The sequence below is a fragment of the Rutidosis leptorrhynchoides genome, chromosome 1, assembly GCF_046630445.1.
Source record: "Rutidosis leptorrhynchoides isolate AG116_Rl617_1_P2 chromosome 1, CSIRO_AGI_Rlap_v1, whole genome shotgun sequence".
Taxonomy (NCBI): Eukaryota; Viridiplantae; Streptophyta; class Magnoliopsida; order Asterales; family Asteraceae; genus Rutidosis; species Rutidosis leptorrhynchoides.
The window spans coordinates 644,645,590-644,717,678 of NC_092333.1; the positions used below are offsets into that span (position 1 = coordinate 644,645,590).

The window sequence follows — 72,089 nt, forward strand, 5'->3', positions numbered from 1 at the left end:
AGCTTGCGGGGATCCATAATACATTTCATGTTTTCCATCTCCGTAAGTGTCTTGCGGATAATTCTTCATGGGTACCATTAGACGAGATTGAGCTAAACAACAAGTTAGAGTATGTTGAGAAGCCGATTGCTACACTCGATGAAAAGGTAAAGAGGTTGAGACATAAAGAGGTGAGAACTTTTAAAGTTCAATGGAGTCGTAGTAAAGGTTCCGAGTTTACGTGGGAATCCGAAGAGTTTGTCTTGGTTTATCTTCCGTCTTGTCATGCGGCTTGGATCGCGAGGACGCGCTCCGATTCAAGTGGGGGAGAGTTGTAACATCCCGTTTTTCCCGTATGTGGTTTAAGGTACGAAATTGATATTATGAACGTTTTATACTTGATCGTTGTGTGATTAATTGATTTGTGTACTAGTTGACGTATGTGGTATATATATATATACTTGAGAGTGTATACATGCTTGAGGGTATGTTTTTTACTTAGGAAGGTATTAAGTCGAGTGAGGCTTCGTTGTGAAGTCTAGATGTACATACGAAGCAAGTTTGGGGCATACAAATCGCGAAATCAATAATTAGCTATGTTGTCGAAAAGCTGGTCAGCCATAGGCTATCGTCGCGCCGCGAAGGCTCTTGCCGCGCCACGATGTTGAACTCAAAACAAAGTCAGGAGGCACGATATGCAGGTCGAAAATCATGTGCATTGTCGCGCCGCGACGATATGGGCCGCGCCGCAGCAGACCTGCCAGTCTGACTCCGAATTCAGTTTTAAAAAGGGTTGATATGAGGGTATAATCATCTTTTCGCGTATGGATCTGATTGGGGCATTAAATCTCAACCACTTATCTCACTTATTCATTTTCTTTTCTCTTTTCTTCTTCTATTTACTCTCAAAACATAAAACCCTTTTAAATTAAAAGTAAGATTCGAAGGTGAAGACTTGTGATTCGATCTTTGGAGCAAATAGGAAATTTGTTCTCCTCGTTCTTAGCTACGACTTGATAGTGTTGGTAAATCTTAACTCCATGTTTTAAGTTTTAGTTAATTTATGGCTAGGGTTTGGGCCATTTGAGGCTTGTAAGACCCATTTGGGAATTTAATGGGTGAATTTGGGTTATATTGATGTAAGGAAACCCTAATAACTATAATCTAGGGTTTGGTCATGTAAATCGAGATTGTAAGTGTTAAATTGTTTTGTTAGTCACTAATACACTTGTAAATTGATGAAAGATTTTCTAATGGGTTCGTGTTTGACCAATTTGCGAGTCTAAGTGTTAAAATGGGTCAAAAGGGGTAATGTTGACCTAGTTGGGCAAAGATGAGTATGAAAATACCCTAAAAGGTGGTAGTTGTTGTTATTGGACTATAATCACTAGTTTTTAGTGATTGATGATGAGTCTTGGCCATTAATGGGCGGTTTTGGAGTTAATGGATCATTTAATGTAAATGGGTCATTTAATGCAAATGGGTCATTAAATGCTTAAGTGATAAATATTGGTGTCAAGTCCAACTAGTTTGGGGTATTGAAATTGTACTTATTGTATTAGGTACTTCACTTTGAAGCTTGAGGAGTTGTTAATTCATCACCTAGTCTATAAGGTGAGTGGAGTAATTATACGTATGTGTATATGACGTATTTATTTGTGAATGTTATGGTATGAACCATCGAGCCGGTAGTGCCATAACATGTAAGTGACAAGTGTCAAAGTGTGAACCATCGAGCTGGTAGCACTATAAAATAAGGCATGAACCATCGAGTCGGTAGCGCCGAAGTGTGAACCAAAGAGCCGGTAGCACTATAAAATCATGATGTGAACCATCGAGCCGGTAGCATCAAGTGTGAACCATCGAGCCGGTAGCACTATAAAACAAAGTGTGAACCACGAGCTGGTAGCTCTATAAAATAGTATGACTCAAATGCGTATGGTGTGAACCATCGAGCCGGTAGCACCATAGCGTTTATGGTTAACCATATGGGGGTTTGTTGATTGTTTAGCATATTATATATATAGATTGTGTTGAGTATATACTAATGCGGTTTTGTGATATTGTACAACTTGTTAGTATTACGAGTATGATGACATGCTATTGAGTTACAAGTTTGTATACAATATTGTGTAAGTGGTTGCAAGTAAGTAGGTTATATATGTATATGTATAACTATTGCACTCACTAAGCTTTAGCTTACCCTCTCGTTGTTTACATTTTTAGGTGCGAACACGGAGAAAGGAAAAGGGGTTATTGGGCATTAGATTCCCATGATGCGTGCTAGTTAAAGCTTTTGGAAGATGACCTAATGCTTTTGGGTAGTTTAGCCTCAAACCATGCTCGGGTGTAGTTTGGATTAAAACTATCATTTCAAATGGATCGAACTTGTATTACATTTGATTAATGGCCTTAGTGCCTTTTCGTAAACATTAAACTTGTTGTACGTTTTAGTGGGTTGTACGGAATGGTTTATATCATTCCAATGGCACGTTAATGTTCGTTACTATAAAAAAAAATTTATCCGGTTGAATACGGGTTGGGTTGTTTCATTTATCATTTAATATCTAGAGATTTTTCATTGGATTAAAGATGTAAAACCTTATTTTCTGCTGCAATACAATTAATGTTTTATAAAACGTCTCATATAGAGTCGTTCTCGTTTGTACACTTGTGTTATGATATTGAAAAGTCACAAATACCCCTGGCCCTATTTGGGGGTGTGACATGAACTATCTTTCTAAATACCGTTTTTCAGACACTGTTATATATTACTTAAACCCGTAGATTCACCAACATTATTGTTGACCTGTTTTTGAGTGATTGATCTCAGGTCCATAGAGGTATAGCTTTCGCTGGTTTACTTGATGCATGGTCTTGTTGTGGAGTCAGCATCTTTTTATCAAGACATAATTTCTATTTAATTCGCATTTAAACTTTTATACTTACTAAATACTGTTGGCATGTGGTTACGATCACAATGATATTTCTTTTTGGTTGTTGACTAGTGTTTTAAAGTCAACTATTTTTAATAAAATTAAATGTGAATACTTTTGAAACGTCTCATTTAGAGGGCATGACTGTTACTGTGGGACCTATGATTAACACGCTGTCAGATGGAATTTGGCGGGGTGTTATACATTATTCCCTGATACTTGTAAGAATAAGTAATAAAATCATGCAAAGTTATAAAATATCAACTTTCGTTAACTTTCGTCAACTTTAATCAGCTTCCGTTAGTTGATTTTCACTAGTCTGTTAGAAAAGTTAACTTCTGTTAACTTTGCACTGTTGGTCCAAAAACGGACATAGACCTTTCATGCATTTTTTTAAATCTAGACAAGCATGGGCCTGTTGTTGGGCTGTAACACTAAACCGAACAAGTTATGAGCCTTAAACCAGGACACATCTTAAAACGAGTAGAAAATCGGACATAATCTTGTTGGGCTCAACAAAACTGGACAGGCTGTTGTACTTAGGCCATAGTAAATATCTGACAGTTTTTGAAAGCCCATTTTTTGCTCATTTCAAAAACGGACAACAATGTTGAAGGCCCAAAATCGGACAACAAGTTTAGCTCAAATTTTTGTACGTTTCTCTGTCCGATAATTAACTACAAGTAACTGCTTCAATCGTCCGTTTTCTTCATCTTTGTCAAACTTATAAACATCAAAAATCAATTTGAGCGAATAGAAGCTTCTAATCACTTGAAAATAATTCCAACAGTTCCTCTGTTCCATAACATTTTAAATCCACAGAATCAAATATAAACAGTAGCGAAAAGGAAGATGAACATGAAATTTTGATATTCATTTTCGGACATTTTTAGGAATCAAATCCTTCATGAAATATGTTGTAAATCATCAGCCTAATGCTCGAAAATCATCAACACTTTCGGAATCAACACATAACTCATGAATTTGATCGAAGAAGAAACAGGTGACGTTGGATCCGTAACTTTGACTTCAAAATTAGAGCTCGGTTCTTCAAGTTGGATCCTCAAACTCTGCAGACACCATCACGATATGAAATTGAATAACTCTACGCTTTTACTTTTCTCAATTTCATTTCAAAATGATCCATATGCCAAAACTGCTCGAGTCTATGAAAAACGAAGAACACAAATCAATTCACCTTCAATTTGTTGTTGTTAATTTGTTCTGAATGATCACGAAGGTTAGGTCTGTGTATAAGATCATGTTTACGAGCTCATATTTTATAAACTATCATCAACTGGACGATTTTTAGATTTTAAGCAACATTAATGATGAACATCTTATAAGAATAGTAGTAGGAGCTTCGAATTTGATTTTGATTTCTGATTTTGAAACTGTTATATGAAATGAAAGATGATCAGAAATGAATATGTGATTGTGTTTTGTGTTTTTTGTGAATGATTTTGGTTCGTTTTTGATGATGTATGATAGTTGAAAATTAGTCGAATAAAAATCGGACGAATGAACATTCATATGTATTCATGAGGATCTCCTTCGATTTGTTGAAGGTATATCTCTGATACCACATGTTAGATTCAAATATGCATGAACACGATGAATATCACATGAATATGAACGAATAACCATGAATGTCAAGAGAGAAATGGTCAAATACTTAAACTATATTCCACATCTCTCTTGTACATATTTGAAGTTCGGTGGCTATCGTTAACTATCTAGGGAGTCTTAAGGTTTTATAATATATCCCTCGTCTATAGAACTATTTGTAACACGATCTACTCATATTCAGGGACCTAACATATATTCAGGGACCTAACAGGGTTTTTTAATGGTCGTTGTCACTATGAAAGGGTCATGAAAACTGCTCTCAAATAGAGTTGTAAAAAGGTTGAGGAATTTTGTGAAATAGAGTTACATAAAGTATGGGCGGGAATAGTATGTTAAGTGCTACAAGTGAAATAAGCCATTTATTGAAAATGAAAAAAATGGTGTATTATGTAACAAAATATAATTGAGATTAAATAAATATGAATAAATAAATATTGAAAAACGTTTCAATTCATGTCATTTCAAACCTCATAAATGCTGTTTTTTCTTTCTCAAAAGCGCCAAATAAAAGGCGTTTGAGTGTTATAAGGTGTCATATGAAAAAAAAAACAATACCGTCTATCCTCTTAATATAAAATGCTCTAAGTAATATTTTTCTATTTTTTAAAAAATAAAATGATAATTATAGTTCTTAGGGCTATGTAAGAAATAAGTGAAATTTAACATTTTCAATATAAATTACATATTTTTATGAATAAATTGACCTCCTGAATTAATGTATGTAAAATACTTATAGTATAGAAAATTAACTCTATACAATAAATGTTGAATTAGCCCTTAGGTTATGTTTCTCATTCTCCTTTTTATTTAAATATAATATATATATAATATAGATAGATATAGATACGATCAAAAGATATTATGAATTGTTTACTCATCCATAGCAGCCTCATAGTGACATTCCATATATGTTGAATTTAAATTGAATTTGAATCATTTAAATAGTACTACTTTACTAAATGACAAATTATTACACATCTTCAAACGTTTTTTCCTTTATGATCAAGAATTGTTTCGGCAAAAATATTCAACGAGAGATTTTAGATGGTAGGTTAAAAAAGGTCAATCCTTAGTTTAGTTGCTTATAATGTTTTGTAATGTTTTTATTGTCGTGCTTGAGGCTTGATGGTAGGTTTAGTTGTTGTGTAGTTTATCAGTTTGTTTCTTAGTTTAGGATCGTTTTGATGTTGTTTTAAAGTAGATGATGCTCGATATAGATAGTTATAGTAGTATGTCGCTTTTTAGATACGAGCTTCATCGTTGCATCTCTTGGTTCTTGGTTGAAGACGTTTTCTTTCCGAAAACGTTTTTATTCTATACAAGTTTTCATTATTTTTGTTTAAAAAAAAAATAGTAACAATAAGAGATATTTCGAAATTATGTTAATATATGAGGGGGTATTACGCAACATTTACTAATATACTCCGTATTAGCTAGAGAGAAATAAATAGATACGGAAACGAAGGACAAATCGAGATACAAGAAATATGAGTGAGATCTCACCAAATCGGAGATCGTTAGGGTTTTTATTATTACTGTCATTAATTTCTGTTCAATTTCTCTCAGGTTCGTTTCTCAATTTCATTCTGTTCTCTACAATTTATGCATCAATCAACGTTATATCATGTTTAATTTTATCATTACATTTTGTGTATATCTATTTTGATTTGTGCATTTAGAAGTAATTTATCGATGTTTCTGGCGCTGTATGTATCGATATGAATGTGTGTTGCTCCAAATTGTGATCTGATATGTGTTTCTAGGGTTTATGTTGATTAGTACGCCGTATATGTTTTGTGTATGTATCTGTTTTCAGGCTGTGTTAAGTTATTAGCTAATTAAGGGTTTACTTAAAAATTTTAGCCAAGCTTCGGATGAATTTCTAGCTTCTTATTTGATCTCGAATCGGTAATAAAACTAGGTATAGAGAATATTGTGAGATTATTCGTCGAGTTATTCGTCTGCTAGGACTAAGTGATGAATTATTTCATGTTAATCTTAGTTCTTTGTGAAATGTATGTATAGACATTCTCCTGTCTGATAGATTATTGTTGCCAATGGTGAATTGGCTGTTTTAGTGCAGTATCCCAGCTTATGGTGCCTCATTTGCCTAGTTTGATAAGAAGTTTTTTTAACATCCTCAAGTTTGGTCATTTGTTATGTTATATTCTTGCAGGTTTTTCAGATGATACAAACTCTCAAAAAGAGACGAAAACTGGTGCTCACTCTTCTTCACGTAGCATGAGTGGATCGACAATACTCATATTAATCATCGCCATTGCAACCGTTGTGGGTTTATCAGTTTTCCTTTTCAGGCTATGGCAAAGGAAGAAACGCGAAGAGCAGTATGCTCGTCTGTTAAAGCTTTTTGAAGAAGATGATGAGCTTGAGCTTGAACTTGGTCTTCGGGACTGAGCTTGTTGAGGTAGGTTCTTTTCTGATATTCATCTTCCAAAATTTTAGCATAATTTTCCATTTTGACAGTACTTGGTAGTTTTAACCGGTAACATCATGAATTCTTTTATTACATTATTCGATAGACAATGCTGTGAGTTACACTTCTTATCCATTAGTAAGAGCTAAGTCTGAAATTGTATCTTAAAAGATTTTAGAGAAGAGGTTACATCTCATTTATACGTTCTTTCTATTTCGTTGATACTACACCTAGCAATTGAGAACTATTCTTTCAAATTTGGGTCAAATGGGTCAAGCTTTAAGTCAATTGGGTCTTGAAAAAAATTAGGCCTGACAATGTAAGCAAAATCTTAAAAAAAGGTCCAATGAGTTTTTCTTCAACCTATTGAGTCTTATACAATATATAAAAGGACGGGTCAAACAGGTATCAAATCCTAAGTTCAATAAATAGAGAACGGGTCTAATGGGTCTTGGGAATGGGTCAAATGGGTCAAGTATAACAAGATTCATCCGTCAATAATTTATGAAAGCATTAATGGTTATATCAATTATTATATATATTAATATTTTCTCATACATATAATAAATATTAATATTAATATTTAATAATAACTAAAACAATATAAAAAATGTAAAAAATCAAATTTAAAAGTATATGACCTGTTTGGACCTATAACCTATTTGACCCGTTACCTGTTTCAACCTGTTACCCAAACCGACCCAACCTGACCCGTTTGGACCCGTTTAAAATTTTTACCCGTTTGACTCATGACCCATTTCAACCCAAAACCGTTTTGACCCGTTACCCATAGTATAGTTGATACATAGAGGGTATTTGGTCAGTGTAGTTATCCTGTATAAGCGGTATTTGACATTATCATTTGGCAGTTTGATATGACGCAAATGTGAGAGAGAAGTGAAATCGGGTATGTGTAAAGAGTATAAAGTTTTGGTAATAGACGTTGTGTTTTAATTGTAATATTTGTTTGCGGACGTAGGAAATCTTAGGCAAGTGCCAACTTTGCATTAATATATTTAAAGTTAAATGCATTACTTCTTTCTCGAACAGCTAATAACGCTCACAATTAAACAACAACAACAAAACCCAATACCACATGAATGGTGTATGGGGAGGTGTATGTAGACAATCTTTCCCCTATTCGAGAATAAAGACAAGTCATTTCTCCACACAGAGTGAAACACTCTCAAGAGTAGAGAAAGTCATCCCTCTCTTTATTCGACGGATAAAGAGATTGCTTCCGAGAGGGCCTCCGGCCTTTAAGTAGGAAAAAGTTTTAAAAAGGAAATAAAAATACTAAAATAATAATAATAATAGACGCCATGAAAATGGTAGAATCAAATTCCATGGGTTTTAAATCCTGCCTGAAATTTAATTTAGGCTCTAAGAGTCACTCAAGTCGTCAATAAATTGACGATTGATGTCGACTCAACGCTCACAATTAAAACGCAAGTTAAATGGATTACTTGGAACATAGTTATGAGGATGAATGACGATAAAGAGTTATTGAGAATTAATGACGATAAAGAATATATGGAAATGTGGGATCATTCCATTCATGTTTATACTAGCTAGTGATGGTGAAAATGTGAAATGAATATTCTGATTCGGTGTAACACTAGCACTTATCATACCTAAATCTTAAAAACCGTTTTTCTTGTTTTATCAAGTTTTAAAGCAATCATCTATATCTATTTCTATACTATATCTATATTTATATCTATATCTGTATCTATGTCTGTACTTTTTATAGAATATGTTGGTGTTTTTAGAAATTTTGAAGATTCCGACTCATCATTTCTATTTATAAACTTGTGCAGTTTTCATTTGGCCTTACTTTTATCAATTTTACGCTTTCTCGCTCGATGTCAATGTATTCCGAATACCTAACTCTATATTCGATACGTAAAATCTATTGTTATTGACTCACCATCACGGGTAATCAACAGTGAAGAACAAACATAATACAGTATACGTTTATCGCTGAATCACCATTTATAATACAGTTCTTTATTATGTGTTATAACCTATTCGAGACGGTTATGATCTCCAAGAATTAAGAAAGAAATTGAGAATTGATTTGCAGGAATTTGTTAACTTTTCATTATCACTGATGAGTTTTATACAAATGAATTACAATCTTGACCGTTTGACTCTAACAAACTAATCCACTAGATTAGGACACGTGTACAAGCTTAACTACCAATTAACAAACACTAACTACTTCTTGTGCCTTCTATTGCTGGACTTCAATTGATAATCCTTGTAACAGCTCGGCATCCCTGCATTCCTTTTAGGTCTAGCTCTATCGTTGACTTCAGCGTTGACTTCTTGATTAACTTGAGTGTTAATCTCCACTGGTAACTCACATGTAATTCCAGTGCTATCATTGCCTTCCCCATGAATAGTCACCATGTCCTCATGGTGTACAGCATCCTGTAACAATTTGTACTCAGTTTCATCCACCCATGTAGATTCTTCAGCTGGAAGCAATTCCCACTTAACCAAATATTGAGTAACCAATACACCATCCCTGAGCACTTGCCTTGTATCCAATACATGTTGTGGCACTAGCACAGGTCCACTAAAATTATATAACTCTGGTAAATGTTGACACTGCACTGTTTCATCTCCCTTAAACTTTTTAAGCAATGAAACATGGAAAACTGGGTGAATTCGTGAATGTGCAGGTAACTCCACTTGGTATGCTACTGGACCCAATTTCTTTAACACTTTATAGGGACCAAAATACTTCTTACTTAATTTTTGATAAACCCTTTTCACCACAGAAACTTGCCTATAAGGGTGTAGCTTGACCCAAACCAAATCACCTACTTGAAACTGCAACTCAGTCCTATTTTTATCTGCAAGTAACTTCATCTTAACATTAGCTTGAATCAATGACTGTCTTAAAAGCTGTATCTTCTCATGCCTTTCCAACACTTTGTGTAATGCATCCGCAGATGTAGTATCTTGAAGATAATCAGAAATAGCAGGTGGTGGTCTGCCATACATGGCTTCAAAAGGGGAAATACTAGTTGCAGTATGCACTGCAGTACTGTAATGAAACTCTGCTAGTGATAAAAATTGAGACCACTGTTTTGGACTATCAGCAACAAAACATCTCAGATATTGCTCCAGGCACCTGTTAATCACCTCTGTTTGACCATCCGTTTGTGGATGATAGGCTGAAGACATATGCATCTTTGTTTTACTGATCTTGCACAATTCAGTCCAAAATTTACTCACAAATACCTTGTCCCTGTCAGACACCAAAGATCTAGGCATACCATGATACTTATAAACCATGTCAAAAAACAACTGGGCAACTGTAGTAGCTGTATACTTGGCATTCAACCCACCAAAATGCACTCCTTTGGACAATCTATCAACAACTACACAAATGACATTATAACCTTTAGACAAAGGCAATCCAGTTATAAAATCCATGCTAAGATCTTCCCATACCCTCTCTGGAATCAACAAAGGTTGTAATAACCCATAAGGTGCCACATTTAAAGTCTTCACTTGCTGGCAAATGGAGCATTGTTGTACAAATAACTCCATATCCTTCTTCATGCCAGGCCAATAAAAATTTGCAGCTAACCTGAGATAACTTCTCTGAATTCTAGCATGACCACCCACTGGTGTAGAATGATATTCATCTATGATAGCCTTTCTAAGCTGGCCCACCTCAGGAATGAACAATTTGTATTTAAAATACAATAACCCCTCTTTATAATGCCAGTTTGGTTGAGAAAGTGGGTTCAAGTGAATTTCTTTAATCAATTGTTGGGATTTATTGTCTTGGGCAATCAATCTTTTCAAATCACTAATGCATTCAAACTGGACCAAAGACAAAGCCATAGAAGTACCTTCTTCAAACTGGACCCTTGATAAGGCATCTGCAGTAGTATTATTTACCCCAGGCTTGTATGTGATTTCATATTGGTAACCCAATAACTTGGTCAAATAATGTTGTTGCTCTGGAGTTTGGATTGTTTGTTCCATTAGATGCTTCAAACTTTTGTGATCAGTGAAAATAGTGAACTTTGTACCTAACAAATATTGTCTCCATTTGGCTACTGCAGCAGTTATAGCATGTAATTCCCTGATATAGGTGGATGCTCTTTGCAACTTAGGACTAAGTTTTTTGCTAAAATAAGCAATGGGGTGTTTGTCTTGCAATAAAATTGCACCTATAGCCATACCACTTGCATCAGTCTCAACTTGAAATGGCATTTTAAAGTTTGGTAAAACCAACACAGGTGCAGTAACCATCTTGTTTTAAGTGTTTGATAAGCCTGCTCTGCTGCACTTGACCATTCAAAAGCATCTTTTTTAAGTAAATTGGTCATAGGGGCTGCAATACTAGCATAACCTTGAATAAACTTCCTATAATAACCCGTGAGCCCTAGGAACCCCTTTAACTGTTTTGTATTCTTTGGTGTGGGCCACTCAGTCATTGCTTTAACTTTGAGTGGATCTGGTGCTACCCCATTTGCATTAATAATATGCCCCAAATATTCAATTTGACCCACTGCATAGCTACATTTGCTTGCTTTAACATAGAATTGATGTTTTCTCAAAATCTCCAGGACCCACTTCAAATGTTGTGCATGATCTTCAACAGTGCTACTATAGACCAAGATATCATCAAAAAAAAAAACTATTACACACTTCCTTAACAGCCCAGTAAAAATGGTATTCATTGTAGCTTGAAAGGTTGATGGAGCATTAGTCAACCCAAAAGGCATCACCTTAAATTCATAATGGCCAGAGTGAGTTCTAAAGGCTGTCTTGTGGATGTCTTCTGTGTTCATCCTAATTTGGTGATAACCTGCCCTTAAATCCAACTTAGTAAACACACTAGCCCCAAATAGCTCATTAATCAACTCATTTATAGTTGGTATAGGAAATCTACCCCTCAAAGTAACAGCATTTAGAGCCCTATAATCAATGCAAAACCTCCATGTGCCATCCTTTTTCTTCATTAGTAATACAGGAGAGCTGAAGCTACTTGTACTAGGTTGAATAACACCAGAATTAAGCATGGAATTAACTTGCTTTTCAATTTCATCCTTTTGGAAATGAGGGTATCTATAAGGTTTCACATTAACAGGTTCAGTGTGAGGCACCAAGTTAATCTTGTGATTGAGAAACCTTTCAGGTGGTAATGTAGTTGGTTCATCAAACACATCCACAAAATACTGCAGAACACTAGCTATTTGTGGATCTAAAGTATCAGGTAATGGTAAAGGTTCCTTAATAATGTCATGCTCTAAGTTTTGGTGATACAATTCCCCTGTAACTTTTTCTTGAACCCACAACATATAGTAACTAAAGGCATAATCTGTTCTCACCATTCTTTTCAATTGCTTACCACTCATAGGTTCCATTTGAGGCTGCTGAATCCCTTGTAACTCTACATGTTTTCCTTCCACCAAAAAACTCATTGTTTTCTTTTTATAATTGGTGGTGACATCACCCAAATTTTCCATCCAAGATATGCCTAAAATAGCATCTGCCCCATGTAAATCTATTACAAAAAAATCTGTTTCAAAGGTGTACTCTTGAATAGTGATGCACACTTTGTTACATTTACCCAAACACCTTAAACACCTTAACACCTTAAATTCTGACCATTGCCACACATGACTTGAAATTGATCAGATGGATACAAAGGCAGATTTAAGTACTTTACCATTCTTTCTTGTAAGTAATTATGACTGCTACCACTACCAATCATCAATTGAATCTTCTTTCCAGCAATAACCCCTTCCATTCTTAAAGCTCTAGGGTTTGACTGTCCTAATAAGGCATGAAGACTAATTGCAGGTTGATGATTAAGTTGAACATTATGATTTTCTACCTCATCTTCAACTAACATCTCATCCTCATCAGAAATCTCATCCTCATCTACCTCAATTAAGTGCAAATTAGGCCTATTAGGTTGGGATGGCAATGGATCGGATATCGATCGGATGATGTCATATCCACATCCATATCCATTTAATTTTTCCTCATCCATATCCATATCCATATCCATTTAATTTCAGTTCATCCATCCATATCCATATCCAATGAATTAAGCGGGTTAATGGATATCCGTTGGATATCAAATGAACTGTTAATCTAACGATGAATTTATCAATTTAACATAGATTATAACAAATGTAAATATTTAATCTTTATGTGTTTGATTTGTTACACCATGTTTTAATTGTAATTTGTCGCCGATTTTGAATTTAATTAAGCGAAATACGTTATAATATAAGTAAATATACGTTTAAACTAATCTAAATATGTAACTTTGAATATTGTTAATAACAATTTAATAATTGTAACTATCACAACCCTTATTTTCGTTAATAATTTAAGAATTTGTAAGTTATATATATATGTATATCGATATGTAGTTGTATATGCATATATTTTAATACGTATATATGTATGTATAAATGTATTTCGGGTGATAATGGATATATCCGTGGATGATAAATTATTATCCATATCCGATCCACGAAATATTTAGGTCATCCATATCCATATCCATATCCGTTAATCATCCATTTACATCATCCATATCCATTATAAATGGATCGGATCGGGTGGATGTCCATGGGTGGAACATCCATTGCCATCCCTACTATTAGGACACTTGTGATATCTACTCCATTTTTCCTCACAATTATAACATTCCCCTTTTGCATCTTTCTTTGCTTTCTCACTATAAGAAAGAAAGCTGTTTAGCCCTTAAAACCCTAGGTGTACTAACTTTACCAGCAGGAATATCATTGGTCTTATAAGCAGAAGGCAAGGGTAAAACACCAACTTGTTTACTATTCCATTGAGAACTGTACACCCTATCATTCAACTTATCTTCATACATCTTGGCTAAACATATAGCTTGGCTTAAAGAAAAAGGTGTTTTTGATTTAACTTCCCTTCTAATTTCAGGTTTTAAACCAGCTATAAAAATACTTTTCAACACCTTATCAGAAAGTTCTTGGTTTTACAGCATAATTTCTGAAATTCTAATTGATATTCATGAACTGAATGTTTCTGTGTTAAACGAGTTAATTGTTCCACTGGATCCTCATAAGATGAAGGACCAAATTGTACCTTTAAAGCAATCACAAAATCCATCCAAGAATGTAATTGATTTGTCATTTCCATCCATTGAAACCAGCTGCTTGCTACACCATCCAGATGCATGGATACGTATGTTAACTTCAATTCTTCAGCTACCTTATGGAAAAAGAAAAACTTTTCCACTTTATATAACCACTCTGCTGGATCTCCACCCCCAAATCTAGGAAATTTCATAGTTAATTTCTTTGTATGAAAAATCGGATCTGTAGGTTGTTGATTTGTTTGAGTTTGATTGAATTGAGTATTTGGATGGTTAATTTGATGAAATTTAGGTGATGAATTTGATTGTTGTTGTGTTGCGAGAGCAAGTAATGCAGATTGTAGTGGTTGAAGTGCCTGAATAAATTTTTCAGTCATCTTCTCCACGATGTCTGATTGTGAACTGGAAGAATCCGCCATTGTTAGAGCTTGAAGCTCAATGAAAGCACCAAAATGTTATAATCTATTCGAGACGGTTATGATCTCCAAGAATTAAGAAAGAAATTGAGAATTGATTTGCAGGAATTTGTTAACTTTTCATTATCACTGATGAGTTTTATACAAATGAATTACAATCTTGACCGTTTGACTCTAACAAACTAATCCACTAGATTAGGACACGTGTACAAGCTTAACTACCAATTAACAAACACTAACTACTTCTTGTGCCTTCTATTGCTTGACTTCAATTGATAATCCTTATAACAGCTCGGCATCATTATGTTTCACTGCTCAACGCAATGGTAGTCATATATGAGACATAAGACTTCCGTAATAATGTAGAATCCTTTATGGACAGCTGTCCAGTACAACCAAATGATAAACACCAACTCCACAGAGATTAAGATATAATAGGGTTAGGGCCTGTTTCTTTTTAACTTAATGGGCTGAGTTGCCTACAAGGATTATTCGGTCAAAAGGTATGTGTGTTTACTTTCAACTTATTCATCCACCAAATCCATTACAAGTGATTAATCGGTCACCAGGAAATTCATTGTACTCCCCATATAGATGGATTAATTACTGGAATATCCATCTCCCTCTTTCATTTCATCTTGTCCGTGAAAATTCTCCATTTCATCTTCTCATTCTCTTTCTTTTCAAATCCGTATTAAAAAAAATATCAAAATCGGTACAGAAGGTTGTCGCAATTAAAATCGGTACAGAAGAGTGAGGCGAAGAAAGGTTAGGTTTTCTGAAATAGATACTTAAAATCACAAATGTCACACAATCATTTCATAATCGTATAAATAAAAATGGGTACAGAATGGTTAGGCAATCAAAATTGATACGAAAACAATCGGAATCGTTTGAGAAGATTAATTGCGAATTAAAGGAGAAATTGGTGGAGGATACGAATGGGATTGTGGCCGGTGGAGACCAGAAGAAGTTGGCCGGTGGAGATCAAATTTGGTACCTAGTTAGATTTATTTTTTTATTTTGTCTTCAACGATAGTGTAGAGTATAGAATAGAATTGGTAATGGATATTTACTGTCAATAAATTTTTCTTATGTAAGTAGTTATTGTTAATATTAGATTTGATTTGATTTAATTTTGTAATTTATATTTAAGGGTAAAATAGTAAATTTTGTCATTCAGTTCGTTTATTCAGCACGAAAAGTAAACAACATTATTATTTCATTGATCATATCCATATTGCTATCTATATCCATACTGTCATCTATATCCATAAAGGCTTTAATAAGAAAAATGGTAAACAGGCCCTTAGTCAACTGAGACTTTTGTTGTTATATCTTTTACTGGTGGGTGTTGATAAATCCAACACCAAAATTGATAGATCCACCATTTTCATGCATTACTGTATTGTACTGTACAACACAGTATTGCATAGCATGAAAATGGTGGATCTATCAATTTTGGTGTTGGATTTATCACTACCCAGGGTAAACAAAGGCTGCTTCATTTCTTGAAATGTTCTAAAATCTAAAAAAACATAAATCATATGTACATTTTTTTTTAGAATTTAAGTACATATGTACAGTTTCTGCACAAACTCACCCTGTACTTCGATATATAATTCTTCCACAAGACTCCTTATCATCAATAACACTAATTTATTGTTGACGTAAATAACTATACATGCTCATGTCTTCTTGAAAATTTTGACTTGGAAATTTATTTTTTACGCTCTCATAATTATAAAACTAACCCACTATTAATTTGGCTTGGCACAGGTGTAAATGGCAACTCCGGATTGGAAATATGAGTTCGTATAACCAAAAGTAGTAATATGAGCAAATGTAGAGATGTCATGACTGTGCCTGCCATATACATGGTGAGGAGATGTGAATCTTGTTAAAATTTGTATTGATATGACCAACACCACCTCCTCTTACTTTCTTCCCTTCATTGGCAAATTTTTTCTCGTGGTGTTTGTTTTACAGGAAAGATCATTATGTTGTGTGAAATATTGCGATGTCACAATATTTGTAATTTTGATTCATGTGATTGATATGTAATATCGGAAACAAGTGGTTGATTATGTATATACATATCGTCATCCAATTCAGCTTATACCCCCTGTTTTCGTGCTATAGAGTAGTGTTACAGAGTATGATTCTTTTAGTATTACCCACAGAGTAGTGTTACAGAGTATGACACTTGCGTAAGTATTTGCGTTTTATAGGTGGGGGTGGCAGTGCTTTGATAGTCTTTGAAGACTTCTTTGAAAATGGTGTTGCATGGAAATCTGGTAAATCTTCTAAAAAGGCATTTTTATCAACTTAACTCTTTTATAGGTAATTTTTTGTAGATTGTTATGGGTTAACATGTATCCGTCCACTATAAGGTATTCCATAGGGGATACTCTGTAATTAATATGTCTGATTATGCATATACCCATTTTCAGTTTCGTAGGGGATACCGGGATACATTGTAATTAATATGTCTGATTATGCATACCCATTTTTCTCGAAATCATATTCATGGAACAAATAAATACTGACTCAGCCTAAATTAAATTTCAGGCAGGATTTATAGATGCACAAAAACCGGATCCGGACCGGATCCGGATTTAAAAAAACAGGCAAAAAAAAAATCGGATTTTTCCGGATCCGGTTCTCGGGGTCGGTTTTTTTTTCGGAATCGGATTTTTTCGGATCTCGACCGGATTTTTTCCGGACTAAGATCTTTGTCGGATTTTGATTTTTACCGGTTATATTTTTACCGGTTCGATTTTTATAACTTTTGAACAACAATAATATAATCAATATAAACAAAATGTATAACGCTTAAACAACTATAAATAATATAATTATAATTTATAACGCTTAACACTATAAATAATATAAATAACAACATTTTTATTCAAATGATTAACCACTATAGATAATATAAATAACAATAACAATACATTTATTTGAACGATACAAGTTACAACTATAAGTATACAAAAGTTAATACATTATTCGAGCTTCGGCATGGCCATCACCCGATAATGTATTACGAGCAAAGTATATCGAGCTTCGGCATTTCCATCACCCATTATACATTACTCGTCTTGCCTTCGTCGTTCGTAATATGCTTCACTTGCTTCAAATTCGGGGTCATCAACCGCAAATGTTCGTTGGTAATTTGCAATATATTCGTCCATGTTAATGGGATCATATTCACCTTCCTCCACTTCGGTCTCGGTATTTCCTTCGGTTGATGAAGGTGATAATCCCGCTTCTATTTCTTCCATCTCTATAAAATCTTCAACGTCATTATCTAACGGACATTCTAATGACGTTTGATCTTGTATCCTATCTACCCTGTCCAAATAATCCTTCAAACATACGCATACTTCCACGGCTTGGGGGGTAAGTCTTGACCTTCTTTCCGAAATAATTCGACCGCTAAGAGAAAAAGCCGATTCGGAAGCTACGGTTGAAGCTTGAACGGCTAATAAGTCACGAACCATAGCGGATATTATTGGATAAGTGTCTTCTTTTGTTTTCCACCAAGCCAAAACATCAAAGTTGTGAAATTGTTCGGGATTCATGTTTAGTGCAAAGTTTCCAATCTTGTAATTTCCCAACTCGCTTGTGGGTGCCGATGTTCAGGCACGTTTCGAAGCGTCTTCACGTAATTGGTTAAAAAGACTAATATTAAGGTCTCGGGCCCTTCGAGAAGATGACCCGCTCTCAAATTGGTCAACAATTGGGTTTGCTTGTCGACCATAAGTTGTTGCATAAATTGAAAATAATTGCTCAAAGGTGTTATTAAATTCGAATATTTGGTTTTTTATATAGTTGGGTTCGTCGTCTTCGGGACCATGAATACAATCCAAATTTTGATATATTGTTGTCATCAAAAGTTCCACCCCATTAAAATTGATTTTTGGGTCAAGTGCCGCCGCAAATAAAAAAACTTTAGGTCTTGTTCCAAAATATTTTTTTAGTTTTTTTTTTATGTGAAAAACGGTTTGTCTAAAAATACGATTATTTGAGTTCGCAAATTCGTTAATTTTTTCCGTCATTATATAAAGTTGTTGTAAAACTAGTGAGCTAGTTGGGTAATAAACACCCGAAACTTTTGTCGTTGCCTCTTTAAAAACTTGTAAAAAATTTGTTAATGCTTCCAAGTCATCACATTCGTCGTTGTCAATCGGTTCGGAATATTCATTTCTAATTAGTCTATTATTAAAACCGATTAAAGTTTCTTTTTGTCGTAATATATTTTCAAACATAAGACAAGTAGAATTCCACCTAGTATTATTATCAAAATAAGGACCTAACCAAGTGCCATTACAAGTTTTAACGAAATTTTTATAGTTTTTATGTCGTTCGTTGCTCGTACGATATATCGTTACTAATAATTTTCTAAATTTATCTTTTAACGAACTACAATAAGTTAAACAATCTTGAACGACCAAGTTTATAATATGAGCAACACAACGTGTATGTATAAACGCACCATTTAAAACCGGTTGCATTCGTATTTTTAACATATCCATGGCACTAGTATTATTAGAAGCATTATCTAGCGAAATAGTAAAAACTTTATCGATTAAATTATATTCAATCAAAGTGTCTTGTATAATTTTTCTTAAATTATTACCATTATGCGGATAAGCAAATAATTTAAAAGCGATAGTCCGTTTCATTAATAACCACGAATCGGGATGAAACCAATGAGTGGTAACGGCTAAATAAGAATTTGCCGTTCCGTGTGGTGCGGTCCAAACATCACAAGTTATAGAAACTTTATGTTTATATGTTCGAAAACCTTCGATTATATCATTTTTAGCTTTTTTCCATAATTTAAAAGCGTCACGTCTTAGAGTAGTACGACTTACATTGTTATATCGCGGTTGTAGTCGGTTCCGAATTAGCTCCGTAAGCTTTGGATTGTCGAAGTGGTTGAAAGGAAGCCCTTGTTGAATGATAAACCTTGCCAAATCCTGACGAAGAGCTTCTTGATCGTATAAAAAAATCGAACCATCCCGACCAAGTGTAGGTTGTGTCGGGTCTTCTTGAACGGCTCCTTTACAAGTTTTTTCAAAATGTTTTCTTAACGTAGAGTTACCCGAAACACCTAGGAACTTAAAACATCTCTTACAACGAGCTCTTTCTTGATTATCGTTCATCACGCACAAGTCGAAATTAGACCAAACGTCACCTTTTCGACTCGTATTTTTGATCATACGAACATCGTTGTTGGTATAACGTTGTGAAGATGTTGCAACGGAAGCGGAATCGGAAGCGGATGCTTGTGAATTATCCATTATAGGATTAATAAGTAGAGTTTAGTGAGTAATTATAGAGTAATGTGAGATTTAGAGAGAATAGAGAGAATTAGATGGTGTGCTTTCAACCAAAACCCAATACCATCTATTTATACTACACTTGAAGGGGTAAAATGGTCCAAAAAAATCAAAAAACTGCAAAAAAAAACCAATATGAACGGTTTTTTTTTTAAAATCGAACAGCTCAAAAAATCCTGATTTTATCCGGTTCCAAAAAATCCGGATTTTATCCGGTTTTTATCCGAAAAAAATTCGGTCCCCATCCAACGTCTAGATCCGGTCGGATCCGGATCGGATCCAGGAACCGGATCCGGTTCTGACAAAATCCGGATCCTGTCAGATCCGGTTTCGGAGTTTTTTTTGGTTTTTTTCGGATCCCTTTTTTTGTGCACCTATAGCAGGATTTAAAACCATAGAAATTTGATTTTACCATTTTCATGGCGTCTCAATTTTATTTTTATTTTATTTTTTAAATAACTTTTTCCTACTTATTGGCAGGAGGTCCACTCGGAAGCAATCTCTCTATCCGTCGAATAGAGAGATGAATGATTTTCTCTACTTTTGAGAGTGTTTTCACTCTAGGTGTAGAAATGACTTGACTTTATTCTCGGATAGGGGAATGATTGTCTACATCTCACCTCCTCCATACACCACTTATGTGGTATTGGGTTTTGTTGTTGTTGTAAATAAATACTGTATAGTATATAATATCGTGATGTTTCGCAATATTAATGCACAATTATTTCTAATCTAATATTTTTTTATTTTCTAATCAACCTAACAAAATACTATATAAAATCCTATATAAAATCCTATTAGTGGAACAAATAAAAATTTGATTTGACACATAAAAAAGTCTTGCGAATTTATAGGTCTTAAGCTAGTAAAGTTAATAAAAAATTATAAAATTTGATGCTCAATTAAAGTGGAATAAATATTTTGATTCAAATTACTTTTTAACATGACTTATCAATTATCATACAACAAAAACGACGCCCAATCTCGTAGACAATCTTTTCATAACTTAATATATAAGAGAATTCATTTTTCTAGCTTGTTAAACCTCATGAGAAGAAAAAGTCATCTCTCTGCTCGAGAACAGAGAGATTGCATTCATATTATGTGTAAATAAAATGAGTTCATTATTATAAATTTTATTTATTAATCATACATCTCATCTTATCTTATACATAAATATAACACGACCAATCATACTATTGGAGAGGATGCTAATCGGCGATGCAAAATCTCACCCTTTAGATGAGTTTTCTATCTTATAATCACAACCATTAAAGATACTGATGGCATCATTAGCCTTTCTAATGGGCAGTTAACATCCTTAATTACACCACTACCCTTAATATTAATTAATTAATAATTAATACAAAAGAAAAAGAAAAAGAAAAAAAAGAAAGAAACTTTCACGCACAAATAAAAATACGGGGTAACTGTAACTGATTCATTCACCTTCATCACAAAATAACCTTCTGTCGCTAACATCTTATTACGCTAAAGGTTTCTCAACATTAGGGTTCCAAGATACAATTGTGTTCGAAAATTAGGGTTCACAAAGGATTAAGGTTCGCGCATGTTGAATCGATTTGATGATATCGTTATGAATCAGAAATTGAATGCAGAGAACTGACGAAGAATTAGGGTTCTTGATTCAGAGAATTGATTAAGCATATGAGATTCATGTATCTCATATTAGAAAAACGAGAGCAGGCCTCTAAATTAAAGTATGAATTGATTGATAATCTCAAAAATTTATGGAAGTCGGAAGAGGTATTAAATCTTTAACATTATGCTTTTAACTATTTGTACGTTTTTACTCAAAATCTCAATTTGTGTGTTAACATTGTATAAAATTCAATTTGTATGTTAACAACTTTTTATATTCAGCAACACGACTCCACTTTGCCTGTGACATTCATAGACTTTTGTTATAACTAGCATTTTGTTGATAACTGTTTGTTGGCAGAAACCAAAAAACAACCCATTAAACCAAAAAAGAACCCATTAAACCAAAAAGAACCCTTTAGACCCATTAAAAAGCATTGTGATGCCTGTTTGTTGACTGAGTTTGTTTCATTAACTTTGTATGCAGATTACATGACAACAATTCCTTTCTCAATTGGAAACATAATGTTAAATCCGATTGAGTTGTTGAAGATTCGGCCCATAAATGAAAAGGTTCTTAATCTTTATAGTTTCTTTTTTTTATCGTTCAAGTTATGTCAATTTGTGATGGCATTGTATACTTAATTAGATCACAGTTTCAACAATAAACTGAAACTGCTTATTTAATTGTAAGGATTATGATTAGCTGCTTATTTAACTGTAACTGCTTTTATACATGTAGTTTTCATCCTTTTTAATCTATTGTTTATAAAGTAACATGAATTTTTCTCTAATAACATCTATAGTTCGTTGATTAGGAGTTAATACATGATCTTGAATGGCCAGATACTACAAAATTCGTTGTTACTCAGAATTTTACATGCCGTTGAGTGTGATGACGTCAAGGATAATTTTATAGAGGTATATTTAAAGTGTTTGTTGTATTTATCTGATCAGGTAACAATGTTCAAAAGAAACTATGACCATCTGCCAAAGGACACCAATTTTGGGATGTACAAAGATTCTACTCATGGTAATCCAAAGTACTTTTTAACTAATGGAAATGGGAAATCAGTTGCTCGGGTTCACCTGATTAACTATGATCAATTTAGAGGTGGCAATTTCACCTATCATAATAATGGTTTTTGACTTACTTAGGAAAGGTGTATTTCTTATGCATAAATCATTTTTTTTTTTTAATCTTTGATATAGATTAGCTTTGATATAGATTATAGAAGTTAAATTATTATTTATACTTTTAGATTAAAAGTGAATTCGGTGTCGACCATCACGACCCGCCTTGAACAGTTTTAACCCATGTAGAAAGCTAAAGTTTTAACCTAGCCCACTTATTTTTGCCACCGCTAACGATCATGGTAAAAGTGTAAATTATATTAAGAGAGACTACCTGCCATCTTTAATAGAATTGTGGATGTGGATGTTTATGCAGTCTAACTTCCATCTTTAAAAACATGACTCTTTAGTTAAAACATGCCTCAATCCACTGGATTGGACTAGGTAAGATCATAAATATTGAGATACTGTGCTTTAAAAAATCCACAATGTATATGACTTTTTACTTCTGTTTCAAAATACATGTACGTTTATTGTACTTGCATAATTTTAACGATAATTAATCAATGGGTACATTTGGCATCTAGGTTGGGTGTGTTAAGGTTCGGTTGGTCCTGTTAGTTTAGTTTTGATCTTAATTAATTGAACATCGGGGTTGGTTTGTTGTTTGTCGATTTCCAATATCTGGGTTAATTATTATTATTTTTTAGGTGTCAATTATGACCCACTTCTCTACAAACGTCAACCTATTTCTAGATAATGGAGATGGTAAGGTTCTAGTTAATTAATATTATAAGGTTTTAATATTTTTTATTAATTATGTTTACTTCATACTTCATAAGTGTAACAATCGTTCACTTTTATAATGATATTGCAGTGTTCGAATAACGATTCCCGTAATATTTTTTTTAATTTTAATTTTAATTAATTATGTTTACTTCATAGTTCATAAGTGTAACAATCGATATAAATTATTAGTTTTTCGCGGTTCTATCTGTCTTTTGCGGTTTTATACGTGTGTTCTATAACTCACTCCACGATTTTGTAGATTATGAAAAACCCGTCCCATTCAGCAGCGATATGTTTTATTACACTCAGTTTATGACCTTGTCTCTAAATTAACTTGTGGTTTTGACTTTCATGTAATCTTACAGGTCGCGTTATGTTGATGTGCTCATGAACCTGAATGGTATGAATCTGTTCAAGGAAATTTTGCATAGAGTGAAGCTCAATCTGTTTCTACATTTGTCCAATTTCTCTAAAATCAACAAACCAATTCAAGAGGACCGGGCAAAACTGGGAGCTTTTTAGCTAATATGGTAAGATAGGGATATTACTTATTGTTCATTTATTAGATCACTTCTCTCTTACAGAACATTCTTTTTTCCAGAATTTTATTTGCTAATGTGCAAAACGATAAGTGTCACCCCGGGGGACCAATGGAGAACTATGCTTCATCTTAAGTTCCCTTTTTGTATCCACTTATAATCTCATAAGTGGTGTTGATGGGCTATGTAAGAATTCATGATAAAATCGGACAATGAACAATAGTTATCACATCTGAAGGTGTGATAATCTCAGGATTTCAATAAGAGGCGCTCAAGTTGGTACAATCCATCGATGATCCATCTGAAGGAAATACTGCAATTATTATGCTTACATCCTCACCTGTAGCGCAGCATTCACGCCTCTCTGACCTGGCCCACCATTACTCTATGTGTAATGGACTACAAAATTTTCGACCCCATTCTATATCCGCCATGCTGGCACTTGCATACATGTGTTCCCTTGAAAATAATCAGTCCGTTGCAACATCTAGCCATTCCTTTGATCCCACCGAGTACCAGACTTTGTGATTATCTCGGGATTTCAATAAGACAGTGGGATCAAAGGAATGGCTATTTCAGGGATTGATGTTGCAACGGACTGATTATTTTCAAGGGAACACATGTATGCAAGTGCCAGCATGGCGGACATAGAATGGGGTCGCAAATTTTGTAGTCCATCACACATAAAGTAATGGTGGACCAGGTCAGAGAGGCGTGAATGCTGCGTTACAGATGAGGATGTAAGCATAATAATCGCAGTATTTCCTTCAGATGGATCATCTGAAGGAAGGCACCAACTTTATGCTTCATTTCGGTACTTTTTTTTCTTTGTTTAGTTTTCAACAAATATCAATACTGGTATCTTACTTAAGATGTTTCGTTCATCCCAATTATTTATGTCAATGTTGACTACTACAATGAAGTGTTTATTATTATCAAATTCAGTTTTATAAAATGTTCTTAACTTTTGATATAACTGCACTTTATATTTGGAAGTTATCTAAAGATAGTGAAGTTGATCTTGTACGTTTTTCAGCATTAGAGAGGTCTCAATGGAGTAACTACTCCATCCATGTCCTGGGGTGCCACATCAGCACTTCCTTCTCAGGACTAAACACTCCCTACAATGACACTTTTTCTTTCCATTAATTAATTAAATGTACAAGTTTGAAAGCAAAAAGTACCACATATATATACCTCATTTCCGTCCTCAATTATGATTTAAAAGGGTTGAGAGCTGGACGTACAAGCTGGGCTAAACCTGAGCTAGAGTGTGGACTAGGTGCTGCCATTGGTGTCCTCGAGGACTAAGTGCTGGGCGGAGGTCAAGTATACACCATTGGGACCTCTCTTACTTTTGAGTTTATTTTTGTGCAGACCAGAAACGAAAACATTGACAATCTTGCAGTAATGTTTGTTGGATCATTAACTTAAATGACTTAATAAGATATTTCTTTTAAGAATCATCTATGAAAAATTTCCGTGAATGCGTGGGTTATTAACTAGTTCACAATAATATGTAAAATACAACATCAAAGCCATACTAAACTATTCCGTATGTAATAAAATAATAATAAATAATAATAGTGCAATGATCAAATGAGAACCTTTTTAGGTTAAAGAACCTGAAAACTCGTTGGTCGAACGAAAAAGGGACGGGGGATATTTTTGATGTTGGTCGAACATTTCTTTTGTTCTACAAGTTTTTGATACGCATTGTTGTTCTGCACAATGTTATTATGTTCTTCATTCATGACCTACATTTTAGGGTTTAGATTTATAATTTAAGGTTTAGAATAGGAGTTTATAATTAGCGTTTAACACGAACAATTTAGAGTTTAAGGTTAAGGTTTTTGGGTTTAGGGATCTAAACCCAAAGCACTAAATCCTACACACTAAACTCTAAATCGGGCTAAATTTAGGAAAAATTTTGAACTCAAACAAAAATAAAATGAATTCGAAAATAAATGGAGGAATTTGAACAAAATTGGAGGAAGTCGAACAAAAAAGGTAACAAGATGTTGTAGAACAAGACTGTAGAAAAAATTTGATTTCATATGCACTTAAACTTTTTTGTTCGACCAACACTGAAAATTGTTCGCTCGCCTTAAATTTTGTTTGATTCGGGTGTTCCCAGAGTTCTCTCCTTAATTGAGTTCTCTTGGGATCTCTTCCTTAACCTTGAATAAAAGAGAAGTCGTTTTTTCATCCATATGTAAAACCCACGAGGGAAAAAAGTTATCACTCACTCTATTCGAGGACAGATAAATTCCATTCAATCGGACGCAATCATAAAATTTTAATGGATTTCAACATATTATGTACTTGTGTTTTTGTTATATATTCAACAGTTGCAAATTTAATTCTTAGAACTTTCGTCCAACGGACGTGCCTATAAAAACTAATATATATATATATATATATATATATATATATATATATATATATATATATATATATATATATATATATATATATATATATATATATATATATATATGGGCATGATTAATGGAGAAGTAACTAATCGGGGGGAAGCAAAATTAATTATTTTTTTTCGTTTTTTTTTTGAAATTTTTTTTTCCGGCATCACACGGAAATATGAACATTTAGAAGAGACACTTCGTGATGAATGTTATTATTTAGGCAAGAAACCAATCGACAAAAATAACATTCAAGATAATATTGTTCGTGAAGAATATGAACGTTTTTTTTTTTTTTCATGTTTTGTGAAGTAAAATTTAGCCCGATTTAGAGTTTAGGGTTTAGGGTTTGGTGTTTTGGGTTTATTCCATAAACCCAAAACCCCAAACCCTAAACCCTAAACTCTAAACCGTTCATGTTAAAAACTCAATCTAAATCCTAAATCTAAACCCTAAATCTAAACCCTAAACCCTAAATTTCTAAACCCTAATATCTAAACCCTATAAACCCTAATATCTAAACCATAATATCTAAATCCCAATAGCTAAAACCTCAAAATACGCTCAAAAACACGATAATTGTTATATATTACTTCTTCGAGCGTTTTCCCGCCAAAATAAAAACATTTATCACAAAGTGTCTCTACTAAATGTTCATATTTTCATCTCATCTATAATGTTCGTGAACAAAGTTTTTTCAAAAAATGAAAAGAAAAAAAAAAGTTTTTGCTTCTCCCCGCTTCCCCTCGAATGGTTACTTCCCTCCTGATCCTACCACTATATATATATATATATATATATATATATATATATATATATATATATATATATATATATATATATATATATAAAATACAATAATAATAGTTACTAGTTTCGAGCCCGGCTGAAGTTAAATTAAATTATTAAATTAAATTATTTTGTTACGATGATTCTGTTTTGAGGCATATGTCGGTTTGTGACACTTACTAGTTCCGAGCCCGCTTTATTATCTTCCTTTGTAACATCAGTATTGATCTTAATTTTTCGATGAAGATCATGTTATATCATGTTATACGAGTTCTCGTGATTTTTGGCAAAAAAAAAAAAAAAAATTAAAAAAAGAAAAATAATACAATAATAATAATATATATATATATATATATATATTATATATAATAATAATAATAAGTAATAAATATATGTACAACTTCATATATCATCTGTATATACACAAAATCCCCACAAGAGAAGCCTTCAATTTCATCATTCCGTTTCTCTCCGTCGCATAAACCTTTTCCCTTTTTAATTAATATATTTGCATGCCTACGTACTTTTTATTTTCGGTCAAAATTGAAAAATTAGGGCACGGAATAAACAATTCCCGATCGGTCGTAACAGAGAATATGTAATCAACCAATTAACTTGACGAATTGCATATTCTAGGGTTTGAGGTTTGCGATTAGATAAAGTTTTAGGGTTTGCTTATTTTCCTTTTGTGGAAATAAGTTTGAGTCACGAATGAAAGGTTTGCACGATCGAACGAAGGTTGTGCTTCGGCACTTGCCGCATAATATTTCTCAGACGGCGTTAATGGAGCAGATTGATGCGCGTTTTTCAGGCCGTTACAACTGGTTCTGTTTCCGTTCCGGCAAGAATAGGTTAGGGTTTTACTATGCATTTTTTTCAGCTTTGTTTTAATGTTAAAGTTTTATACTCCTTTAAAATTATGGACTTTACGTTGTGAATTATTTGCCTTTAGGTTATAATTTTGGTTACCTATAGGTTATTACTTGTTCTGAAAGCCTTTAGTTGAGGTTAAAATTGAAACAGTATAGGTGCTTTGTAGTTATTAGAACAAATGCGTATGATTTGTTGAGCTGAGGTAGAGACGCTCGTTAGTAAAGCAAGAATATCGTATTTGATGATGCTAATTTTCGAATAGAGCATTCTCACATTTGTTTATATTGTGTTGCTTATTTTGTTTCTGTCTATGATTTACTATTGCGCTGGGATCAGGAGGGTTATTAATTGGTGTGGACTTTGGAAAAGGGATTCATGTTTCATAGCATTCAAATTTTTGTGTGAACTTGAGTGAGTCTTTTATCGTGTTATCAAGATCGTTTGCTGATTGAAGCATTTGGTATTCTTGGGTTTGTGGTGGTTTTACTATTTCCATAAGTGCCTTGTTAAGAACTAGAACATGATGTAGTACTACATTACGTGTATCTTAATGACGAAGAGCATCATTAATGGTTTCAAAAGGAGCATGCGAGGCTAATTAAGTATATTTGAACTTGTCAAAGAAGAAAGTATTCATTAAAAGAAAGGATTTTCTAAACTTCCTACGGGAATACAAATCCCGAACACAATCTTTTTAAAATTTCTAAGTTTCATGATTATTTTATTGTGGTTAACGACTATTGTGCTGGTGCTGTTCCTTTTTGGTAATTGACATCCTGATAGAGAGGTTGAATGGAATCTTGGAGCTTAAAGAGATTATATAGAAATTGACATAGAGTATCAACTGTTACGAAAACAGTATCTTGGCTGATGTCCCATTATTGAATTGTCGCTCTGATATGTGTACTTGAAGTGGCCTCTTTTAGTTTTTTGTTGCATGATGACATCTAAATCGATATTTGGATTATAATCTTAACTAATACACAGAATCCAGCATAAAACAGATCTAAAGAATATTCAAGTGGTTATCTTGATTAAGGCTATCAGGACCCCTAGTACATTTCCTAATATTTCTTGCAGTCTCCAAAAGAGGACAACATGTATTAGCATAAATCAATTGGCTCTATTAAGAAAGAGTGTTCTTTCAAAGTTTCAGGGATGTTTTGTATTTGCCTTTTTAATTACTTCAAATTTTGTTACTATTGTGACAGTTGTATCCTGCCAAACGTATTAATTGGGGTGTAGGCAGAATGGATTTCTAAATCATGAAGTGATCTAATTTTATGTGTAGCAAAATCACAAGCCCCGTCATTAATTATTTTCAATGGAGCCTATCAGCTGAGGCTCAACATCACTTAACTTGATATGAAACCTTCTACAGAACACAACTCTGTGCAAGCTGACTGTTTTGTGGCCCTATAAGACACTTTCTCTTTGGATGAAAAGTTGAGTCTTTAGGCGAAGTTGTATGCTGATATTATGCTATAAAAGTTAATAAATGACTTGACATTGGTTATGCTTTCGTGAACACATTCATATAGTATCATATAGTAGCTCGGCTAGTTACTTACCAGATTCAGAATTTAGAAGTACCTCTCGAATGGTCTATCCGTCTATGTATGTGTTAAGTGTCTTTTATGATGTACCGTTTTAACAATTTCTGTTGTACATGTTTGCAGTCTGAAAATTCAATCCTATTCCAGAGCCTACATTGACTTTAAGCGGCCAGAGGATGTCATTGAGTTTGCAGAGTTCTTTGACGGACATGTTTTTGTTAATGAAAAGGGTAATATAACTGTCTTCATTTAAGGTGTCATACGGCTTCACAATCTTTTTCCTGTATATGGGCTGTCTATTATTTGTTCGTTCACTTTATGTACTGATGTGTAATATAGGATCAGGGCTTATATATTTACATTCTGTCAGGTACACAATTCAAAACTATTGTTGAGTATTCACCTTCTCAGCGAGTTCCAAAACAATGGTCTAAGAAAGATGGGCGTGAAGGGACCATAAACAAAGGTATATCCAGCTAACTAATACAGTAATATATTCACTATTGCTATATAATTCACTGTCCTTCATCTGGTGTAAATAACTCTATGATGAACATATATATAGATCCTCAATATCTTGAATTCCTCGAATTTATTGCAAAGCCTGTCGAGAATCTTCCTAGCGCAGAGATACAATTGGAAAGAAAGGAAGCCGAACGAGCTGGTTAGTCTCATAGCTTTTAAATATGCTGGATTAAACTTGATTATTAGATATGGAATCACTCAGTACTTGCAAATTTATATGGAATTGAGTTTTTTGTTTCTGTTTTCAAGGTATTGCTAAGGAAGCCCCTATAGTTACCCCTTTAATGGATTTCATTCGCCAGAAAAGAGCCGCGAAGAGTGGACCTCGGGTAGGATTAATATTTCTATGTGTAGTTTATAAACTTGTAAGATTAGGGTTGCTGTTGGCTCTAGCATATGGAGATAGTTTTCTTTTTCGTTAAAGGCATGGAATGGTGTTTCAAGATGGTCAGATGATAGAGCAGTATATTGTCTTTTGTAATCTGTAGCATTTTTCCTGTGCTTCATCAGTTTACCTTTTTACTTTCAGCATCAAATTGTTGTACTATTTGTTAATAATAATACTATAAAGTTTGACTCTTATATGGGTACCATAATTAATCTGTTTGATAACTTATTTCAGAGGTCCTTGCCTAACGGGAAGTTGGCCAGAAGGGCTAGTGGTGCTTCCTCTTCAAGCTCAAACTCTGCTGCACTTAAACATGGGCCTGAAAGGAGGAGGGCGTCGACCAACATGGTATGTGAGTTTTGATTTACATTTTTACAAGATAAACTATGACTTCCTGTTCCAGTTGTTTGGATTAATGGTTGTAATAAGATATTATGACATGTGTTGTTTGTATTACTTTTCAGTTTTCATAATAAGATATGACATGTGTTGTTCTGTTATATAGTTTTACCTTTGTTGAATAAATTTCATGGACAGTAAAAGTCAAATTAATAGGGGTTCCGAGTTTTTGCTTATTTAGCTTTCTATATTTGGAAATATTTAATATGATAGGGTGGAATTGAATTATAGGCATGACAACTGCTCCTTGGCGTACAATGTTCATTTTTGGGTCCTGCAGATTTGGATAGTTTTTTCTGATGTGTATGGTTGATGGTGAAATGGATGTAATATCTTGTTGTTTTCTCAATCGCAGTATGTCCCTCGTGATACTGGGAAAGGCAGAAATGGCAAAGAAAAGTCAAACTATGTTCAAATCCAAAAACGCGATGATCAACAAGTTTCTGAAAAGCCTATTGGGCCATCTTCTGTGTCTGGAAGTGCAGGTTTGGAGGAAGGAAGGGGTATTGCTCATCTCCGTGCTTAATTTTTTCCATAATAATCTCTGTAGTGTGTATAGGTGTTAGATATTCTATAATTATTTATATATTCTGTATCCGTGCATATATATCAGATATACTATACGTGTAACAATACATAAAGATATGTTTAATGCATATAGATATTTATATACAAGTACGATGTAGATATGTATATGCACATTGCATTTACACATACCTTATACGTAACAATACGTATACATATGTGTCATGCATATTGACATATCTAGTTATGTATGATGTAAATATGTACATACACATTTATGTATGACACTAGGTAATGTGAGAAAGCCCAAGGTTAAAAGTTAATGTAACATACAACCTAATAACTGTCCCCTGTCTCGAGACACAATACACAGTGTATCCGTCTTGTAGAATTTAAAAAATATTATAAAAGTTGGTGTGTATATACTATATTACTATCTTGAACTTTATTGTGTTAAAGTACAAAGATTTACAGGTATACTATTTTAAATTAATGCAGGTTCTTCTGGAAACACCGATTTCGGGGAAAAGAAAATTCTGCTTTTGAAGGGAAAGGAGAAGGAAATTCTCAATGTAAGTCTGATTTTTCATATTATATATTTTCTGGATAAATTTGTTAATTGTCACTAGTGGAACTTCATACCTTATCCATGTCTTAAATTTCTCGCGTTTGGATTTCAGATACAGCAGGGCGTATCATCTATGAAACTTTCTCATGGTTCTGGCGGGCCCAAACAGAACCAGCAGCGGGATGCTACCAGTGGAAGAATAATTAGAAGCATACTTCTGAACAAGGATAATGCACGAAAAAATCAATCAGAACTACAGAACCATACTCCAAATCGTGATAGTATGGACCGAAGACCACCTAGACCTTCAAATGTTCCACCACCCTCGAAGGATTTTAATGGATTGTCAAGTGATCATGATTTACATGGATCCTACAATGAGAAACAAGACAAGCGTAGTACTAGGAACCGAGAAAGACCTGATCGTGGTGTTTGGACTCCACTTAGGCGCTCTGATGGACCACATGCAAGTGATGAATCCCTTTCATCTCTTAATTCTCAAAGTACACAAGTGCCGTTGGACTCTGTGGAAGGTTAGTCAGTACATATTTTCTCTTAGCAGATCTGAAAATGGGCAGGTTGGGTGATGAATCGAAACGGCTAATTATTGGTGAGGGTGGGGTTGTGTTGGGTTGAAATGCTTTTGTGTTCAAACTTTTTGATTTTGTTATAAACAAATAATGTTTCAAATACAATAACATGGAAATGCTAACCATAGCCTTGTGGCTTATTGTTAATGCCAGTCAATGGGTAAAAATGGATTGAGTTGGTCAGTCGGATTCAGTCGGTTAAAATCGGTCAACATTTTAATATGAACTTAAATAAGGATTTTGGAGCGTTTAAACAATTTAAAGATTTTGTTAATGTTTCTAGACATTTATGTTAAATTTGCTTTATGCTTATATTTATGGTTTTCTTCTGTACTTACACATATAAGTTTAGAATTTTATTATTTAATTGTATAAAAGTTCATTCCGATTAGTCTCATATTAGTTTCTATTAGACATATAAGCCCAATCATTAATGGGTTTTAGGGTTTATATTAACCTAGGCTCCAAGTTATATTAGCCTATATATATGCGATGTAATACATTGTTTGAGATACAATAAACAATACATTCTATGAAATTTTAGTCTTTAATTTGGACGATGGATCCCACAAGGTCCTGAGTGATTAATCTCCGATTAGGGATTTTTACAACCATGATCATGCTTAAACAATACACTACAGTAGACATGCAATTTGTTTGGAGCAGTCAATAACTTCTCTTCCTGATTTTACCAGATTGGTTCATAAGATAGCCCGAAAAGACCCCTTTTTTTTTTTTTTTTTTTTTTTTTTGTAAAATGGCTGAAAATGTCGTCTTTAGTATCAAATGTTTTTATGGGACTTGTAATGCAGAACTAGTTAAGCTTGTACCACGCAGGCGGCGTACTACTTTTGCCTCCTTTTTAAGAACTTGCCACTGATACACAAAACAGAGGCAAGAGCCGTACGCTGCTTGCGTGACAAGTCCTTGCATATTTTATCTTATAATCGTATCTTACATGGGTTCCACAGGAATGCACGGAGAAGTGAAGCATGACCTCTCAAATACTAGGGGTGTGGAATTTAAGCCCGTTGGAGGTGGGCGTGGTGGTCATCTCTCAGTAGATAATGGTTAGTTTTCTTCATTAAAGCTAAAATACTGTACGTTCTTGCTTGGTACATACACTCTAAGTACATTAATGATTAATCTGTTAGCCACAATCATTATATTTATTAATTATATTTAAGTTACGATAAAAAAAGGAAATTTGATTAAGAGAGAGAAGACAATATTCGTCATGCTCGATGTGATGTGTAGATAAATATGTAGGGTCCCATAAACATGGCGGCCGGCGGGGGACATCTCAGAATGCTTCTAAGGATGTAGATGGGTCTCCAAATTTTACTGAAGGAAAACCTTCAAAGAGAGGGGTTTCTACTGGCTATTCTTCTCACGAGGTTTGTTTTGCTTTTGACAAAGACTGAATAGTTATCTGCATTTTAATTTCTTCCAGTTTTATGACCAATTTAGTGATTTAACGTATTGTCTATGCAGAAACAGGTCTGGGTTCAGAAGTCAAGTTCTGGTCCTTAGTTTTCTCTGTAAAGGTAACCTTCAACATATTTGACTTCGGATATAGGTTAGTTAACTTTCTCATTTAGTGCTAATCGTGCAAATATACAGAACCTCTGAACCATGAACATATCTGATCTGTTATAGTATTCACTGGTTTTCACGTTTGATCATAACTTTACTGCTGACCTGCAGTTGGTTGAAGCACATTTTTAACGGTATTGGAGGTGGGAGATGAGGAAGTTTTCTTTTGCTAGATTCGTGATCTGTAAGAAGAAAGAAAAATGGTCATGAAGTGAAGAAGGCTGCTTGCTTAGTTATGAGACCCTAGGGGTAGATCGGAGATTCTAACCTATTTACAAACGGAACATGAGAGGGAAGCAGTACTGGAACAGAATTGATGTGTTTTTTTGTTGCTCGAAAAATTAAGTGTCCCTTTAAACAGGAGGCTGCGTGTCCATAAAAGCTATGGTTATGAATCTTGTACATGGCTTGGATGGCGGGTGTTTTTTTATATATGTGAATTATATGCTTTTAAGGCTGACTGTAAATACCAACAACCTAGAATGGTGTGTTGCCTTTTGATTTATGCACATAGATAGAGTGATATGAGCATGTTTCTATGGTGTTTTGTAACTGTGGTTTGCGATGAGAACACGCCATGCCACCATCTTTTGTGGTTTGGGTTTCTTTTCTATCAAGAAATGGTGATATTAGTGTTATCTTGTTTTTTCCCATCGTTTTCTGTGTTGGTTTTAGTTTGTCAGTGAATGCAGTCAGAAGGTTTCTTATGATTATGTGTTCCTTGCGTACATGCGAAGTGTATTCTCAGCTGACCTGGCCTCCGTTATTGATCGTATGTGGTGAGTTGGTTCGAGAATGGGGTGAAAATAAGTTTCCTGTGTTGTGAAAAGACACATGTTATCCAAAAGATCAAATTTCTTTATAGAAAGAGAGACAGTGTGTTTGTGTTCTAATATGACCACAACATCACAAGAGTTATATGAAGTGCAACTTAATCACTCTAGTGAAATTCTCTAGGACATAAATAGTTTGGTTTTGCTAATGTGTATGGAAGTCAAAATTATAATCCTGTATATGCTATCATAACATGAATTTTATTCGGGGTCACATTTAAATATTGTCATAAGTTATACTTTCACATGCAACTACGGAGTATTATTATTTACCATTTGGCTGTCTTATGTTTAACCCAAATAAAACTAGAACAGCTAGTTTCTTAGCTAAAACTAGTTGTGGAGCCCTCGCTTCGCGCCGGGGTCTCCGTTTTGAATGCGAGTTAAAAAAAAGTCTTGATATATTTTGTAAAAGAATTTTTTTCGACATCTAATATTGAAGGGTTGTTCCTTTTGTGAAAGTTTCTTCTTTTAGTGTTCGTTTTTTTTTTAAAGTTAGTTGATCTATTTTGTAAAAAAGAATGTTTTTCGACATCTTTTGGTAGCATTGAAGGGTTGGTTCTTTACGAAAGTTTTTTTTTATCGTTGGAGGGAAAAAAAATTACTGTAGCACAGTAGTGGCCCCTGTGGGTCCAACTGTCTGAGCGCAACATATAAGTCGGTAAAGCGTGGTGGGTGTTATTATTCAGTATTTTTGGTTTTAGTAATGGGATAAATAATAATTTAGAATTTAGAATATAGGTATAAAGTGGGGGGTTTGATTTGTATTTTTATAGAAGTTAGGGGGTTAATTTTGTGAAAAGTGGAAATTTAAATAGTACTCCATCCGTCCCATTATAAGTGTCCACTTACTTTTTGCACACAGTTTTAGAAAATTCCACTAACTTCATTCTCCACCAATCAGAAATCTTCTCTCTTCAGAATAACCTCTTCTCATTGGTTGAAAGTACAATATGGACACTTGTAATGGGACATCCCAAAATGGAAATGTGGACACTTGTGGTGGGACGGAGGGAGTACTATTCATATCTAATAAGACAAAAAAAGGTGAAATGACGAAAATACCTCTGATTACTATTGGTGAATAGTGGTACAGTGTTTTGTCTATTAGATACTACCTCCGTCCCATTACAAGTGTCCACTTACTTTTTACACACAGTTTTAGAAAATTCCGCTAACTTCATTCTCCACCAATCAGAAATTTTCTCTCTCCAGAATAACCTCTTCTCATTGGTTAATATACAAAGTGGACATTTGATATGGGACGTCCCAAAATAGAAAGCTGAACATTTGAAGTGTGACGGAGGGAGTGTATATATATATATATATATATATATATATATATATATAGGGACATGATCAATGAGGAAGTAACCAATCGGGGGGAAGCAATTTTTTTTTCCCTTTTTTTTTGGTATTTTTTTTTCCGGCATCAAGATCACACGAAAATATGAACATTTAGAAGAGACACTTCGTGATGAATGTTATTATTTAGGCGGGAAAACGATCGACAAAAATAACATTCAAGATAATATTGTTCGTGAAGAATATGAACGTTTTTTTTATATATATATTCCATAAACCCAAAACACCAAACCCTAAACCCTAAACTCTAAACCGTTCGTGTTAAAAACTCAATCTAAATTCTAAATCTAAACCCTAAATCTAAACCCTAAACCCTAAATTTCTAAACCCTAATATCTAAACCTCAATAACTAAAACCTTAACATACGCTCGAAAAACACGATAATTGTTATATATTAATTCTTCGAGCGTTTTCCCGCCAAAATAAAAATATTTATCACAAAGTGTCTCTACTAAATGTTCATATTTTCATCTCATCTATAATGTTCGTGAACAAAGTTTTTTCAAAAAACGAAAAAAAAAAGTTTTTGCTTCCCCCCGATTGGTTACTTCCCTCTTGATCCTACCACTATATATATATATATATATATATATATATATATAAAATTGAGGCCATTTAAGTTAAATAACACACATTATAAAATTGAAGCCTTATAAGTTAAATAACACACATTATAGATTCGTAGCGACAAAGAAAACTTTATTATGGTATATACAAATACCTAATTTTGGAGCCATAAATGGAAAATACTAAAATTCTAGGGACTAATAGTGAAAATAAGTTCCATTGCAATATTGCATTGCACCTTTCAGGCTTTCACTTTTAAGGACTTGCATTGATGATAAGTTAACAACACTGATATTGGTTGCAAATGTAAGGATTTTTGTTTAATCGGATGTCAGTCCGCTGGTTCAGTTTCTGCTTCGAATCGTATAACCACAGTTCCGACTTCTTCTGGTTTTTCGGGCATGAAGTCGTCGTACAAGGACTTGTTGGTTGATTGTGACGTGGGTACTTCCCACCCCACCATGTCAAAAGGCTCCTCATCTTCAATGGGTATGACAGGGTTGGTGCGTGCCCGGATCCGGTGGTTGATCGTATTAATGGTGTGCCGATTTATTTCAAACGGTTGCTTCCAAATATGGCAAGCCTTGTGTTTCTTAGGGTTCATTATCTCCGGATTCGGCTAGGGTAACGGAGAGCAGTTGCGGAACTAGGATTTTTTTCACCGGGGTAAAAAAAAAAATTTAAAACCGTAGTCATTTCTTTGGACAAAATATGGAGGTTTTGGAGCAAAAAATTTAGGTTTTTAGACAAATTATGAAGGTTTTTGAGCAAAAGTATAAAGTTTTTAGACAAAATTTGAAAGTTTTAGGGCAAAAGTTGGAGATTTTTGGGCAAAATTTGAAGGTTTTGGGGCAAATTATGTAGGTTTTGGGGTGGAAAAAAATTCCACTGGGCCAAAGTCAAAAAACACAAAATTTTTACACTGGAAAAAAAAATCCACTGGGGGCGGGTGCCCCCTCTGCCCCCAAGTAGTTTCGCTAATGATGGAGAGTCGAGGCCGATCCATCCATTTGCCACTTTTGATGACTAATACGGCGAACGGGTCCGATAGTGGTGAAACCACACCTATTTTCTCCGAATACTTCCTTGGCATCGACTAAAGTGAAGAAACCTAAAAGAAGACGACGGGTATAAGAGGCTGAAGGGAGAAGTTCGCGGAGTTCATCGAAGACGCATAAAATTTTGGTCCATTTTTGGGATTGTAGGGAAGCGGTGAAGATAGCTTCTAATCTTTTGGTCTACGCTTTGATTGATTACTCTCTTTATTTTTTGTTGTTTGGTTTTGTATCTTGTATTCATCTTCATTATGTTTCTATGATCTCAAGTTTGTTGGTTCGAGCCCGGTTAGATTCTCGTTTTAGTTTTTTGGGCTCGGTTATCTATGGTTGTAAGTTCTTATGGAACTTCAATTGTTGAAGTTCTTGTTTGTTTGAAAGTTCTTGTTATTTTTTTTTTATTTTTTTTTATTTTTTTTTTGCAAAAAAAAAAAAAAATAGTTTTTTTTTTTTTTTTTTTTTTTAAAATTAACAACACTAGTCAAAAATCTTCGGCATCAAACCCACGGGTAATGTACAACCATGTACGTACAATGTACAACCGTAGAAATAACCTCAGTTCAATGAACGTTCATAACTTGTCTCTCGTTGGCCGCCCATAGATATAGACACATAGATATACGTACTGTGAGTAACTGAGGTTTTTTTCAAGGTTAAGTACTTCATCTATACTACTAGTTTTATCATTTTAAATGCAGACGGATTAGTTGCAGGAAAAGGAGTGATTGTTGCTATGACACTACAGGAAGCATTTGAATCCGTGGACTCGATTCTTGTAAACGGGTCATTTTGGAAAAAGAGGGGGGGGGGGGGGGTCTTCTATAATTGTAGAGGAGTTTTTGGAAGGTGAGAAAGCATCATTTTTTTTTTGCTCTTGTTGATGGTGAAAACGCCCTGCCTTTAAAATCTGCACAGGACCATAAACGAGTCGGTGATGGAGATGTGGGTCCAAACACGGGTGGAATTGGTGCATACTGTCCTACACTTGTATTGACACAAGAACTTCAATCTGTAGTCATGAGCTTTGTAATCCTTCCCACTGTAAAAGGGATGTCGAAAGAGGGCCACAAGTTTGTTGGATTTTTGTGTGCAGGACTTATGATCGAGAAGAAATCAGGATTACCTAAATCAATCGAGTACAATGTGCGATTTGGAGATCCTGAATACCAGGTATTACTTTAGTTTGTATTTATATAAGACAAAATTACTAAAATAATCCCTGTTTGATTTAGTCCCTATGTTTTTTTACCGGGATAGTCTCTGTGAGTCTGTGGTATCCAAATCTTGCTTACATAGTCTCTCGCACTAACAAACGTTACAAAAACTATAGGGACTGTCCTAGCAAAAACATAGGGACTAATCGGCATTTTTGAACAAACCACATGGACTATTTTAGTAATTTTGTCTTTATATAATTAGCCTTTTAGTAACCTCCTGTGTAAGAATGATGATTTTAATGTGAACAGGCATTGATGCTTCGTTTGGAGTCTGATCTAGCAGAAGTCCTGCTTGCTGCTTGTAAAGGTGAACTGAACTCTATGACTCTTGATTGGGCTCCTGGTTCGGCCAGGCTGGTGGTCATGGCTAGCAACGGTTACCCTGTAAGCTATTTAAAAGGAAGCAAGATTCAAAACCTAGAAGATGAAGAGGTAGTTGCCCCTTGTATTAAAATATTTCATGTAGAAAACAGCTGTTGATGCTGATGGCACCTATATTGCAACGGGTGGTCGAGTTTTAGGAATCACTGCAAAGGAAAATATCTCGAAGAAGCAAGAGACAGAGCATACCGAGCTGTTGAGGAGATTAAATGGGAAGGAGGGTTTTGTCGAAAAGATATTGGTTGGAGAGCAATTCCTTTGAGGCAAACATCTTCAAAATGGTAACGTTTTCAGTTTTGGGACTTAGTTTTTGTGCTTGCATCAAGCAATTTGGGGTCCATGTAGTTTAGTTTGAAGACAGTGCATGTTGAAAAGATGGTAATGAATGCAGTGTTGACCTTTATATGTCAGCGAGTCTATATACATTCACAACTTACTACTAACAAAAACAGTCAGGCTTGTGCTTATACATTTAACCGTAACTGCATTCGTTAACAAAGAATAGTGCAGACTTTGCCTTTTTCTGCAATCACCTACTGCTAACCTCATCCTGCTAACATGTTCGGACCCAAATGGATTTTGAGGCTGGCGGTCTAATGGCGGTTTGGGAGACAAATGTCGCTCAGAGTGAACGTGAGCATGCAGGTGATGATGGAAGTGATGGGGTTGTGGCGGCTGTTGTGGGGCTTGGTTTCGTATGTAATAGTTGGACTTGTAGGCACAATTTGATTCTGGTGGTTACTAACCGAATTGCACCCAAAATCATACAAATTAGGGGAATTATGGGTTTTGGACGGTTAGCGAACCAGATTTCCTATGTAAAGTGGTGAGTTCGGAGTTTACACCGCTAATACCAGCAGCTGCAGAGGTGGAGTTAGTGGCGGTGCCGGTGTTTTCAGGCGACGTAGGTGAAGAACATGCCAGATGAAAGGTTGAAAGTCGTATAGTGATAGAGAACAGCCCGGTGCATCAGTTGTCCAGCCCAAACATGCCCAACTCAAGACTATTGAGTGGAAAAGGAAGAATGCAGGTATCTGAGATGACTGAGATCTTCTACCCAAGCTTAAAGCCGATTACATAAACTAAACATGAGAATTGAATGAATTCTTTAGCAACAAGACACCACTATATATAATCTCTCACATAACATAATAACAAACTTATTTCATCACAATCGTTCATCTCAGATCTCCCATTCTTCCTTTTCCACTCAATAGTCTTGGGTTGGGCCTGTTTGGGCTGGACAACTAATGCACCGGGCTGTTCTCTATCATATAGCTAGTGTTAACAACAAAGGGTCTGCAAGTACTATTATGATTTATGGAATTAATATATCTTTGCTCAAGAGTTTGGTGGTCCATCGGTCACATATAGTTCATTGTTATAATCTGGTTTGTTGGGAACAGTAAAGCACGAAGTCTTTGTGTTCATCAATCATGTGACGAATAATGGTGACCCCCGATGGTAGATGCTTTTGTGTCAACATTATAGACACAAGGGATCGGCTAATGTAAGTGTTAAATTCACTAGAGAACACAGAGGCAAAAATACAATAGCTCTTGAATGTCATGACATACACAATGGTTTATCTCAACTGTATAAATCCATTTATACAGTAAAAAGAGAAATTTAACATAAAATACAAGTGTATTTTGGAAGCCGCACAACACCTAAGCGCAACACGCTAAACGGAGTACTGATAATTCCTTAATAACATAATTTACATATTCCATGAGTTCATCATTTTTATGACTCATTATTAGCACGAATACATTATGGTTGGCGAGATTCATTATTTTTGACTTCAGCAAAAGTAGCAATATATAATGTCAAGCAAAACGCCCAGTGCAACATGGAAAACGGATGAAGTTTTGGTACATCCGTCATGCGAAAAACAATAAAGGAAAATATGTCTTATTGGAAAAATGATACAAAACAAACATAATAAAGTCACAATCATATATATTATGGCATGTAGGGTGTGTTTGGCGCGTAGCTTATTGAAGCTTATGGAAGCTTATGGGAGCTTGAGCTTATAATTTTAATAAGCTCCAAGTCATAAGCTTCGTTTGGTAGACAAAAAAAAGTAGAGCTTATGAAAATCATATGCTCTGAAAAAATAAGCTACTTGTAGTAGCTTATGAAAAAAAGTAGAGCTTATGAACTGAAAAATAAGCTCCAGCTAGTTTATCAAACATTTATAAAAAATAATAAGCTCCAGCTACCAGCTTTAAAAATAAGCTCCAGCTCCTGCTCATAAGCTCCAGCTCCAGCTCCAGCTACTTTCGTCCAAACACACCCGTAGTATGGAAATTTATCATATTGGTAAATTTATCATAAACTTCAAACAAAAATACCATATGTTACTTTATGAAAAGCCTTTGGCGCAGAACGGACAACGGATGAAGATTTAATGCATGTGTTATGTGAAAAACAGTTAAGGCAAAAATGTTTCATATATGATATAGCATATAACATGGGCGTTTATCATTGCTAATACATATTTCTTTATCAATAGAAAGGCATATATGTTAATCATACTAAAGCAGGGTAGAATTGTTAAAGCATCAAAATATCATGCATTGTTAAAATAAACTAAGTATTGTACAAATATTACAAATTTTCAAATTGTTTCAAAATTGAGTTACATCAGATTGGTACATACAATATGTCTTTCACAGACACGTCTTCTTTCCCACACACCTCCTCCAAAGACACAATCTTCAGCACAACGACTTCTCTAGCAGCTTCGAATTTGGTTACAACATCTGGTTTAATATGTTTTGCAATTCTAGCCAGAAGGGGATCTGGTTTATTAGGGATGAGATTGAGATCCTCTCCAACCACTTTAGATATATCTTTCTCAGTGGAGGCTTCCAGATATCTATGAAATGTTTGGCCAACAAGATCTGAATCTAATATCCTCTGCACAAGGGCAGGAATACCATATTTCAAATCTGAGAAGTTTTTCTGGGCAGCAGCAGAAAGATTGGCATTTTCCTCCACCAAATGTTCTTTTTCACCATTTCTTCAACTCCTCAATTTCTTTCAACAGTTTTTCCTTCTCTTCCATCAGCTTCTCTTTTTCACACCTTTCCTCAACATATTTAGCTTCCACCAGTTTCATAGTGTTATCTCTTTTCTTCACCAACTCAGTTGCAGTTCTCCACTTTGTATGCATATCTTGCATTTCAAGCTCTAGTTTTTTTAGCTTGGATGAATTATGAAGGGCATTAGCAACAACAGCTTCTTGAGCTTCCTGCATTTTAAGTCCATGAGCCACATGCTGTGAAAGTAGCAACATAGCTGCAGTAGTAGATTGACAGCTTTCCTTATGTATCATAGCGGATAGAGAAGAAGACAGATCAGCGATTGTGTTTGCATGCATCAGATACATACAATTATAATAAGCATATTATTATCAATGCAGTAATGGTATTGGGCTCCAAATTTTCAAAATAGAAGATTTACCTTCAGGAACTCAATAAAACTATCATATTTGTTGTCTGGGTCCTCAAGAAAACTTCTCAAGCCGGCTAGTGGCACAACGGATGACAGTTGGGAAGAAGAAGAAGATTGGGTAGTACCAGCACCCTTAGATATCAGTGGAGTAGTGAAGGGCGGTGTCTCAAAAGTATCATCGTCATTGGCTTCATCATCATTGTTGTCGTCATCATCATCATCAACATCAGCAAGTTCATAGATATTACCACCAGCAATGGTTTCATCATCTTCCTCTTCTCGTAGAATCATTCCTAAGGGATAAAGAAGCAAATGAGCATAATGACATATTATGTGTATTATCGAGATACATAAGTAGCAGACATACTCCTTTTCTTGGGTTGGGAAGCAGCTTCAACTATTGGGCGCTTGCCTGCACGCTTTGAGGATCTTGACATCTTCTTTGCGCTGGACGGATTGGGGGTAATTTCAAGGATTTCCAGTTTAGGAGATGGGTATACAACATCACCACCTTCACCCTCCGTGTTCCGTTCCGGGCTTTTCAACAACTGCTCCACCTCCGTATCCTTGGCTTTTTCAGCCTCAAGTTCTTCAGGAGTCTTTGCTCGTTCAGATACAATGACAGTCCAAGCTGGCTTCCTCAAATGTTTTGTATACCTTCATCTCTCCTTCTGCAATAAACAAACACAAATACAAGCAGAAAAAGTATATATAAGAACACATGTGATTTATGTTAACACAATAAAAACATAACATATTTATGAAGGAGCCTACCAAGGCCTGCGCAGCGCAACACTGCCATATATCCAGAACGCCAATTGTCACTCATATTGCAGAGGACCAAAATGGCTTTATACTTAGCATAAGACCTTTGTGGAAGTTTTAGTGTCTTCCAAGCTTCTATTGTTGTTTTTTTTCCTCATCTGACAGTTCAATAACTTTGCTAATCCCAACTTTTGTTTTCTTCCATTTACGAACACTTGCCCAGGGATCTTGAATAATCCTCTCATTGACAAAGAAAAAAGGTTCTTTCCAGTTTTTTAAGGAAGTTTTCTTATCACCAGTAAAGGATTTCCCTGGTTTGCAATCAAAAGTGTACCAGCATTGACTCACTAATCGAGTCCTAAACAACTCATGAAAAATATTTACACCAGGTTCTCTATTTAAGGAATTGCAGTACATTTCAAAAAGAATAATTTTCTGAAGGCCAAGAGGATGAATTTGGCTCAAACCTTTTTCATAATGGGAAAGCACCTCCTACAAAAATACAGAGGGAGGTACACGAAGGTTTCCTACGGTTAGCTGTAATTTGTACAGGGTAATCATCTTTGAAGGAGGCTTATTGGCTCTATCGCTTGAAGAAGGAACTACATGATTTAAACGGCTAAGGTTTTTGTACGCTATACATAGTTTATCTATATCTGCTTCCGTTATGCTTGCTGGAATTGTATTTACATTGCGTGTATCCTTCTGCGAAGACGTGCTGCTAGACTCGGCCATAGTAGTAGCAAATAAAAAGCAAAAGAAACAAAGAAGAAAGAAAATCGAGAACTAACCTTGCGATAATAATTGTTATGAACCCTAGAATGCAATTGCAGATGATCTTGAGAGAATTTGAGAAGTTTCGGAAAAGGAAAATTGAAATGAGAACGTGTTATTTATAGTCAGAATGGTGGACGATGAAAGGACATGATTAAACCACGTGGATGGATTAGATCAATTGGGTGTGAATTTTGAATTTTAAAAATAAATTAAAATAAAATTAGAGAGGTTTTGGGGGCAAAGTCATCATTGGAAGTGTGACGTCAGGACAAAGAAACAGACGCCTACAGCAGTTTATGTCCCCGGGGAAAAAGGCATATTTTATTTTTTTATAGTTTAATAACTTTATTTTTTGCAAAAATAAAGGCATTAAACTGGGGGTACTTAATGGTGTATCATAGGGGATACACGCATATAAACATCGTTTTCATGCAGAAAAATGGATCAAAAAGCATAATAGATAGCAGGATTTGACAGTTTTTAGCATTTGCCGTCCAACGCTCACCAAGCCGCCCGGCGTCATGCGTAAGTCCTGCAGACAGCTTTTATGTTTAAGCCCTTTATTAGGCGCGTGAGCGGCACGCAGCCACGCCAAAGTAAGTTCCGGATATTTCGCATAACTGAATTAATCAGCGTTTGAACGTGTTTCGCGAGAATTTCGGACATTCTACGCCTATAAATAGACCCCTTGGGTCAGAGAGAGAAGTACACTTTCTCTCTCACACAGTTCTTTCTCACTCTAAAACATTAACCGCTTAGCAACAGAACGTTACACGGGCCAATTTCAGATTGGTTTAAAGATTGATTGAGGCCACCCCACAGATTTCTTATCCGTGTTCCGAGTCTGCAGGGATTACTTCCCGAAGGCAAACATCAATCGACAACACTTTGCTTAACGCTAAGCGGCTATTGTCCTGTACTAGTACCTTTCATCCTCTATACGAAAAATAGTACCAACAATGAACATCTTCATCAGATTTTACTGATCTTCAGTTTTATTATCATTTCACCTAGGGATGAACCGGAGTTGAGCCCGGACTAGCCATAAACCCAAGTGTATAGTAAAACTCATTCTCAAAAGCTAGCTTGAAAGACGACGAGTCACCTTGACTTATAAGCTATCGCCCAATCCCATACTTGGGCGATGTGGGATCGTAACAATATCATGATAAATTCATGATTTGTGTAAAATTCAATCGTACAATTATAACTGACATAATATCATACAAAATGCAACATTGCCAAACAGGAACCCTAATTTGATTTACAAAATAGTAAATTCTACAAGATTAGGGTTTCCGAAAGAACGAACAATATATCGGAAAATGTAATGTCACGTACAACGTAAATGACAAGTGTTTCACCGCCTACGTATTTGAGAAGACCATGAGCAGAACGTGGAAGGATTTTACCGCCATGACTGCATAGAAATTTTACACCGCTAATTTTTAGGAGTCGCCGACGCCAATTCGTCAGTTAAACTCGAACGGAACTCAATACTGATTCAACATCACCGCCTATGATTGACATTTGTGACCGGTGTGCGTGTGCTAAAATTTGAAGGTGTGTAATAATATGTGTATATAGAATTTAAATTGAATTCACAAAACATAGATTTAACGTGCAAAAATTACTTGTAAACTTCAATAACAGCTTCAGTAAAGTCAAAATAAACCGACATGAATGCACACCAATAATAGTTCTAAGGGCTTAATAAAATTCTATTTATTTACTTTATGTACATCCATCTTCTCGAATAATAAAATTGAATATTTATACATCTAATAAAATTTGTTTCTCATCACACACCGTCTGATTAAATGTGCAAAATCCCATACATAAAATCTTGCGGCTTTCTACTAAAATTCAAACGTTATTTAACCATCTATCACTCGTTTCACGCTTTTACTTTTTACCATAAAGATTCGTTATTATTACTGTAATAAACAATTAACATGTTGACCAAAGTCAAATGCTTCCTCGTATCAATCCCATGTTTCTCGTACCACATAAACAACCCTTTCCCAGAATCCCTTGTAAGATCTTGCTTTTAAAATGCCAAGAAATTTTTACCCATTTTCTTTTCAACTATTTTTTCATATATATAATATATAAATAAATAATAAATATTAAATATATAATATAATAATTCACTCCATAATTAATTAATTAGTAACTACACCTATTATATAAACTCCACAGGTTAAAAAAGTTTGTTACATTACATGTACTTTAACTTAGTTTTATCTTTAAGTTTAAATGGCACTTAAGCTACCAGCTGCTGAAGCTGCTAATGTTGCTATTAGATCAATTGGATGCGGTTACGATATCTCGTTAGATTTGAGACTTAATTATTGTAAAGGCGGCTCGTGTTTAGAGTCTAGTAGTAACCATATTCAGAATTATAATCGCTTGATCAAGATCGACGAGGATGAAGGTAGAGATATTGTGCTTCCCGATGGACTTTTGGTATCTAATGTTCCGAAATCCATCAAATGTGATAAAGGTGAAAGGACTAGATTTCGTTCAGAGGTTCTTTCGTTTCAACAGGTACGTTTTATATAATATATCAATCTAACTATATATATTTTTTACCAAGTAGGCATTGCCCGAACGGTACTCCGGTTAATCTGCGTATTGGGTGGAATTCGGCACATGTTCGATCCTCAAAGGGGGGTGCGATTCCCTCCGACACGTGCCATGAATATGATAGGGTGGGTGGTACCCCAATATGGGGCCCGTCAGTGACTCCTAACATGCTTTAAAAAAAAAAAAACTACATATAAATTTTGAAATTTTGATCTGTTTGTTTATTGATTACTTGCAGATGTCTGAGCAATTTAACCAAGAATTATCGTTGACTGGAAAAATTCCTTCAGGCGTTTTCAACGCAATGTTTGAGTTTTCTGGAAGTTGGCAAAAAGATGCTTCGAGTACTAAAACTCTTGCATTCGAAGGAATGTTCATTTCATTATATACAATCGCATTAGAAAAATCAAATATTATACTTTGTGATCATGTGAAGGAAGCTGTTCCATCTTCATGGGAACCTGCGTTATTGGCGAGGTAAGATTCATATAGTTAATGCAGGTTTCCACACTCATAAAGTCCGTAAAATCGTATATTGTGATAAAAATTGTTGTTGTTGCAGGTTTATAGAAAGATTTGGTACTCATATAATAGTTGGTGTCAATATGGGCGGGAAAGATGTAATATACATGAAGCAGCAGTATGCGTCGACCCTTCAACCTGCTGATGTGCAGAAAAGGTTAGAGGCTATGGCTGATAAGAGATTCTTAGATGTTGATGCACAATATGGAACTCATTCGGGACATATTTCTCATAATGATAAGGTACTGTGTTTCTTTAAATAAAACCTATTTTTTATGTGCATTTAGTCGTTGATCTCATTAATTGTTTAAGAATGTCTCAATGTTCTTGAAAATCTTGTTTGATTGTCTTTTTCAGAATGACATTGGAGGGCAGAGGCTAACTTTTGCAGATACTAGTCCATCAAGTTCATATTGTTCTAAAGAAGTAAGTTGTTGTAATTTTTGATGCTTTATAGCTTAAAATGTGATTGTGATATTATTAGAACGTCCTAAGAGTAATTTGAGCCCCTAACTTTCTTCCAAGAGTTCTCATGTTCAAACCTTACGGGAAGTGTATGGTCACCAGATATACCCGAATAAGCCGTGTAAATCTGAGTAACCCCATTTCCTGGTAGCCTGAACAGAGAAAAACCCTAAATGTTTGTGAAATTTTTGGTTGCGTTAACTTTTTACTACGTTTGGGTTGCAGAACCTAGTGAGCATATGCAAAAGAAGAGGTGGAAATGATGGAAGGAACCTAAAACATAATGAATGGTTACATAGTGTGCAACTAGAGCCAGATGCAATTACAATGTCATTCGTTCCTATAACCTCGTTACTTGTTGGCGTCTCAGGAAGTGGATACTTGAGCCACGCCATTAATCTCTATCTAAGATGTAAGCTAACTGTAGTGTCCTGTCATTTACAGTTACACATGTTTTATCATTTTTTTTATTTCAGATACACTTGTTTGAGAACATTTTTCACTTAACTATAGACAGTCAATACTAGTTTCAAGGACCTACAAACTAATAACTTTAGGTTGTTCTAGATAAACCGCCGATTGAAGAGCTTCATCAATTTTTGGAATTTCAGTTGCCGAGAGTATGGGCACCTGTGTTTAGTGATCTTCCCCTTGGTCCACATCGCAAACAGCATAACATGCCATCTTTACAGTTTAGTTTTTGTGGGCCTAGGCTCTATGTGAACACCAATCCGGTAATAAACCTTCTCTTATAAATCTAATTATATGTAAATCGTAATTGTTAGCAGTTTCATCTTAGATTTTTCAGATTTGTTTCAACACTTTTGCGAATGGGTTGATCAGGGTAACTTTATTTTAGGGAATGGATGAGCGGGTCAAAAGTTTCACAAAGCGTACCTTAATACGTACCTGAAATCTTCTAACGCTTTCTACGAATTTCTAATCGTGTTTAACGCCTAAATTATTATATCTCAAAAACACTTAAAAACTGGCCCTTTCTGAATCTGTCTGATCCGCCCATTTTGTCACCTCTAACCCAGATCGTCTAACTTCCTTTCATAATAATTTGATGTCTATGTAGTTCTCATAGTTTTTCTATTGTAATACATTAAGAAGTTCAAGTTCACGATGATTCAACACACATTTTCACATATCTATCTAAAGTTCCTAACTTTTTATAAGGTTGATGCGAATAAGAAGCCTGTAACGGGCCTCCGGTTTTACCTAGAAGGAAAAAGAAGCAATTGCTTATCGATCCACCTTCAACACCTTTCATCTCTCCCAAAAGTCTTGCAACTAGAAGACGACGATCCACATGGAAACTTCACCCAAGAATCGTACGATCATAGATACTACGAAAAAGTTCAATGGAAGCACTTCTCACATGTATGCACCGCACCGGTAGAGTCACAAAACGAGCTTTCAATATTAACCGGTGCATGTTTACAAGTACTAGATCATGGGTTCAAAAAAGTCTTGTTTTTAAGACTGCAATTCTCAACTGTAGTTGGTGCGGTCCCTGTAAAGACCCCTGAATGGGACGGGTCAAGTGGTTTGACCCGCAAATCAGGGTTAATATCAACTTTTATAAGTTATCATTTGACAGGTATGTTGAAACCGCCACCTCAGCCAGCTGAAGTGAATATAAACTCTGGTGTGTATCCAGGTGGGCCACCAGTTCCGAACCAAACACCAAAACTATTGAAGTTTGTGGACACGTCAGAAATGACTAGGGGCCCACAAGATTCACCGGCGTATTGGGTTGTTTCAGGGGCTAGACTTGTTGTCGATAAAGGGAAAATATCGCTTCGAGTCAAGTATTCTTTGTTGTCAGCCGTAAACGATGACCTTTTGCCGGACGAAATGGCACAGGATGACTTAGAAATGTAATGCCATTGCTATTGTTATTGTTATGTTAGCATTAAAATGTTGTAAAAATAGTTGCATAATCAGTTTACTATGCAATAAGCCAATAATCAGAAGGTTTTCAATTTTGAGATGAATAAGAAAACGTAATTTGACGAAATTACCCTCATGTACAAGGCACGTGAGCAAACTTAACGAACATAATCTAACAGAAGTTAGTGATGAGGTCATCCGTGTCAAACATTGATATATAGATGAGGGTCATCGAGGTAAAAAAATAAAAATAAAAAAAGTTAACGTGTGTTGCTTGATACAAAATTGAGGGACCAATAGTGCAATTTTGTTCAGCAAAAAATGGTCAATATCTTAAATAATTTTATAAATTAGGTAAAATGACCAAAAAATAATAGACATGTAAAATAAAATCTTTCGCTCTGTGACGATCAGCCCTTTTCCGGGGAAGAAACCCAAACGAAGCATTTTGTGGATGCTCAAACTTGCGATGAGACATGATACTTATTACTTAGCTCGGTATGTGTCTGCAAAACTCATTATGTTCATTTCATACACTGTAAAACAAAAAATGCCAAAGAATATATATATACTAAAATAAGAGTGGTAACCGATAGTTGTACATACACAAGAACAATATTACTTTCACTAATAATAAATTTTTTTTAGAACGACAATTTTGGCATCGAATCCTCTCATTTGTCACACACGCACCCGTTAGGAAGAAACTCCTCGCATCCATCGCGCAAAGCGTATCCGGAATGCTTTAGATTAACTGTTTTGAAGGATACTATAGTCACAACCTTGGAGAAAACTAGTAATAATTCGGTGGTGTATAAGTCGTTTTTCACTAGTAATAATTGACTCAGCATTGCCAAAAGAAATTATTAAACATCCTGATAATTAAGGTCAATTACACAATATAGTTATTTACATGTTATTGTTTGCCTAAATATTCAATAGAATAATATAATCATAGTATAAAAATAATACAATAATAACGCGTATTAATAGAGCTCGGTATCTGCCTTCAAGCCCAATAAGGCCCAACCGAAGAACAATCAGTCTAGGGTTAGTTATGTGAGATGAGAGGCTAGAATAAATAGGAGGCATAGCGTTGTGTAGGATATGGAGTTTTATGTGTGAGTTTTATGTGGATTCTTTGATTCTTGAAATTCTTCTGAATTTTTTACTTCTCCTTTCCAATATAAGTGTCTACATTGGACTTTCAAAATCCTTATATGTTATCTTTGATCGTAAATATCTTTATTTGTGTTATATAATATTTTATAAAATTTATATGAATGGTTTGGATTTTAGAATGTGGGTTTATAATATAATTTTCATCAAATAATATATAACGCAAAAGAAAATATTGACGGTCAAAGTTGACAAATAAAAATTTTGAAAGTAAAATGTAGACATTTATAGTGGGACGGAGGAAGTATTATCTTTGTTGTTGTTGTTTATCAATTAATCATTCAAGTATTTATATTGCTACAATTATTCTTCATATCTATCTATTGTTCTTCATTATTACAAAGTATTATTCTTCTATTAGCTCCTGCTATTTGATTGTTGTTATGTATCTTCTAACATTGGTTCCATTGCCAGACTTACTTTCATTCTCCACCATGAAAGCACAAATTGATGCACAAGTTGAAAAATAGAATTATTATCAACCCAAATACAAGATCTCAACACCACGGTTCTTTCAATGAAGAAAATACTTATTGACTTGCCAAAAACCATCGAAACAATGATTGATAACATGTTTAGATTGAGCTAAGGCACCACACACGCACATGACAATGAAGCCTTGTAATCCTTGTTTGATGAAGGAAATTTGGAGGAATATATAGAAAAATCTGAAGCGCAATATGCGCTACTTCCTGATTATTTTGAAGATGAACCAATTAGAATGTTTTTGAGGGGATTACAAACTGATGTTGTTAAAGATTGGGTACAAATATCGAATCCGGCATCTTCTAATCATACTATTGATCTTGCTCGACATGTGACCATCGCCACATCTTTTACTGATCGTTCCACAAGTCTTATAAATCGATCTAAAAGAATGTACAGTTATTCTTATTCCATCGAATGTTTAACCTTACCTACTAAGCCCATCTATTTTGATTGCCCACAAATTGGAAGGCCCAATTACTTTAGCCCAATTAATTTTAGGCCAACCTACAAAGAACCCATTATCTTCAGCAAAAGTTTACCTACTACGCTGCTACAAACACCAAACAATTGTCAAATTAAGGGTCGGTCCAGACGCCTTTTATGAATTTAGATGACGACATATTTGACCCTAACGAACTCTGATGTTGGTTTTGTAATTAATAAGAAACGTCTTAAGTAACACTGATTTGTAAACGACGATATAATGGTGTAGTTTATGTAATGATTATAATATAATGATGTGGTTTACCTAGAAAATTGTAAAGTGAAGTGAACTTCTCATTTTACATGTTATCGGCAACTAAAACTATAGGTCTTCCACTACTTGCTAAAAAGGTTTTTATCAATAAATATTCACTAGATATGACATTTTGTTGGTGGGTGTGCTTGGAAGCAACTAGCTAGTAGCTAGAGCTTATATTTTAAATTAGAAGATGAATTTTATGTTTTATAGGTGTTTTTTAAACTAGTGTGTAAAATGACATATAAACACAAATTTAAAATTAAATGAAATATAATGACACAAAGAGTAATGATGTAATTTCATATGTCGTAAGCTCTCAGCTTATTTTCACAAACTACTTTAAATAACTTATTATCTGCAACTTATTCTTTTTCATAAACTCTTGAATGTCCTATCAAACGATACTACTAACTTGAGCTTGTGAGAAAAAATAAGTTAAAACTCTCATAAGCTACTAAAAGCTAGGGATGACAAAAAAAATCCGTACCCTATGGGAAAACCCGAAACTCGATATTTTTGGGTCGGGTTTGGGCTGGGTATATGGGTCTAGGGCCAGGTATGGGGATGGTTTTTTTTTGGGATCTGGATCCGAGAATGGTTTTAGATACAACCCCGATTACCCGCAAAAGAATCCGAGTCCATATACCAATCCCATAAACCCGATTACTTGACCCATATCGATTACCCGGACCGTATACCCGAAAAAAGACTCGAATGCCCGTGAAAAAACTCGTTTACCCCATAGTTCGTATGTAAATGGGGACCCAAATACCCGTGGAGAAGCCCGTTTACCCGCTAGTTAGTAATTAAATGGGGACCCGACGGGTTAGGGTTCAGGTTTGGAACGGATTTTTTAAATCGAGTTAGAGTGTGATATTACTTCAATCAGGGCAAAACCCGACCAGATGCTATCCTTACTAAAAACGTGTGTGCCAAACCAAACTATGAGGTGTAATGTAAGGCATTATCTTGTACAAACACTATTTTCAACAGTACTTATTTAAATTTATCGAAATTAGCCTTGGGTATATAACATCGGCCAAAAAAATTAAAAAAAAAAAAAAATAAAAAAAAAAAAAACATCAGCCAATCTAATTAAACATACAAGAGCAAAATGTTTGACATGAAAGTGATAATAGACTTATGGGTGTGTTCCTTAATTAAGGTAGATGCTCTCATTACTAACAAATTATTGAATTCAAATAGGCATGAACATGGATATAGCTAGTAACACAGGTGCTATGTATCTACATATTTAGAAATAGTTACCATTTTACCATTCAATTTTTGTGGGTTTTTAGCAATGAGTGACCAGTATATATGTATATACTCCAAAGACAAACCCTATTGGATATGACTTGGATATCCACCCATTCAAACCCCACACAACATCAAAGGTCAATCCTATAATACGATGTCAATGTGGAGAGAAAGATATTTATATCTTATAAGGGGTATTGCAATGGTGATGTTCTTTTTTGACGTGTTGGTGGATGGGGTGGAGTAGTTGAGAGTGACGTAGTATGCGTGTTAGTAAAACGGAAAGTTGTGGGCTGGCGTGTTGAATGATCACTACTACAAAAATGAGTATAGAAACTCCTTTTAGAACACGGTTTTATGGATAACAACTAAAAACAGATTCCTAAAGGTAAAATGAACCGGATTTTTTAGGCGGAAATGGAAAAGCGTTTTTTTAAACCAGTTCCTAAAATCTATTTTAGAAACCGGTTCCATATTAAAAAACAATTTCCACTTTAGAAACATGTTTCTTTTTTTCTTAAACAGTCTCGATACTGTTTTGTAACGGCTACTTTCAACAACAACTGCATATTTTGTAACACCGACAAATTTTTTTTTTTTTTAAAACACAGCGGAAGACTTTATTAACAAACACACTATAAGTCGCGTCATTACATTAATCTGAGTAATTAAGTTTAAGTTTACACAACGGTGTTACGTTATTACAAAACATGATTTAAACAAAAGTCCACATCAGAGTAGGGTTGTCAAACATGTCTTCTGCATCAGCACCCATCCCGACTAGCAATACCTAAACCTGCAAGGGGTAATTATGTGGGGGATTAGCGCACCGCTAAGTGAATGGAATCTATCTAACAGATATAGCTTAAGTCACACACAAGCTATATACTAACAACAACACATGCTAACTACCAACTAGCATACAATAAGACAATACGAGGATCAGCGGCTTGTACGAGCACACGACTCCTAGCTGATCGGACTTGAGTCTACCGATAGTCCTTGCTACTCAATTCACAGTATAGTTATCCAGATGCAGGGGATGCATCGTTGACACTATACTCTACAATCAGTAGCCTATGGACCCAACCTCCCCTAGGCACGTTTGACCTCATACGGACTCTAACCTCTCCTAGGCACGGTCTCGAGTCCCCAGTCTCCCTAAGCCCGACTGGTGCCATTCACACAGTGTACACATAAATCACATACAACATCAGACATACTATATTATTCTAACATGGCAATTTCTACACTATGCATGGTAAAAGAGTCAACCACAGTAGCATGATATGCTACTTAAACTCTATCTGGAGATAGACTCACTCACCAATTACCAGCAACTGCTCAGTTATTATTTCTGAGCTTCCTCCTTGTCCTTATAACCTGAGAACAACACAAACAAAGTTAATATACATATCTAATAAATAATATAATCATTTCATATGATTAACTAGGTCATAACACCATATATTCATAATTTTATGAGTCTACATCATGACTCCACTCAATAATGGCATACAGGTGCGTGCAAAACACGACATACATACTAAAACTCCTTTTCCGGCCAAAAAATAGTTTGATCTAGTTTCTTAAAAGTTCACCATTGAAAATTATTCTTTATTACGATTCTAACGATAGTTTATTCATCAAAAACGGAGTTACGTTTTGAAAGTTACGCCCGTTTCAATTTCATAAAAGGTACTGTAGCAAATAGTGGCACTGTAACAACTCGGTACTGTAGCAAATAGTGACACTGTAGCAACTCGGTACTGTAGCAAATAGAGACACTGTAGCAACTCGGGTACTGTACTAAATAGTGACACTGTAGCAACTCGGCACTGTACCAAATAGTGACACTGTAGCAACTCGGTACTGTAGCAAATACTGTAGCAAACTGGGTTTCGAACTACTTCGCTGATTTTGAGCATCTTTTGCCCAAAACTCGATTTTTGAGTGTTTTTGATCAGTTTTTAAGCACATGAAAGCTACTAAACATATATATAAGCTATTTCTAACAATAATTAACACTTACAAACATAATTCATCAAAATTCAAGCATCAAAACTCACTTTTTAATCAAGAACATAAAAACCCAATTTCTATGAATTAAAGCACGAATTCAAGTAAACAAACCTGGATAAATGCTTTCAATGGTGCAAGAAATCAGTCTCTTAAGTTTATTGATTCAATTCCACACTTGAATCAAGTTAGGGTTTGCTTAGAGAGTGAAAGTTAGGTACGGGTGTTCTTGATTTAATTTGGGAAAATGAGGAGAAGTATCCAGATACAAACACATAAATGGGTTGTAAACCCATACCTCGTATCACACGGGTATTTATCAGTTATCTGAATTCTTTCGCACAAGATTAGGTAACCCAAACGAGGTCCAATTAAAATAAACAAACATGTTCTGGGACCCTTGTCACAAACTGGTCACAACACAATTATAATAAAACACTAATAAAATAATTAAAATAAAAGCACTTAAGACTAAGCACAAACCCTAAGGGCAAAATAGGCAATTTTCAACTAGCCCGGGTTTCAGTCTGTTACAAATCCACCCCCCTTAAGAAGATTCCGTCCTCGGAATCTGGTCTTGGTCAAACAAACGAGGGTAGCGTTTTCTCATCAACTCTTCCGTTTCCCACATAAGATTGGAACCCAAACTGTGTTTCCACTCAATCAACACCATCGGAATCTCTTTCTTTCTCAGCTTAGTCACCTTTTGGTCAACCACACGGACCGGCTCTTCCACCAATTTCTTATTCAAATCGACCCTTAAATCTTCTAAAGGAAGAATTTGTGTTTCATCGTCGACTTTACACTTACGAAGATAACATACGTTGAATGTATTATGAATACCAGCTAACTCTGGCGGAAGATCTAACACCACAGTCTGATCATTCAACACTTCACTGATCGGAAACGGACCAATAAATCTCGGTGCTAACTTACCACGTTTACCGAATCTGATAACCCCTTTCCACGGCAAAACTTTCAGATACACTCGTTCACCCACATTAAAGGTTACCGGACGTCTACGCAGATCAGCATACATTTTCTGCCTATCTCTAGCGGCTTTCAACTTTTCTCTTGCAATTGCAACTTTTTCGGCTGTCATTTGAACAATTTCGGGACCTGCAAACTGTTTCTCCCCGGCTTCTAACCAACAAGTCAGAGTTCTGCAACGACGACCGTATAACATTTCATAGGGCGGCATCCCTATACTCGAATGATATGAATTATTATACACGAATTCGACCAACGGCAAATGTGTATCCCATGAACCACCGTATTCTAACACACAAGCCCTTAACATATCCTCCAAAGTCTGTATCGTTCTTTCACTCTATCCGTCTGTCTGAGGATGATAAGCTGTACTTAAATTCACACGTGTACCCAGATTCTGTTGAAGACTATTCCAAAAATTTGACACAAATCTGGAATCTCTGTCTGAAACGATCGATAACGGCACACCATGACGACTAACTATTTCTTTCACATACAATTCGGCTAACTCACTTAACGAAGCTGTCTCACGAGTAGCAAGAAAATGAGCACTTTTAGTTAGACGGTCCACTATTACCCAAATCATATCATGTCTTTTCTGAGTTCGAGGTAATTTGGCCACAAAATCCATCGTTATATGTTCTCATTTCCACTCTGGAATCTGTAACTGACGTAACGAACCATAAGGTTTCAGATGTCCTGCCTTCACTTGAGCACATATATGACACTTTTTGACATAACGGGAGATATCTGATTTCATTGTTGGCCACCAATACACTGTTTTCAAATCATGATACATCTTATTACTACCCGGATGTACTGTCAATCTGAATTTGTGAGCTTCCGTCATGATTAAATCCCTCAAATCTCCAAGCTTAGGCACCCAAACACGATTGTTTAAGGTCTTTAGTCCACGTGAGTCATCAATTAAGTCCACTTTTTGTTTGGTCATTTGTTCAGATTTAATATGTTCGTCCTCTAAAGCACAGGCCTGAATGGTTTTTAAGCTGTTAATCAAATCTGAAGTTATATTCAAACGAAGAAATTTCACATTTTCACTTGACTTTTTACGACTTAGCGCATCTGCAACCACATTTGCCTTACCCGGATGGTATTTAATTTCACAATCGTAATCTTTGATCAACTCTTGTCATCGTCTCTGACGCATATTCAATTTTTTCTGTGAGAAGATATACTGCAAACTCTTGTGATCTGTACATATAACACAATGGGTTCCATACAAATAGTGTCTCCACAGTTTCAAAGCAAACACTACTGCAGCCATTTCAAGATCATGCACTGGATAATTCTTCTCATGAACTTTCAACTGTCGCGAGGCGTAGGCGATTACTTTATCTCTTGTAACATCCCGTTTTTCCCGTACGTGACTAAAGGTACATATTTAACCATTTGTACGTTATGATTCGGAAGCTTATGCGTAATTGTATAGATAAACGTATATATATAATTTATTGTGTGCTAGTTAACATGTGCGTATATAAGTGTACAAATGAGCTTGTGTAGTGTTAGGTCTCGTGAGACTTAGATGTGAGGCTTAGACGTATATTGGGAACGAGAATGAAGGAATTAGTTGTGGAAACCTTGAAAATTTGACTAACTAGTCGAAGTGGCCAGACCCAGGCGTATGTCGCGCCGCGACAAACGGGTCCGCGCCGCGACCCATCAAGCGTTTCCAGATCAGAGCAGGACTTAAGCATGGTGAATTTTACTTTGATTCGTCGCGCCGCGACGTTTAGTGCCGCGCCGCGGCAGGCCTGCTGGCCAGGTCCCGGTTTTAGGTTAAATTAAGAGATTTTGAGGGGCAAAATGGTAAATGGACGTATAGATCAGATGGGTGCATTAAATCTGGTCCACTAGTTCATTTATTTCATTTTCTTTTTTCATTTTCTTTCAATTTCTCTCCCAAAACTCTAACACCCATTTGGATTCAAAGTGAGATTGAGAGAGGAAGGATTTATGGTTGATCTTTGGAGCAAGTATTAAAGTTGTTCCTTGTGACTCTAGCTACGTGGTGATAGTCTCGGTAAGTTCTAACTCTAAGTTTCGAGTTTTAATTGATTATGGCTAGGGTTTTGGTTAATAGAAGCTTGTATGACCCATTTGGGAGTAAAATGGGTGAATTTGGGTTAGGTTGTTGTAATGAAACCCTAATGGCCATAATCTAGGGTTTTGGCCTTGTAATTGTGAGTTGAAAGTGTTAATGATATTAAAAGCATTAAACATTTGTTAAAATTAAAAGAGATGTCATTTGGGTTATGTTTGACTAGTTTGGATGTGAAAGTGTCAAAATGGGTCAAGAATGTACTAGTTGACCTAGTTTGGGTAAAATGGGTGTAAATTACCCTAGGTGGATGTCAATTGAGGCTAGTAGACTTTAATGCACTAATGTTGGTAACTAAAGTCGAGTCTTGGCCATTAAGAGGGCGGTTGTGATGTAGTTGGGTCATTTAATGCGAATTGAGTCATTAAATGCCCAAGTAATTGTAATGTGGTTAATTCCACTAGTTTATGTATTGAATTGGTACTTAATGTATTAGGTACTTGGCTTTGAGTTTGGAAGCGAATATTCATCATCCTTGTGTCAAGGTGAGTGGAATAATTATGCGTGAACGTATATAATGTATTTATTTGTGTGGTATGAATGTGGAAGTGTCGCGGTGTTCAAGACACCACATTTTAGGTAACGAGTAGAATTGTCGCGGTGCTTAAGACACTACTCATTGTGTAATTGACTTGTGGAATTGTCACGGTGTTTAAGATACCACAATGTCATGAGAGTGGAAGTGTCGCGGTGATCAAGACACCACTCATTGTATTGAATGAAGTGTGGATTCGTCGCGGTGTTTAAGACGCCACATTGTGTAAGGGTGAGTTAGTCGCGGTGTTTAAGACATCACCCGGGGGACTAGTGATTACGCGGTGTATAAGTAACACTAGTGGATGTTATGAACTCCAACGGACCTTCATGTACCGTTCTCTTGTATACTTGGTTAACCATGGTTGTGCGAATTGTACTTAGCATATTATATTGTGAACTATATGCTAATACTATTGCTAGCTTGATGTGGAACGTGGATAGTAGTTTATGCATGATGGATTTCATGTTGATTGAGTTGCTAGCTTGTATGTGGTATTGTGTAAGTGTATGCAAGTAAGTAGGTTATATATGATCATGTATAATTATTGCATTCACTAAGCGTTAGCTTACCCCTCTTGTTGTTTAACTTTTTAGTTGCAGGCGAGGATAAAGGGAAGGGGATTGTCGGACACTAGATGTCCTTGATGATGTGCTTGTAGGAGCTTTTGGAAGTTGACCACCTTTTGGGTAGTTTAGTCCCAAACCATGCTCGTTGGGTCGTTTGGTTTATAAACTATCATTGTATTCGGTCAAACTTATATTTACTTAACTAATGGCCTTTGTGCCCTTTTGTAAACATTGGTAATGGTTGTATGGTTTAATGGAACTTGTGATTTGGTCTACATATTTAATTGGCGCGTAAATGTGTATTAAAAAAAAAAAAAAATTATCGTACGGAGTACGGGTTGGGTTGTTTCAAGTGGTATCAGAGCATGGTCTAAGGGATTTAGGCGACTTGAGATAGGTGCCTAGACTTAGACTTTTATGTGTATGCGCTTTTAGGCGGGACTTGTACGACTTCAGGTCGAATCGGGAATGGTAGTGCGTAGGTTTATATGAACTAACCATGCACTCATTGTTTTGTGTTGTAGTTGGAATCATCAAGCGAGATAGACGTTGTACTAGCAAGTTAATGCGACGTGCTCGTGTAGCAATGACTAGCTACCCTTGCTACGGGTGCAAATCGTGTCAAACGAGCGATGTATGACGATTGTTGAGCGAGATGGGGTGGTATGGTATATATGTGTCATGTCTTTGGTTTCGTTGTTTAATCTTTCCCGTTTTATAGAATGAAGATGAGAAACAGACACGACACCGATAATGGGGGCACGAGCGAGGACCCCGAGTTCACGGCCAAGGTTGAGGCCATCTTTCAACGCCAAAGGGCGGATTTTCTTGTTGATATTAAGAAGATGTTTCTAGACACTATTGAAGAACAAGTCGTCGATATGGTTAAGGAACAAATTAAAATTGTTCTTCAAGAAGAGAATGTGGGGAGGCGAGACTTTTTCTTTAAGAACTTCAAGGATGCTCAACCTCCTACCTTTGATGGTGAACGGGACCCACTTAAGAGTGCCCGGTTTATCTCCGATATGGAGGGGGCTTTTCGTACATGTGAGTGCCCTAACGATAAAAAGACAAGGTATGGTTGTAGCATGCTAAGAGGTGATGCCAAGCTATGGTGGGATGCAAAGATTCAAGTCTATGGCGAAGAACAATGCATGGACTTTTCTTGGGATGAGTTTAAGGTGGAATTTTTCGAAGAATACCGAACTTCGGCTGATCTCACTAGGCTAAAAGACGAGTTACGTTCCTTGAGGCAAGGGTCGATGGACTTGAACACTCTCAAATCCGTGTTTTTGTCTAAAACTCAATTTTGCCCGGAGTATGTCGGGAACGACAAGATGTTAAAGGAAGATTTTTATCGGATCTTGAATGATAGTTATCAAGAGAAGATAAGTGTGAATGTGGTGAAAAGCTTTGACGAATTGTTTAACATGGCCAAGGGCTTCGAGGCGCTTGTGATGAGGAAGAATAGCCTTACCTTGGGCAAGAAAAAATTTGAAGCTACTAGTCAATCTAATTTTTCTAGCAAGAAGTTTAAGAAAGGCTCCGAGAGTGTGGGGAGTGTGAAGAAAGGTGCTTCGGGGGATTTCCCCTATTCTTGTCATAATTGTGGGCGAAGGGGACATATGGCCCGTGATTGCACCAAACCATCTTCTACTACAAAATTCACTTGTTACAATTGTGGGAAGGAAGGACACAAGAAGACCGAGTGTCCCGAGTTGGTTAATGATCATGTCAATCGGTTAGAGAAGGCGGCGGGTACGGGCCGGGGTCGAAATTATTTGATGACTAATGATGAAGCTAAACAATCGAACGAAGTTGTCTCAGGTACTTTCTTAGTTAACTCTAAACCGGCCAAGATATTATTTGATAGCGGTGCTAATTTGTCTTTTGTGTCGCCTCGATTTGTATCTAAGTTAAATAAACCGCTAGTTAAGTTGAGCCGTCCGGTTGAAGTCGAAATAGCGGATGGCAAGACGGCGCTAGTGGTTGATGTTTGTAAGAATTGTGATGTTGTATTTGGTACCGAAACGTTTAAAATTGACCTCATTCCGATGACTTTAGGTGAGTTCGATATTGTTGTTGGTATGGATTGGCTCGATCGTTATAGAGCCGATATTGCATGCCATGATAAGTTCATTCGTGTTAGGACCCCAAGTGGGGGAGAGTTGATTATTCATGGCGATAGACGGAGAAGACTCGTACCATTGTGCACTTATGCAAGGGCACGACGTTTTTGCAAGAGCGGTGCCTTGTTTTATCTTGCTCACGTAGTTGATACTCGTGATGAGCCACCACCTATTCGTAAGATTCCGGTGGTTAATGAATTTGAAGATGTCTTTCCGGATGAATTACCGGGTGTTCCGGAGGAAAGACAAGTCGAATTTCACATCGAGTTGGTTCCGGGAGCTACTCCCATTGCTAAAACCCCTTATCGTTTAGCGCCAACGGAGATGCAAGAATTGCTTAATCAAACCCAAGAGTTGCTTGAGAAGGGTTTCATTCGACCAAGCTCCTCGCCGTGGGGTGCTCCGGTTTTGTTTGTGAAAAAGAAAGATGGAAGCATGCGAATGTGCATCGACTATAGGGAGTTGAATAAAGTGACGATCAAGAATCGTTATCCATTACCTCGGATCGACGATTTATTTGATCAACTCCAAGGTGCCACGTATTTTTCTAAGATCGATTTACGGTCCGGCTATCATCAAGTGCGGGTCCGTGAGGAAGACATCGAGAAAATGGCCTTTCGGACGCGTTACGGGCATTATGAGTTTGTGGTTATGCCTTTTGGTCTCACGAATGCACCGGCGGCATTCATGGATCTAATGAACCGAGTGTGCCAACCTATGTTGGACAAGTCGGTAATCGTGTTCATTGACGACATACTCGTTTATTCCAAGAGTATGAAGGAACATGAACACCATCTACGAGAAGTGTTGAAGACGTTGCGAAGGGAGAAATTGTATGCTAAGTTCTCCAAATGTGAATTTTGGCTAAGGGAAGTTCAATTCCTTGGTCATATTGTGAATCAAGAAGGTATTATGGTAGACCCGGGGAAGATCGAAACGGTGAAAAGTTGGAGCCGACCGACTACGCCTACGGAAATCCGAAGTTTTCTCGGATTGGCCGGTTATTATCGTCGGTTTATTCAAGACTTTTCTAAGATTGCTTCTCCTTTGACGAAGTTGACGAGGAAAAATGTTAAATTTAATTGGGAAAAAGAACAAGAAGTCGCCTTTCAATTGTTGAAAGAAAAGTTATGTCAAGCTCCGGTGTTGGTGTTACCGGAAGGGATTGAAGACATGGTGGTTTATTGTGATGCTTCGTTGAATGGGCTCGGGTGTGTTCTGATGCAAAGAGGTAAAGTCATCGCTTATGCCTCTCGACAATTAAAAGAACACGAAACGAGATACCCGACTCATGATCTTGAGATGGCGGCGGTAGTGCACGCGTTGAAAATTTGGCGCCATTACTTGTATGGTGTCAAGTGTACGATATATTCGGATCACAAAAATTTGAAACATCTTTTCACTCAACGAGATTTGAATTATCGTCAACGTAGATGGATGGACGTGGTGAAAGATTATGATTGCGTGATACTTTATCATCCGGGTAAGGCGAACGTTGTGGCGGACGCCTTGAGTCGAAAGAGTACACATCCGGCGATAAAGGTGGGATCGTTACGTTTGATTATCACTAATGACTTTCTTGAAAAGATGGGTGAAGATCAAATAGAGGCTTATGTTCACAATAAGCACACGGAACGAATCGTTGGCCAATCGGAGTTCATTACAATGGGCTCGCGTGGCTTGTTGTCCTTTCAAGGAAGGGTATGGGTACCTAAGATGGGGGATTACCGGCGAGTGCTACTTGATGAAGCACATAAGTTCAAATATTCCATTCATCCGGGTGCAACGAAAATGTACTATGATTTGAAGAAAGATTATTGGTGGCCCGACATGAAGCGTGACGTGGTTAAGTATGTTGAACAATGCGTCACATGTTTACAAGTCAAAGCCGAACACCAAAAGCCTTACGGTAAGTTACAACCATTGGAAGTCCCGAAATGGAAATGGGAGCACATTACCATGGACTTTATTACCAAGTTACCGAAGACGGCGCGAACCCAATACGATACGATTTGGGTGATTGTTGATAGATTGACGAAGAGTGCCTTGTTTCTTCCCATTCGGGAAACGATATCATCGGAGACTTTAGCTAAGTTGTTTATAAAGGAGGTGATATCAAGACATGGGGTTCCGGTATCTATTGTTTCGGATCGAGATACTCGCTTTACATCTCGGTTTTGGAACAAGTTTCATGAAGATATGGGTACTCAATTAAAAATGAGCACGGTGTATCATCCTCAAACGGACGGTCAAACCGAACGTACTAACCAAACGCTAGAGGATATGTTGAGGGCGTGTATTATTGATTTTGGTGGAAGTTGGGACGAGCACTTACCTTTGGTGGAATTCTCATACAATAATAGTTACCACGCTAGTATTGGGATGCCACCATACGAGATGCTCTATGGGCGTAGATGTCGAACTCCCATTTGTTGGGGAGAAGTGGGTCAACGAGAAATCGGAAGTTCCGATTTGGTTTTGGAGACGAATAGTAAAATTGAAATGATTCGGGCTCGACTTAAAGCGGCGCAAGATAGACAAAAGTCTTATGCCGATAAAGGTAGAAGAACGATTGAGTTTCAAGAAGGTGATATGGTGATGCTTAAGGTTTCTCCATGGAAGGGTGTGATTCGGTTTAGAAAGCGAGGAAAGTTAGCTCCTCGGTTTATTGGTCCTTTCAAGGTATTGGCACGTGTTGGTGAGGTTGCTTATCGATTAGAGTTACCCGAAGAACTTGCGGGAATTCATAATACGTTCCATGTTTCCCATCTTCGCAAGTGTCTTGTGGATGACTCGACTTGGGTGCCATTGGATGAGATTACTTTGAATAACAAGTTAGAGTATGCGGAAGAACCGGTTGCAATCCTTGATGAAAAGGTTAAGATGTTGCGGAACAAGGAAGTTAGAACCTTCAAAGTGCAATGGCGACATCGAAAGGGTTCCGAGTTTACATGGGAATCCGAAGAGTTTGCTTTGGTTTATCTTCCGGCTTGTCATGCGGCTTGGATCGCGAGGACGCGCTCCGATCTAAGTGGGGGAGAGTTGTAACATCCCGTTTTTCCTGTACGTGACTAAAGGTACATATTTAACCATGTGTACGTTATGATTCGGAAGCTTATGCGTAATTGTATAGATAAACGTATATATATAATTTATTGTGTGCTAGTTAACATGTGCGTATATAAGTGTACAAATGAGCTTGTGTAGTGTTAGGTCTCGTGAGACTTAGATGTGAGGCTTAGACGTGTATTGGGAACGAGAATGAAGGAATTAGTTGTGGAAACCTTGGAAATTTGACTAACTAGTCGAAGTGGCCAGACCCAGGCGTATGTCGCGCCGCGACAAACGGGTCCGCGCCGCGACCCATCAAGCGTTTCCAGATCAGAGCAGGACTTAAGCATGGTGAATTTTACTTTGATTCATCGGGCCGCGACGTTTAGTGCCGCGCCGCGGCAGGCCTGCTGGCCAGGTCCCGGTTTTAGGTTAAATTAAGAGATTTTGAGGGGCAAAATGGTAAATGGACGTATAGATCAGATGGGTGCATTAAATCTGGTCCACTAGTTCATTTATTTCATTTTCCTTTTTCATTTTCTTTCAATTTCTCTCCCAAAACTCTAACACCCATTTGGATTCAAAGTGAGATTGAGAGAGGAAGGATTTAGGGTTGATCTTTGGAGCAAGTATTAAAGTTGTTCCTTGTGACTCTAGCTACGTGGTGATAGTCTCGGTAAGTTCTAACTCTAAGTTTCGAGTTTTAATTGATTATGGCTAGGGTTTTGGTTAATAGAAGCTTGTATGACCCATTTGGGAGTAAAATGGGTGAATTTGGGTTAGGTTGTTGTAATGAAACCCTAATGGCCATAATCTAGGGTTTTGGCCTTGTAATTGTGAGTTGAAAGTGTTAATGATATTAAAAGCATTAAACATTTGTTAAAATTAAAAGAGATGTCATTTGGGTTATGTTTGACTAGTTTGGATGTGAAAGTGTCAAAATGGGTCAAGAATGTACTAGTTGACCTAGTTTGGGTAAAATGGGTGTAAATTACCCTAGGTGGATGTCAATTGAGGCTAGTAGACTTTAATGCACTAATGTTGGTAACTAAAGTCGAGTCTTGGCCATTAAGAGGGCGGTTGTGATGTAGTTGGGTCATTTAATGCGAATTGAGTCATTAAATGCCCAAGTAATTGTAATGTGGTTAATTCCACTAGTTTATGTATTGAATTGGTACTTAATGTATTAGGTACTTGGCTTTGAGTTTGGAAGCGAATATTCATCATCCTTGTGTCAAGGTGAGTGGAATAATTATGCGTGAACGTATATAATGTATTTATTTGTGTGGTATGAATGTGGAAGTGTCGCGGTGTTCAAGACACCACATTTTAGGTAACGAGTAGTATTGTCGCGGTGCTTAAGACACTAATCATTGTGTAATTGACTTGTGGAATTGTCGCGGTGTTTAAGACACCACAATGTCATGAGAGTGGAAGTGTCGCGGTGATCAAGACACCACTCATTGTATTGAATGAAGTGTGGATTCGTCGCGGTGTTTAAGACGCCACATTGTGTAAGGGTGAGTTAGTCGCAGTGTTTAAGACATCACCCGGGGGACTAGTGATTACGCGGTGTATAAGTAACACTAGTGGATGTTATGAACTCCAACGGACCTTCATGTACCATTCTCTTGTATACTTGGTTAACCATGGTTGTGCGAATTGTACTTAGCATATTATATTGTGAACTATATGCTAATACTATTGCTAGCTTGATGTGGAACGTGGATAGTAGTTTATGCATGATGGATTTCATGTTGGTTGAGTTGCTAGCTTGTATGTGGTATTGTGTAAGTGTATGCAAGTAAGTAGGTTATATATGATCATGTATAATTATTGCATTCACTAAGCGTTAGCTTACCCCTCTCGTTGTTTATCTTTTTAGTTGCAGGCGAGGATAAAGGGAAGGGGATTGTCGGACACTAGATGTCCTTGATGATGTGCTTGTAGGAGCTTTTGGAAGTTGACCACCTTTTGGGTAGTTTAGTCCCAAACCATGCTCGTTGGGTCATTTGGTTTATAAACTATCATTGTATTCGGTCAAACTTATATTTACTTAACTAATGGCCTTTGTGCCCTTTTGTAAACATTGGTAATGGTTGTATGGTTTAATGGAACTTGTGATTTGGTCTACATATTTAATTGGCGCGTAAATGTGTATTATAAAAAAAAAAAAAAATTTATCGTACGGAGTACGGGTTGGGTTGTTTCATCTCTTTGCATTAATACATAACCCAACCCAGCATATGATGCATCACAGTATACCACGAAGTCGTCTGAACCTTCTGGTAAAGCTAACACTGGTGCCTGACACAGTAGCTGTTTCAAAATCTGAAAAGCCTTTTCCTGTTCATCAGTCCATCGAAAGGCTACATCTTTACGAGTCAACTTAGTTAACGGACCCGCTATTTTCGAGAAATCCTTGATAAATCTGCGATAATAACCGGCTAATCCCAGAAAACTCTTAATCTCAGTCGGAGTCTTCGGAGAATTCCAATTCATTACCGCTTCTATCTTTGTCGGATCAACTTTTATACCCTCGGCACAAATCACATGACCTAAAAACTGCACTTCACGTAACCAAAATTCACACTTTGAAAATTTTGCAAATAGTTGTTCACGTTTCAACATGTTCAAAACCTGTCTCAGATGTTCAGCATGTTCACTTTCGGTCTTTGAATACACTAGTATATCATCTATAAACACAATCACAAACTTATCTAAGAACGGGCGACACACTCTATTCATTAGATCCATGAAGATTGCTGGCGCATTCGTCAACCCAAACGGCATGACAAGAAATTCATAATGACCATACCTTGTTCTGAACGCTGTTTTCGGTATATCTGATTCAGCAACACGAACCTGATGATATCCGGATTGTAAGTCTATCTTAGAAAAGAATGAAGCACCCTGTAACTGATCGAACAAATCATCTATTCGAGGTAACGGATACTTATTCTTCACTGTTCTTTTGTTCAATTCACGATAATCAATACACATACGCATTGACCCATCTTTCTTTTTAACAAACAATACCGGAGCACCCCACGGTGAAGAACTCGGTCAGATAAACCCACGATCTAATAGTTCTTGAATCTGTGACATCATTTCACGGATTTCAGACGGCGCTAATCGGTATGGAGCTTTTGCAACTGGAGTTGTTCCAGGAACCAACTCAATCTTATATTCGACTTCCCTTACCGGCGGCTGACCTGGTAACTCATCTGGGAACACTTCGGAAAATTCTGATACTACCGGAATATCAGCCACTGTTTTCTTTTCTTTCTTCGCATCAATTACATATGCAAGAAATGATTCACAACCCTTTCCCATCGACTTTTTCGCTTTCATCATGGTTATCAACGGAAGATTATACCCGCTCCGCTCCCCTCGGGCCACAACACGGGTTCCATCGGTCGGATGAAAGGTAATCATTTTCCTATTGCACTTAATATTAGCCCTAAGCGAGCTCAACCAATCCATTCCTAGTACTACATCAAAGCTAGGAATAGGTAATACTAAACAAGTCACCGGGAAAGACTTCCCTTCGATCTCTATACAAACCCCAGACACATAGGTTGTGACGGGTGTGGTCTTACCATCGGCTACTTCTACACTAACCGGCTTGGGTAACACAGTAGCTGGTAAATTCAACTTAGCACAGAAATCTAGGGACATAAAACACCTATTGGCACCACAATCAAAAAATACGCGAGCAGGTATTGAGTTGATTAGAAACATATCGGTGATCACTTCGTCGGTTGCCACAGCATTCTCAACCGACATCTGAAAAGCTCTAGCCTCTGCTATTGAAGGGTTCTTCCTCTTCTTCCCACTCGAGGCAGTTGACCCTCCAGCTGATGCTGAGCGCGCCCCTGACCCTGCCCCGAAACTACCACTCTTCGACGGACAACTAATTGCACGATGCCCTGGTTTGTGACAACTCCAACACACACTATTCGGAAACGGGCATGCTGAAGACTCATGCCCAACAACACCACACTTTAAGCATCTTCTTGTAGCCTCAGAACACTGACCACTGTGAGAAGATCGATACGTGTGACACCAATTCCCTTTACCTGATTCAGATCCAGTACTACTCTGACCACTTTTACCCTTCGATTTAAACCCACTAGACTTCTTGGATTTAGATCCTGATTGACCAGATACTTGCCCACCTTTTTGTAGCACATTACCAAACATTCTGTTTCTGGCGGCCTGAACATCACTTTCTACCATCTTAGCCATCACAACAGCTTGAGACAATGATGTAGATGTTCTAACAAAAGTTCTGTACTCAGGCAGAATGACATTAACAAAATGCTGGATACGAGACGCTTCGTCTGGCACCCATTATTGTACAAACCTCAGTTTATCCATAAACTTCTCTACTACCTCATCGATCGTCATTTGAGGTGTCATCTTCATTTCAAGAAACTCAGTCTTGATTCGGTTCATATCAAACGGATTACAATACTGTTCACACACCTTCCCATAAAACTGCTCCCATGTGATCATACTCACTTGCTCTTTCGGTATACTGGAAATCAAAGAATCCCACCAAATCATAGCCCTACCTTTCAACAGTCTACTAGCATATGTTACCTTCAGCTCGGGTTCACACTGACACGCTTCAAATACCCTTTCAACTTCTCGCAACCAATTGAGAGTTACAGTCGGATCAGTACTTCCAGAGAACTCGGAGGGTTTGCAATCACGGAAGTTCTTATAAGTACATCTTTTGGGTGGTTGCATGTAAGGTTGATGGAACATTTGCATTTGGTATGGATTCATCATCATGGGATTTTGGTAAGTAAAGGTGTTTTGTGGTGGCATATAATATTGGTTAGGTATTTGATTCTGAAACTGGTTCTGGGGCACATTAGGTATCGTTTGGGATTGCGCGGTTGGGAATCCATGTGGTGTATCATCATTTCCAGAATGCCTCGCCAATTCAAGCTCATTAATTTTATCCTCGGCCTCTTTTAGCTTGATTTCTAACTGAAGGATGTAACTACTCTGATCATCATCCGACTCAACACCCTCTTCTGGTGCTCTGAATGTTCCGGGGTTGGATATGCCAGTTACGTTTCTATCAGCCATACCTGTGCTACAAAACAGCTCACACAAAAGCTTAGTGGATAAGAGTTAGTTCAATCACAACTAACACACGTATATCCTATTTTCACTTAGCCCCCACTCTCACAGACATGTTTGACTTGCCTTAGGGTTTGGGAACAAAATACGCGCACGTATTTGCTGCCAAACCATGCTCTGATACCAACTTGTAACACCGGCAATTTTTTTTTTTAAAACACAGCGGAAGACTTTATTAACAAACACACTATAAGTCGCGTCATTACATTAATCTGAGTAATTAAGTTTAAGTTTACACAACGGTGTTACGTTATTACAAAACATGATTTAAACAAAAGTCCACATCAGAGTAGGGTTGTCAAACATGTCTTCTGCATCAGCACCCATCCCGACTAGCAGTACCTAAACCTGCAAGGGGTAATTATGTGGGGGATTAGCGCACCGGTAAGTGAATGGAATCTATCTAACAGATATAGCTTAAGTCACACACAAGCTATATACTAACAACAACACATGCTAACTACCAACTAGCATACAATAAGACAATACGAGGATCGGCGGCTTGTACGAGCACACGACTCCTAGCTGATCGGACTTGAGTCTACCGATAGTCCCTGCTACTCAATTCACAGTATAGTTATCCAAATGCAGGGGATGCATCGTTCACACTATACTCTACAATCAGTAGCCTATGGACCCAACCTCCCTTAGGCACGGTTGACCTCATACGGACTCTAACCTCTCCTAGGCACGGTCTCGAGTCCCCAGTCTCCCTAAGCCCGACTGGTGCCATTCACACAGTGTACACATAAATCACATACAACATCAGACATACTATATTATTCTAACATGGCAATTTCTACACTATGCATGGTAAAAGAGTCAAACACAGTAGCATGATATGCTACTTAAACTCTATCCAGAGATAGACCCACTCACCAATTACCAGCAACTGCTCAGTTATTATTTCTGAGCTTCCTCCTTGTCCTTATAACCTGAGAACAACACAAACAAAGTTAATATACATATCCAATAAATAATATAATCATTTCATACGATTAACTAGGTCATAACACCATATATTCATAATTTTATGAGTCTACATCATGACTCCACTCAATAATGGCATACAGGTGCGTGCAAAACACAACATACACACTAAAACTCCTTTTCTGGCCCAAAAACAGTTTGATCTAGTTTCTTAAAAGTTCACCATTGAAAAGTATTCTTTATTACGATTGTAACGATAGTTTATTCATCAAAAACGGAGTTACGTTTTGAAAGTTACGCCCGTTTCAATTTCATAAAAGGTACTGTAGCAAATAGTGGCACTGTAACAACTCGGTACTGTAGCAAATAGTGACACTGTAGCAACTCGGTACTGTAGCAAATAGTGACACTGTAGCAACGCGACACTGTAGCAACTCGGGTACTGTACCAAATAGCGACACTGTAGCAACTCGGTACTGTACCAAATAGTGACACTGTAGCAACTCGGTACTGTAGCAAATACTGTAGCAAAATACTGTAGCAAAATACTGTAGCAAACTGGGTTTCGAACTACTTCGCTGATTTTGAGCATCTTTCGCCCAAAACTCGATTTTTGAGTGTTTTTGATCAGTTTTTAAGCACATGAAAGCTACTAAACATATATATAAGCTATTTCTAACAATAATTAACACTTACAAACATAATTCATCAAAATTCGAGCATCAAAACTCACTTTTTAATCAAGAACATAAAAACCCAATTTCTATGAATTAAAGCAAGAATTCAAGTAAACAAACCTGGATAAATGCTTACAATGGTGCAAGAAATCAGTCTCTTAAGTTTATTGATTCAATTCCACACTTGAATCAAGTTAGGGTTTGCTTAGAGAGTGAAAGTTAG

General features: G+C 36.3%; 2 protein-coding genes, 2 long non-coding RNA genes and 1 pseudogene across 9 annotated transcripts; all 5 read left to right on the forward strand.

Moving 5' to 3' along the window:
* Nucleotides 1–5,974: 5,974 nt before the first annotated feature.
* On the forward strand, nt 5,975–16,636 carry LOC139885726 (uncharacterized). Of its 4 annotated transcripts, none has more exons than XR_011772061.1 (3): nt 5,975–6,110; nt 6,721–6,969; nt 16,309–16,636. It is a non-coding gene; the product is annotated as an uncharacterized lncRNA (long non-coding RNA). The 4 variants fall into 4 exon arrangements; XR_011772064.1 differs by lacking the exon at nt 16,309–16,636 and adding an exon at nt 9,942–11,046; XR_011772062.1 differs by lacking the exon at nt 16,309–16,636 and adding an exon at nt 8,799–8,979.
* Nucleotides 16,637–21,347: 4,711 nt separating this feature from the next.
* On the forward strand, nt 21,348–24,311 carry LOC139885727 (uncharacterized). 2 transcript variants are annotated; one of them, XR_011772066.1, is made up of 5 exons: nt 21,348–21,647; nt 21,970–22,055; nt 22,440–22,515; nt 23,711–23,875; nt 23,947–24,311. It is a non-coding gene; the product is annotated as an uncharacterized lncRNA (long non-coding RNA). The 2 variants fall into 2 exon arrangements; XR_011772065.1 differs by having other exon boundaries at nt 23,711–24,311.
* Nucleotides 24,312–27,538: 3,227 nt separating this feature from the next.
* Nucleotides 27,539–34,754, forward strand: LOC139885728 (regulator of nonsense transcripts UPF3-like). Of its 2 annotated transcripts, none has more exons than XM_071869478.1 (13): nt 27,539–27,947; nt 29,649–29,755; nt 29,896–29,991; nt 30,091–30,189; nt 30,300–30,379; nt 30,673–30,786; nt 31,193–31,340; nt 31,861–31,934; nt 32,043–32,463; nt 33,492–33,590; nt 33,790–33,917; nt 34,015–34,099; nt 34,228–34,754. In XM_071869478.1, the coding sequence occupies exons 1-12, from the start codon at nt 27,808–27,810 to the stop codon at nt 34,051–34,053; spliced, it is 1,545 nt and encodes a 514-aa protein (XP_071725579.1). In that variant the 5' UTR covers nt 27,539–27,807; the 3' UTR covers nt 34,054–34,099; nt 34,228–34,754. The 2 variants fall into 2 exon arrangements, with proteins under 2 accessions (XP_071725579.1, XP_071725578.1); XM_071869477.1 differs by having other exon boundaries at nt 34,015–34,067.
* Nucleotides 34,755–37,593: 2,839 nt separating this feature from the next.
* Nucleotides 37,594–39,820, forward strand: LOC139849543 (phosphoribosylamine--glycine ligase-like; annotated as a pseudogene).
* A 6,978-nt stretch (nt 39,821–46,798) lies between these two features.
* On the forward strand, nt 46,799–50,038 carry LOC139885729 (MACPF domain-containing protein At4g24290-like). Its single transcript, XM_071869479.1, has 7 exons — nt 46,799–47,089; nt 47,367–47,605; nt 47,691–47,892; nt 48,008–48,076; nt 48,341–48,527; nt 48,683–48,849; nt 49,298–50,038. Exons 1-7 carry the CDS (start codon nt 46,799–46,801, stop codon nt 50,003–50,005), a joined length of 1,863 nt encoding a protein of 620 aa, XP_071725580.1. The 3' UTR covers nt 50,006–50,038.
* Nucleotides 50,039–72,089: the final 22,051 nt, after the last annotated feature.

Excerpts from the sequence above, each read along its gene's own strand:
- LOC139885729 (XM_071869479.1), top strand. The coding sequence starts at position 46,799 with ATGGCACTTAAGCTACCAGCTGCTGAAGCTGCTAATGTTGCTATTAGA. Across the intron at positions 47,606-47,690 it reads GAACCTGCGTTATTGGCGAG|GTTTATAGAAAGATTTGGTA; the intron begins GTAAGATTCATA and ends TTGTTGTTGCAG. Across the intron at positions 48,077-48,340 it reads GTTCATATTGTTCTAAAGAA|AACCTAGTGAGCATATGCAA; the intron begins GTAAGTTGTTGT and ends TTTGGGTTGCAG.
- LOC139885728 (XM_071869478.1), top strand. The coding sequence starts at position 27,808 with ATGAAAGGTTTGCACGATCGAACGAAGGTTGTGCTTCGGCACTTGCCG. Across the intron at positions 30,380-30,672 it reads CCGCGAAGAGTGGACCTCGG|AGGTCCTTGCCTAACGGGAA; the intron begins GTAGGATTAATA and ends AACTTATTTCAG. Across the intron at positions 33,918-34,014 it reads CTGGCTATTCTTCTCACGAG|AAACAGGTCTGGGTTCAGAA; the intron begins GTTTGTTTTGCT and ends TTGTCTATGCAG.